This window comes from Cydia amplana, chromosome 9 (assembly GCF_948474715.1).
Source record: "Cydia amplana chromosome 9, ilCydAmpl1.1, whole genome shotgun sequence".
NCBI lineage: Eukaryota > Metazoa > Arthropoda > Insecta > Lepidoptera > Tortricidae > Cydia > Cydia amplana.
In genome coordinates this window covers 729,958-802,046 of record NC_086077.1, presented here as the reverse complement: position 1 = coordinate 802,046, position 72,089 = coordinate 729,958, and the positions used below count along the sequence as shown (strand labels likewise).

Genomic DNA, 72,089 nt, shown 5'->3' with positions numbered 1-72,089 from the left:
GTTTTTCTTGGTATAACTTTAGATTCTAAACTCCAGTGGGGTCCCCATATTGCTACTCTTTCGAATAGACTGAGTTCTGCAGCTTTTGCAGTGAGCAAAATCCGTCAGTTAACTGATGTGAAAACAGCTCGATTAGTATATTTTAGTTACTTCCATAGCATTATGGCATATGGTATTTTACTATGGGGTGGTGCTTCAGAGATAAATACCATTTTTGTTCTGCAGAAGAGGGCTATTCGAGCAATATACAAAATGAACCATAGAGACTCACTTAGAGATAAATTTAAGGAAATTGACATAATGACAGTGCACTGTCAATACATTTATAAGAATATTCTGTATGTACATAAAAATATTGTAAATTTTTTTTTCATGTTTGACGATCCTTTTGTGAAATTCTTAAATTTGTGTTAAATTTGATTTGTATAATAATCCAATATTATTATGGAATAATAACATCAATAAATTGCTCTGATAATTAGCTTAAGATAATTTATAAAGTATGTTACGATTCATAAGTGCTTGTTACTAGGCCTACATGAATAAAGATATTTTTGACTTTTGACTTTTTGACTTTAATGTATTTCAATTACAAAATATACCTTTTTCTACTCCAGCACTTAAATGTGTCAATTAAATGACTGACAGTGATATCTAAAGCAATGTCATTTGAATGCTTTGTCTATAGGCTCATAAGATGACTGCTAGCAGTCATCTTATGAGTATAATACAACTGCTTTATTTTTTTTAAAGATAGAAGTTCCGATCATCTTGATTGAAAGAGGTATGTTTTCATTTACAATAATAACTTTTTTTTTTTTTTTTTTTTTTTTTTTTTTTTTTTTTTTTTTCGCTCCAGCTGTCATAGAAAAAGTAATGTATGCAACAGCTCATAATTGGTTCTTAAAATTCTCGGGTCTTTTTTTACAAAACTCGACTACGTCTCGTTTTGTAACTTCGACCCTTGAATTTTAAGAACCCTTATTATATCACTGTTGCATAAACTACTATTATTTATTTTTTTGTTTAGCATTTAGTTTTAACGTTAACGAATATCCTTTCATACAAACTTATAGGGTCATTGCGCTAGTTTTCGTCCAGCTCTAGTTTACGTCCACTTGACGAAATTTGAATATATACCTACATTCCTGCACAAATTTGGACTGATTTCAATCCTTATGTCTAAGGCGTCTAAGCAATATATCTGTCTACATATAACAATGATATTTCGCAAAAAGGAAGCGCTGGTGGCCTAGCGGTAAGAGCGTGCGACTTGCAATCCGGAGGTCGCGAGTTCGAACCCCGGCTCGAACCAGTGAGTTTTTCGGAACTATGTACGAAATATCATTTGATATTTACCAGTCGCTTTTCGGTGAAGGAAAACATCGTGAGGAAACCGGACTAATTCCAATTACGGCCCTAGTTTACCCTCTGGGTTGGAAGGTCAAATGGCAGTCGCTATCGTAAAAACTAGTGCCAACGCCAATTACTGGGATTAGTTTCCAAGCGGACCCCAGGCTCCCATGAGCCGTGGCAAAATGCCGGGACAACGCGAGGAAGATGAAGATTTCGCAAAAAGTAGTAAATTAAAAATGAAATATATATTTGATAATCCGTCAAGTAGTGTCCGACCGAAACATGTTTTTTTGCCGAAACCGAAACCGAAACCGAATGTTCGGCTTTGGCTCTAGTTTCGGCCGAAACCGAAACCGAAACTTTTGTAGACTTGTTAAAATCGTTGAAAAAATGTTATAAAACCGCTTTTACACACATATTATGGGGCTGTTAACACCCAAAGTCCTTGAAATTGATGTTACTTAAGCAGTTTTTTATGAAAATTACTAGAGTTAGGCCAAGATAATTCTGCAACGATTTTGATAAGTTGATAACACACGCAGTGCAAGTGTTATTTTAAACGTCAAAACTTATGACGTATAAATAAAATTTGCACTAGTTGCACTGCGTATGCTATTAAAATCATTGCAGAATTTTCTTGGTCTAACTCTATTCATTCACCAGTCAAACTAACATGTAGACACAGGGTCAACCAAAAACGCGAGCGCAGCGAGCGCGAAATTTTTTGTTAACAATATCGCAAGGCCGGGTACCGATCTTCACCTGGGCCGAAAAGTCCGAAGTGCCCCATTGAGGCGAACTTTCATGCGAAGTCAAAGCCGTGCTTAAGGCTTCAGGATAAGTAGTTGGGCACAGACTCCAACCAATGTCCATTGTATTCAAAAGCGAGACCGCAGGCCGAGCATGGCGCAGCGAGGCCAAAGGCTAAGCTGAAGTAGAGGACATGTGGGACACAAACCAATGGTAAATTGAGGTAAAAAGTGAGGCTAGTTTTATTATTATTATCTTGCCCAGGGCCCAGTAACATGCGACAGTGCTATCTCATTCACTTATCGGTATTGACAGCCTCTTAAGACTGCGTCAACCGTCCAGTGGCGCCCTCATTAGTGGAATTAATAATAATAAAAAAAAAATCGTTTATTTCAGACTAAGTATGTCCATAAAAATGTTAGTTGTGTGCAAACTTAAAAACTTAAAAAATTGTGTTGTGAATTGTGTTTTATAATAAACCAATTAATGTCTGTACCTAATATACATGAATCAGTATATGTAGGTATTAATATTGTTGTCCTACTTATTCCCCAACTTTTGGTCTTTGTCCGAAGTACCATTTCGTAAGTTTCGGCCCGGCCGAAAGGTTCGGCCGTTTTTTGGCCGAAACCGAAACTACAGCCGAAACATGATTTTTTGGCCGAAACTGGCCGAAACCGAAACCGAACCTTCGGTCGGACACTACCGTCAAGTCGTCGAAAACTAGTGCATGGACGGAAACTACTGCAATGACCCTATCCCCTAGATTTAAACGAAAAGTTCCACACAGAAGTTTACCTAATATAGATCCAGTATCCAGCCAATGAAAATTGTATCTCGGCTGGATCGGAGGTTCGCGGTCGGCTCACAGCTTGTGCGAGAGATTAGACATTTTAGGATTATAGAATTTAATAAAATGTATTTATAGAAATGTATTTTGAAGCTTGAAGTATTTGAAATACAAAATACTAAATACATGTGAGTGCAGTATTTGAAATACCAAATACAAAATACTTTTGAGGGAGTATTTGAAATACAAATACAAAATACTAATTTGTATTTCAAATACGTATTTCAAATACATGTAATTGAAATACTGCCCAACCCTGCGTACAGACGTAGTTTAGTTTACTTTTAAGAGACATTTTTTCGGGCTGAATGTGCTATATTATATTATATCTTGATATGCTAGTTAATTTTTTGACAGCTATTCATTTAAACTTAAGCACGTTATATCAATCAAGCGTTTCGTCTATCACCCCTTTTGTTGTACTTGCATTTTATGATGTGTACCATTTGTCACTAGACCATTGTGACAACAATTATATGTACATTTTGACACTAAGGCATTACAACGTTCATACTTTTTACCACATAGACAGCCAGTCGGTATGGACATTTTGACCCCTGCACTTTCCAGCCATTGAACATTTTTTCATGTTGACTGCCCAGTCCCGGAATCTTTCTGTGGTTCCAGAGGCGTTACCGCGAACGATGTTTCCTGTCCTTTTCGCACTTATGATGTTTTTTGCAGTGCGAAAGGGACAGGAAATATCGTTAACCGTTCCCGGTAAGGCCTCTATGTGCTTACATAGCATGGCATTGCATTCGATAGCGGTTGCGGTAATATTTCCAAAGCGAGTAGTATAGAGATCATACCAATTAGATGCACCTGTTATGCATTATTTGACGACCATATACTCTTTTTGAAATCATAATGTACGTAAGAAATAATATATCCGAATTCAAACGAGTTCATGTTGAGGGTATAAACGTCCGTTCCACGGGACGGCTAAGAACGGTTCCTCGCCGTATGGCCCTGGCTCAGAAAAACCCACGTGTCATAGGACCTACCTATTATGAACGACTTCCGGCCGTTATAAGAAGTGAACTGTGTGATCAAGCATTTAAACGCCGATTAAGAGATTTTTTGTTGGATAAACCGTTGTACTCTGTTAGCGAATTTATGAATGATGTATAGATTTTGACGATCCGCCACAGGAGATACTATCTTGACATTATTTTAAAATCTTATCATTCTGTAATTATTTTATTTTTAATTTAATATTTTATTGATTATATTCTGGTGACATCCTTGTTTTGACGATCATAATATGAATTCTTGTAGATTGACATGCCTGCAATTTATAATGTAATCTGTATTATGAAATAAATAAATCTATCTATCTATCTATCTATAAAATGCATGGCAAACATAAGGAAGAGAGCGAGCTATTTTTTTTAAGGCCAAACATCTAAACAAAGCCTTGATTATTTAATGATCATGCTCAGAAATTTTTGAGCACATTGGCCGCTCCGATGTATCTGATGTCTGATGGCGACTGTATACGATCCTATAATATTCCCGTCGGTCACCATAAATGAAATAAAATACTAAAGTAAACCATTGTATTCTTACAAACAATTCACATGGTACATTCACAATCTAGGTTTCCACATGACAGCTAGCAGGGACCGCAGCAGCCCCCACATGGTCCACAGCAAGGCCCACCGCAGCAAGGCCCACACGATGGCCCGCAGCAAGGTGAGCCACAGCAGGGCTTACAGCACGGTCCGCCGCAGCACGGCCCTCCGCAGCAACCACCGCAGGGGCCACAGCAAGGCCCGCAACCGCCACAGCAAGGTCCACAACCCCCACAGCAAGGTCCACAACCCCCACAGCAAGGTCCACAACCCCCACAGCAAGGTCCACAACCCCCACAACAGGGCCCGCAGCCGCCGCACGGCCCGCAGCAACCTCCACACGGTCCACAAGGCATTATGCTTATTGATTAATTCAAATTACTTAGGTACTTAAAAAAGTAATTGTTTTAAAAATAACTGGTATAATTTTGAATAATGTTTTTTGATTTTTAATATTTTAACTTTTTTGTTACATGTGTTTTGTATAAAATTCTATCAAATAATGATTTTAACTAGATGAAAGTTGAATTATGTCAACTTCGATGTTCTGATTTCAATAGTATTTCAATTTCTTTTACAGAAAAATATCCGGCCATGACTTTATGACTAAGTTGCGCTTTACGCAAAGAGTACCGAAATTAAGTACATAATGAATAGGCATAATAATTAATAACTGGCCATTTCTCTTTCGTACCTGACAACTTATGCTGGCTACACACGTAACTATATATCGTAGCGATTTCAGACTGTGCAGATAAATCGAAGGTTCCTAGTGCCTCCACACGCCTCCGATATCGGCGTCGATCTTCAGTTCTCCGCAAAAGCTCACGCAAGAAACATAAATATGGTCGTATTTCAGTTTTCTTAAATTTTCTAATGTTCCGCGCAACTTTCTTATTTTTGAAGTGAAAACTTCTTTAGCGGCGCTGGGCACTTTTAGATGCGAGGTCTGCAAGGTAACTTTACAATTTCTATTCAAATTTTAAACAATTAACGCTACAAATTTGAATTTCGAATTTTAAACAATCTCACTGACCAGCAATTTCGGAACTAAAGTTTTTCAATAGAAAGGAGGATGGGTCAATTATACATAGTGCTGCCAGCTGCAGACATTTTGGACTAGTCATTGAGTTTTCACTTCTATCGGCACTCCCGGAGTGCAACCCGTTGTTTTTTTCTCTCATAAGAACCTTCTCCTGGCAATAACAAACATAAGACAAAAAGAATTAGCGAAATTGGTCCAGCCGTTCACGCGTGATGCCGTGACCAAGGGAAATAAGGATTTTTCGATACATTTTTCATTATAATTTATTTGAAGAATGAACGTGCGCACACAAGCAAGCTACGTGAAGTACTGCCAAAATGAGCGATAGTCATCCACACGCAACGATAAAACTGTGCAAACGCATCGACAACGATGAACGATAATCGCTACCATTTATAGTTACGTGTGTAGCCAGCATTACGTAGCCAGAAAAACAGAAGAATATATATTTATCAGTCATTTTTATAGAAAAATTACAAAAGTTCCCAAAAAAATCTTTCAATTCTCTAAAATTTCCGTTAAAGATTTCTGAAACTTTATTGAAAGCTCTAGAAAAGTTGAAAATGCCTTGCTGCGGTAGTTGCGGGACGCCGGCGTGTAACCAATGGGCGGGGTCCGCGTTCCCGGCGCCATTTAGCGGGCCCTGCTGCGGACGGGTTTGCACAAGTCCCTGTGGAAAGCCTTTTGGGATTTATAGCTGGAGATTCAGGCCTGGGTGCTGCCCTTAAGTGAAGAAGCCCTGATGTTGTGTGTGCTGTTTGTGGGCATGGATTCTGGTCTCGGGCTACCCTTACACTGTTGACAAGGCACTTTTCTACCCCAAGGTCTTACGCAGCCCCTGTAGGTAGCTGAAGGTTCAGGCCTGGTCTTGAGGCCTATGTCCTGATACGTGTATGTGTGGAGGATCTGTGGGATTTTCATTTGGAGTGTACTAGATATTCAGGCCTGAGTGCTGTCCTTAAGATAAGTGAAGCCCTGCTGTGTGTGCGGTTTGTGAGCGCTGTGGTGTGGGGTGCTGCAGCTACTGCGAGACTTCGGAGCATACAGTACGGTTTGGAGAAATACAATATACAAACTAAACTTTTGGTGGTCTTTATTGTTTGTCAATGTGAGAGTCCAATAAAGTTATTGGATGTTATTATGTTTGTTTTATTTATTACTGTAATTTTTGGAAGGTTTAGTTAAGATAAGAGAAGACGAGCGGAGAATAAAGGAATCATCCAACAGCAGTTATTAAGTATTATAACTTTTGTTTTACATTGGTTGTAATCCAGTGCAGTGGAGAAGAGATGCTTTTACAAGCTATTGGTGGATTCCTCTCATCTCCGCTCCTCTGCCTCAGAGGATAGGCAGCCGTATGGCAATAAATAGTAAGAACCTATAGTTCGTTTTTAAAGCACGCGCAGACAGAGTGCGGTCTGGAGTTCCGAGTCCTGCGTTCAGAGTTCTTTCGAATGTACAAAGTCTTTACGATAAAGATAAAGGTAAATTTCGTTTTTTAAAGATATTTGTAGGTATGATAAAACGAGTTATTTGATAGAAATAATGATATCCAACAGGAATTGACATAGGATATATTATTGTACTTTAATTCATACACAAATCGTTACCTAGATCCCGAACATAATTATATGTAGATTCCGCGAATTAGTAATAACTATTGAATCCTGGTATTATCATTTTATGATCTGTAATTTATCCTAGTCCTATTTGGTGGTGTTGGTGTGCTTCGGCCTTAATTCCGCGAATTTGCATGGTTGGTTGCCCAATTGCTGATTCCTGGAACTCTGAGTGAAGTGCAATCACTGGAATCTGATAACACCGGAAGGGAGAAGGCTAAGATATGTGTATTGCCAAAAGGAAGTGATGGCGTAGCTCGTGGGCGTCAAGCCGTGATAAGATCGTATTGAGCTATATTAGAAAATATATAAAAATTGTTCTACAGCAGTCATGAAATGAGTTTTACGGAAATACGCGAACAAACACAGTCCAACATCTTTTAGAGCTTTCAATATTATATTTCTGGGTGCCTAGCCAAGATGTCAATCTGATGCGCTATGACAACGAAACGCTTTCTGTCTATGTCACTAATATTATTTTATCTATTCTCTTTGGTAATAGAGATACAAATAGGGTTTTGTTATCGTAGCGCAAACAGAAGAGAGGCCTATGCTCAGCAGTGGGCGATAAATGCTGATATGATGATGATGAGCGCAACCCACTATGGTCCAAAAGGGACTCTTAATCTTCGTTTAGGTTTGACTACTTTTGAATGACGCGAATGACTAAAAATAATGCGGCGTTGAATGGAGAAATTTATTAATTTCTTACACGTAAGTAGCATTTAGCAAAGAGAATAGCATTTACCCAGCATTTACCAAGTTCAGTGACTGCGTAAAACCCGAACCCATTGTATTTCTAACGGACATTCGAACAGGAAAACGAATACTGCGAACCGATGCCACTAACCTAACCCTCGCGATATGTTTGTACAGTCAGCAGCGTGCTGGAAAGTTTCGTGTAAATCGTTTATCGGTGTACCTAGAAATTTACAACCCTTAAGGCCACTTGCACTATTCCACTTACCCGGGGTTCCAATACGGATTGGAATGGGCCGATTTTACAAGCTTTTATTGAACTTGCAATCTACCTATGTATGTATATGTATGCATAGTTAACTAATGTTTGTACGGGTCAAATCTTGCAAGTTAAATTTGACCCACTTCTCGACTTTCAATGAAGCTGAAAATTTGCATACATATGTAAGTCGGCTGACAATGCAATATTATGGTACCATCGAGCTGATCTGATGATAGAGACAGGAGGTGGCCATAGGAATACACTAAGTTACAGTGTTCCGTGAACAAAGTTTTGGACGAAACACTAAAAATCGACAAAAAACAAATAATTGCCAATATAAGGTAGCAAAGTGGCCAGTCTAATATTTTTAGGGAACCTCAAAGGGGAAAATACGGAACCCTTATAGGATCACTCGTGCGTCTGTCTGTCCGACCATTCCCCCCTTCATCTCCGAAACTACTGGGTCTGAAATTTTGAAAAAAATACACAATGTATTTCTTTACCTGTAGATGGCAGGAAAGCCTATAAGAAATGTGCAGTCAAGTGTGAGTCGGACTTAATGGACGGAACCCTTGGAACGCGAGTCCGACTCGTACTTGGCCGGTTTTTCAGTAAACGGCTAGGTACATATTATGTACTATATTCCTTTTATTGCATTGCATGCATGCTAATTTTCTACGTATATCGTTTTCGCTAAACTAGGCTATATTAATCATCGAAATCGACCATTCCCATTGCGTGCAACGCATTTGACTATGACACGAACACTCCTAATTCGGCGAAAACAGAACCCGTAACGCGCCAGCGTATGTAGAACCTTCCCATAGCAGTCTGTATGTGGGGACACAGGTCTAAGTTGACTGGTCGTTGTTGTGTAAGGCTAGGTTGACAAGATAACTTTGAATTTAACGGACAATTTTGCAATACTGAATTTGGCGATGTCTCGAAAAATGGGGGTTTAAATTAGGAAGCTTGCCCCGTTTGGTCATCCTATCCATAACATATAAAATGACTAATCTTAAGCTACTTTCTTCTTTGTAATACATATAATTAGTTACATATTTTGTCATCATCATCTTCCTCGCGTTGTCCCGGCATTTTGCCACGGCTCATGGGAGCCTGGGGTCCGCTTGGCAACTAATCCCAGTAATAGTTGAACCACCCTGAATTAAGTCCGAGGCCAGAATTTCGAATGTATAGTTTTTTAAAGGACTGTCTCATTTCAAACATAGACAAAGAGAATGATACTATCTTTGTCTAACACTAGTATAGTTTTTTTAGTTTTTATTTACTGACAAATTGGTTTGACCAACTATAGCTGTCCCTTGTCCGGAAATCTAATGGTAACCCTACATGGGGGACTGTTTCACAGAAGCCGGCCCCGGGCTGGGGCCATTCTCCGAAAATAACCCCCTTCAATGTCACTGTGTTTATTTTGAGAGCTCATTTTGAGAACCGATCATATTCTTGGTAGTGTAGGGTTTGTAGGTAGTTAGGTATACAGGGTGTCTCATTTAAATCGGTCAGTATGGGAAAGTCTGAAACTATAAGACATAGGTACGAAGATCTGTTCTTAGGAGCCATGTCATCGAATTTAATAACAAGTTAAACTGCATTCATACATTAAAAAAAAAACCTGTACTCAAAATAATAAAAAGGCGGTGGTCATTTCGAACACTACTAAAATAAATTAAAGAAAATGAAAACAATTCATTTTATTCATTTTAGACATCATGTTTCATAATAAAATTTACTGTTTAAGACCTACACAATCGATATCTAAATAGAAATAGTTTTAGTTTTATTTTTCAATACGTATGGGTTCGATTCCCGAGCTGAGTACAGGTTTTTTTTATTTAAATGTATGAATGCAGTTTTTCTTCTTATTAAAATCGATGACATGGTTCCTAAGAACAGATCTTCGTATGTCTTATAGTTTTAGACTTTCCCATACTGACCGATTTAAATGAGACACCCTGTATATATTAGTTTGAATTAATTAGACTAAGTTTGTTTGATTAATTGAGGTCGATTTTTTATGTTACTTTGCTAAATTGATAAATATGTAGGATTAAAACCAAAAGAGAGAAATATAACTATGGTATCTTCTGTTTATTACGAATTACGATCAGCGATAAAAAATAGGATTTTATGAATTAATATAGGACGTCACACTAAAATTTGGAACCATAAATAAAAATTATGCACACTAAAATTATTGTCACATGATTTTAAAAGTTCCAAAAACTCCTAAGACCTAAGACCTTTTGGTATAGCGTCCTAAGGTTTCGGATTTCCCCTCAATGTCTCAATAAAAAAAAACCGTATAATAACTTCCTACAAAAAGTAGTATAACTAGATAAAATTCTATTGAAATGATTGCCTACTATAAATAGTGAAGATTATTGTTTTAGTTTCCTAATGAATTACAGTATAATAGGTAGCGAAAGCGTGTGCTAAAAGGGACTGTTATGTTATGATAATTATCTTACAAATAACGTAACATTACGTCATATATGATTACATCATTAAATAGTAGTACCTAGCTAGTTTATTTCGCATGCACCAATCATTTCGATTTTCCAAGTCGTATTAAAATGATATCAAAACCTTTACAACTGGTTAAAGCTGAACTGAGCTCCAGGTCCGATATTTTCGATAATCATACCTACATAGGTACCTACTTAATTTTTTGTGGTCATTCGGTTTTAGGGAATATTTCAAATTGGCGAAGCCATATAGGATATTTCGAGGTCTATAGCTTACAGAACCATTAATAAATTTAGATGTACGATGTAGTGCATACTTGATTCCATCGTATTTTCACGGAAACGTTTACGTCACGTTATTTATCATGCTTATTCAGTCAACTTCAGTACTTTTTGTACCGAGATTGACTGAATAAGTAAGACACGTTCGTACGTTTCCGTGAAAATACGATGGAAAATAATTATTTATTTACATAAGGAGATCCAACAGCTAACTAAATGACAATGGAATCTTAAATAGATATATAGAGCCAATTACAGGAACTCACAAATAGATATGTAATAAAAACATATACTTAAGTAACACGCATCACATACACACACACACACACACACACACACACACACACACACACACACACACACACACACACACACACATTGCACACATGAAAGAGATAAGACTCAATCCAAAACTAAACAGAACTAACAACATTCACTTACATAAGACAAACCTACTACCGGTGACAGGACACCAATAGTGTAAAAACTAAGAACAAAATATGTATTGGATACTACATATACAAAACACTCGCTTACGAGATACATACAAAAAGCCTAATTGAAACACAATTCTGTCAATTTGCGCCTCACGGAGGGAATGTCGCAATTAAATATATCAATATCAAGCTCTTTCGTTAGCTTATTCAAATTACGGCTCGCACGGTTAAGAAAACTACAGTGAAACCTGGATAAGTAAGACTTCAAGGGACGAGCAGATTTGTCTCACTTAAAGAGGTATTTCACTTACCCAGGCTCTCAGTTAGCCAGGTACAAATAAATGTCTGTCTCATTTACAGAGGGTCCCATTAATAGAGGTGAGAATAGAGGATATATTTCAGTTATAGAGGTGGTTAATAAGGTATTTTGTAATTATCTTCAAAAATAAATAAGGTAAAATAATCCTTGTCCCTAAATATTTTTTAAGTCTGTTTAAATATTTCTTTGAATTTATTCTGAATGATTCTCCAAAGGATAGATTTTTTCAATTAAATTTGATACGGACTTCATTGCGTCTTAGAAATATATTAAATGAAAATCTGTTTATGCGTGTTACTTATCAAAATGTCAGCTTTCGTTTCGATAGTTTGAACTACATAAAGTAACTAAATGAAACTTGAAGTCGTTTAGACACAATTAAGCAAATGCGGAATATGTGCATAGACTAAGAGTTAGTAAGAATACGGAAATTGATCAATAAAGTCCAAGTTAGAGAGGTAATAGATTGACGTTATCTCAGATACAGAGGTAAATTCCTATACAATTCTAAAAAAAACAATTAGGAAAATGTAATCTTATAAATATAGTCTCAGTAAAAGAGGTAAAATACACTCTCTGTCTCACTTATAGAGGTAAATGTGACTATAAAATCACAACAGCTAATCCCAGTTATAGAGGTTCGTTTTATCTCACTAACAGAGGTAATTCAGTGCTAAAGTGGCGGGACCGTACCATGAGTCCCAGCTATAGAGGTTTCTCACTTATCCAGGTCCCACTTAACCAGGTTTCACTGTATTACGTCTGTTCTGTAGTTGGACGATGTTCGCAAGTGTCTTTTTGACCGAGAAGGGGTTACGAATGAGATCTGCTGGAGCAATTCCGGGCAATCTATTTCACCAGGGGCCTTATTCGACATGCCACTTTTGACGTCGCATGTTGAAGTTCATTTGAATCTGAACAATCATGGGTTGTCGAATAGGTAAAGATCATTATCTGTCAGTGAATCTCATGTAAACAAATCATTTCATCGCTAGACTTGGTTGTCTATTGGTATGGCCGCCATGTTTGGATTTATGACATTTAAAAGGGGATTCTATGGCATAGAGTAAACTGCATTTCTATTTTTTATAGTTTTTTGATTCCTCTACTCGACGCAAGATGGAGTTAACAGTCAAATTTCGATCTTGGCGTTATAAAAATAAACCGCAAGAACATGACATGCAGTGGCGTTGGTGTAGATCTATCATGAAAACGAATATATGACAATTGTCCAGAATTTAAAAAAACTTGACAATAAACATACAGCAATACATATACCACTAAATGTCAAAAAGAAAACAGATTTAGTATAATTACTAGGTAACAAATTATATATAAAGTTTAAATTTTAAACCAATCGTCGTGGGTCCTAACCCCGGCTCTTAGCAATGAACTTCTTGTAACTTGTGTGAAAAATATCATTTGATATTACACCAATTACTTTATGGTGAAGTAAAATATCATGAGCATGAGTCATGAGGAAGACGGAGTAGCCAGTAGCCACAATAAGCTATATTTTTGTCCTCTGGGTTAGATGGCAGTGAAATAGGGAGAGATAGTGAAGAATGCGGCAAAATAAGCATTTATTGTGTTGTTAGTAGTTAGTAGACTAGTTTTTTTTTCTAAAAATGAAAATTGACGCAACAGCAAGCTCATAGCCCCCTATGAGCCAGTCTATTAGGTGCAGGCTTAAGGGCTAATCCCGGGGGAAGCGGAGCGTCGGCGACTAGCTGGTGCATCTGCTTATTAACCTCTTCTCACTTTTACCTCAGGTCCTTTGATTAATAAATTAAGGTAAAATTCGTAAGAACTAGTGCCTGTGTCATATTCTAAATTGGACGCTATGCCTAATTAGTTGTAATAAATAAAATAAAATAATTATTTATTTAATTAAATTTATAACAACGCAACGTGGGGTTATTCATGATGAATTTTAATGGTTTATATAAGACAGCGGTCGTATATTGCCTTAGAAATTTGGATTTTGTCAGTTTGAATGAACAGCAAACTGGAGATATTGAGATTAATTTTAAACTTATTATTTTAGGTGTTCGTAAGAAATAAGGTATTGACAGACATTGACGGAAAATCGCGAAAACCCGGCCAGGTGCGTCGGACCACGCAAAACGGAGGAGGATTCCATACTTACTTCTTCTACCATGTATCCATATGCCAAAATAGCAACAAAAAGCCGAACAAAAATACCGTTTCTTCGCAGCACTAGATTTCAGTCCTTTTTTTAGAAAAGTAATATGTACATAATATATATATGTAAGTAATTTTGTTATGTGAAACTTATATGTTGTGTTACGAGACTTACGAGTAGGTAACTTTAAACTTTAACAGCCTAACAGATCCCAATAAGGCCTAGTTTACCCTCTGGGTTGGAAGGTCAGATGGCAGTTGCTTTCGGAAAAACTAGTGCCTACGTCAATCCTTGGGATTAATTGTCAAGAGAACAATAGGTTCTCATGATCCGTGGCAAAATCGAGATAACGCGAGGAAGAATAACTTTGTCACAAGAATATTTGGCCAAATATAAATCCTTATTTTAATACTCTCGTGTATTTGACCTACCTACACGTATTGAGTCGTATTTTGCCACCTAGTAGCCTCGAATTGGTTGTTATATGTGGCTTTCCATAAATTAAGGGTCCTTATGCTTCAATAAGGACGTTTTCATGGGGTCCCGTTGTTTCCCATAAAGTTTTAAGTCATAATGTATTGTTTGTTATATTATCATTACTCATAAAACTGAAACCGTTAACATTTCAAGATTTTAGTTAGGTTATCCTATAGATAGGTTAGGTTAGGTTAGATTTGTTTTATGGCAATCCTGAAAAGTGACGCGTTTCTGAACTAAATTAATTATGACTAACGAAAATTCGAGCAAACAATACATTATGGCTTAAAACTATTTGGGAAACAATAGAGACCCCGTTTTCATCTGAAGTTGCAATAGAAATTGAAAAAGCCACATTTTTTCAAGCTTTTACTTAGTTTTATCTGTCCCGTTGGTTGTCTGTCTGTTCCAATGTGGTTCCAATCAAATCATGCAAATTAAATCCCAACAAAAACATAAATGTGAAATGAGAGCCAAGTTCAATATTGAGAATACGTGTCGTTGTTGAATCGCCGACAAAAGAATTGAGATCTATATGGGTGCCAAGTTCTGTGCTGTGTAGAAAATCCTGAAATTATAAAGGATTTGTCTTGGCTAGTTTTTAACAACAAACCAAGTTTTTGAAAAACTAACAGAAAAATATATATTACCTATATGCCTATACGTAAAAACTACCTACCTCTACCTTGATGCCAAATTTCAAGTTTCTAGGTCACCTGGAAGTGGGTTAGGTTTTTGATCTATATGTCAGTCAGTCACAAAAATGCCGGTTTTTAAACGTTAATTTATCAATAACTGTTTGAGCTATGTTTATGAAATAGTGTATTTTGAACAAGCTAAGGGACTTGAATACATGTGCCAAATTTCATGTGTGTAGGTTAAGTAGGTTTCAAGTTGTGAAGGGGTCAAAAGTAGCTCGAAATGGTTGGTGTAATATTACACACGGTTGCTGCGTCGCCAGTTCCTTTTTCTTTGAACTTGGCTGGACACGCTCCCGCGTGTCTAGATTTGACCCACTTCTCGGGTGTTCAATGAAGCTGAAATTTTACATAAGTACATAATATGTAATATGGGTGACAATACAATATTTTTATGGTTACCATCGAGTTGATCTGATGGTGATGATACAGACAGTGGTCTTTTAAGTCTTTTTAACTTTGTGATAAAACAACGCAACTTAAATTATATTTGAAAATATTTAAAGAAAAATACAGTCAGAAATTAGAAATATTGTTATCTAACCTCTCTATCACTCTTGCATATTCGAGCGATAAAGAGGCAAATAGCTGAGTTTCGATTTTCGCACTTCCCGATAGGCCCCTTTGTAAACAAACCGCCTTGATGTGTCTATGTCAAATTATTGTCTGTGAAAACTTGTTAAAAAAAGTTTAAAGCAAAGGCGTAGGCAAAGAGTAGTATAATATGTATATAGCTGGTCAACCAAATCTTGTCAGTAAAAAAAGGCACGAAATTCAAATCTTCCATGGGACGATATCCCTTCGCGCCTACTTTTTTCAAAATTGCCGACTTTTTCTACTGTCAAGATCTGGTTGACCAAGTATACCTATATAGCGCTGGCGGTACACCGAGAATTTCAGTAAAATGCTGCAAATGATGTTAAAGGTATGAAAATCGGTACGATTGAGCTTTAGAACATTTGAAACAATTTGACCCGAAGCACCAACAAATAAAAAAAAAACGAGAGGAGTTGTGACGTCATCTTTTTTTGTAAGGAATAAAAAAATATTGTTTAAAAACCTATCGTGTTTGGTATTAAACGAAAGGGCTTTCTGAGCCGATTCCAAACATATATCACATCATTACAGTTCAGTATTTTTTTTTTAATTATAATATAAATAATTTTCAAAACATACCAATTAAGTTTGGGATTCTCCAGATACAATACGGTAAAATTTTTTTTGTAAAATATACCTTTAATCTTATACCTAATCTCCTCATATCTAACCCTAATAAAGCAATTTTGAAAATATATACATTTAGGTTTTTTTTTATTTTTCAATTTTACATAGTGTGATCTATGAATCTCTCAATTAAATATTTAAAAAGAAAGCATAAAATTAATATATAACGGTTTTTTTCAGAAAGTCGCTTATATCTCGGAATCTATAAGTCGTACTAAAAATTGTCTATGTAATAATTAAGAAAGAATTAACCGAAAAAACTCACCTTTAACGTCCCCCCTTTCCCGAGTTCTCCACCCCCCACTCATCAGAACTTTTGCTTACTTAAAGCTTAGATATTACCAAAGGAACATGTAATAGTATTTTATGCAACTGTTGTTTAAGAGAGGTCAAAAAAGGCGAGTGGCGTGAGTAACAATAACAACAAACAACAACCGAAAATTGTTAATAAAGACGCCACTAGTATTTTTTGACTCGGTTAAACAACGTTGCATACAATACTTTTTCTACGACCAAGCACTTACTTTGAAATGCAATGAAATAATAATAAAAATGGATGATGATGATTGTTTCATGTCCTAATGTGATAGGTTGTTCAGTGCGTGGGTTTCTTAAGGGGAACGAAAATTTTATTATTTTTGCGCTACAACGCACGGTTTAGGAGATACAGCCCTATAAATATTTTTCTTCCTCTTTTTCTTTTTTTTTTTCTTTTTTTGTGTTTTTTAAATCTTACTTAGGGGTTTCTTAAAGGGGAACGAAAATTTGATTATTTTTGCGCTACGACGCACGGTTTAGGAGATACAGCATTATAAAGTTTTTTTTGTTTTTTTTTAATCTCTTTTTTGTGTTTTTTTTTTAAATATTAATTAGGGTTTCTTACAGAGGAATGAAAATTTTAATATTTTTGCGCTACGACGCACGGTTTAGGAGATACAACCCTATAAAAAAAAAATCTTTATTTTTTTTTGTTTTTTCGTGTTTTCTAAATATTACTTAGGAGTTTCAAAGGGGAACGAAAATTTGATTATTTTTGTGCTACGACGCACGGTTTAGGAGATACAGCCCTATAAAGATGAAAATAATCGTACCATTAACCAAAACATGTCTATGGTTTACTCATCTGTCAGAAATGACAATTAAAATTAGGTTGGAAACAATGTATTCCATACAATATTTTTTAAATGGTGATTACACGAAGTATCGTAAAAGTGCCAAAAAGATACTGCGTGTATGCACAAATATTTTTTTGGGGAATAGACTAAAGACTTGTGTTGATAACTATAAGTTAGGGGTTTAAAGGTGTGTGCACGACCCTTTAAATGACAAATAAAAGTACGGGAGTAGAAAAAGCAAGTTTCAATACTCTTATTTTACCCGAATGACATTATTACTCGTATTGAGTAATTCGGCAGGGCTATTATTACACTTTGTAAAATTGAAAAATTAAAAAAAAAACCTAAATGTAAATAATTTCAAAATTGCTTTATTAGGGTTAGATATGAGGATATTAGGGATAATTTGAGGTATATTTTACAAAAAAAAAATTATGGTATTGTATCTGGAGAAGCCCAAACTTGGTATGTTTTGAAAACTATTTTTATTATAATTTAAACAAAATGACTGAAATGTAACTATGTGATATATTTTTAGCATTGGCTCAGAAAGCCCTTTCGTTTAATACCATACACGATAGGTTTCTAAACATTTTTTTTTTTATTTCATACAAAAAAACATGACGTCATAACTCCTCTCGTTTTTTTTTATTTGTGGGCGCTTCGGGTCAAATTGTTTCAAATGTCCTAAAGATCAATCGTACCGATTTTCAGACCTTTAACACCATTTGCAGCATTTTACTGATTTTCGCGGTGTACCGTCAGCGCTAGAAGTGGGCAGCAAAGAGTAGTATAATATATAGGACAGTCGGCAGTCAACGTTTGTTCCTAATAAACATAACATTGATGAATCAAGGCGGTTTGTTTAAAGAGGGCCTGCCGCGAAACCAATTTCGTTATCTGCCACCATTAAATTTCGCTCGTATATGCAAGAGTGATAGAGAGGCAGATAACGAAATTTCCCCCACCCCCCTTTGGATGGTTCTTGTTTGAGTTATAATGTCACTGTATTGAGGACTCAACCTTTCCATTTTTAAAGTGTTTTTATATCGACATGACACTGGCTACTGTAGTAAATGCCAAAAAAGAAAAAAAAACGCTGTCATAGTAACGAAAATAATAAACACGTCAATCGAAATAAACAACGTAATATCCAAGAAAAATTTGCAAAATAGTATATGATAAATATGTAAAACATCATTAATTATCGAATTAAGATTACATACAACTTTGTGTAAAAAAAATTGAGGCAATTATACAGCCCGATTATACGGGTTACATTTTGAAAAAGATGATTATCTTGGAAAGAAGAGTAAATATACATAGGTGAACATAATTCAGGGTTTGCTTGTCTGGTCCACGCATGCTGTACCTATCACGACCACGGCACGGCCGTCTCCTGCTAACTTTTCGCTATAATAGTAAAATCATAGGTCTAATACCTATGATTTTAATATTATAGCGAACAATATTTCATGTTCATGATCTCGAATTTAAGACTTTAGCTTAGATTTATGGCGTGCGGCCTAGCGCGCGTTGCCTCTATGAGGAGCTGTCAAAGCGCTTTATATCTGTATGCTTTTGATGATGCGGATCAGCATTCTTATCCAGCGGGGCAAGCCGCCAGCCTGCAGAAGGGCACCCTACCGCACTTGGTAGGTCACTACACTCACTACCAGGATTTAGGGCTAATAATTTATTTATAAGTTTTTAATACCTTTAAACGAGCAATTCTTGTATATTTATTTATTTATTTATATGTATAATATATTTCGGGGATCTCGGGAACGGCTCTAAACGGATTTAGATGAAATTTGCTATATGGAGGTTTACGGGGGCGCAAAATCGATCTAGCTAGGTTTTATCTCTGGGAAAACGCGCATTTTTGGGTTATTATATGTTTCCAGAGCAAAACTCGGTCTCCCAGACATTAAGTTTTTAATTTAAGTGTTTTTATCATGTTTCATATTTAAACTTACAGATGTGAATCACCAGCAGAGTTTTTGGAGAGGTGTGGTTTTCTTATTTCCTGTTACCAACCTGAAACACCATACCTACCTAAATATCAGAAAATAATAAAGTGAAGAAAATTAAATAAAGTTGAATGCTTAAAAACTTTAATGTTTTATTAAAATTAAACGAAAAAAAATGTGTAAACTGAAATAGATCAATTTTTTTTATTTGTAGTTGAATAACATATATGTATTTAATCTCCTTTAATTAAAAATCATCTCTGAGTAGATACATATTAAACAATAGGTACTTTTAGGTCTTGGTAGTAATGTTAGGTCTTATGTTATGACCTACTGTATTTGACTATATTACTTACCAAGACCGGAGCCTGACCTGTCAGTCACCAACTATTTTGATGCTCTTTGTAGGTAGCATCAAAATAGTTGGTGACTGACAAAGTTACCAAGTTACTAAGGTAGTAGGTACCTATATAGTAGGTAGCAGTAGCGCAATATTTAGTCAAAATATTTTGACTAATTTAGATTATTTTTATGCCAAAAAAGTAATACAAGCTATTCATGTTCCACTTAGTAATAAAATACGGACTTTTCTGAATATGTGGTTTACGAAATGTGTTAAGGTACAACTTGTGGTTTATTAACGTGGTTTAGAAATAGGCAGCTTGAGTTGAGAGAGGTGATGAGTAAATTGTTTCATTTTTTTACAATTTTGAGCGTTTATAGGAGAATGTGTGGAGCAAGCATTATTTGACGTGTAGGTGTGGGTTCAACAAAAAGATCGCTTGTCAATAAGGCATTCTTGCTGTTAAAATTCAATTATTAATAGCCTTTATCCACCATCAGCAATGTAGTCCCTTTTTGATTGATGGAAATTGTCACGTAAGTTCCACTACTCGCCGCCGCATCGCCTACAGCGCATTCGTTAGTCTATCGCTCACAAGATGTCATTAATTCATGTAAACTTACGTACTGAAAAAAAAAAGTTTTACTCTTTGCTATAAATTACCCTTTCGCACGTCAAAAACTCCAAGATGGAGCCGAAGGTCATAGAGAAAAAAGTCTACATTTGGAATCATTACTTGTCAAAATTTGACATTAGCAATCCACAGTTAGGTGACAACCAAACCAAACCATTATAAACCTTAAAGTAATAATAAAACAAAGTTGTTTTTTGTTAAATTATTGTTTGTACCAAATGAACTTCAGCACTTGATGAACTTCAAATGAACTTCAACAGTTGAATTTCAAATGACGCGAAATTTGACAGTTGCACATGTCGAATAGGGGCCCAGTTATGATTTTAAGGAGGAAAATAATATCAGCAATTTCACGTCGTTTCAATAATGGTACCAGATGCTGTTTCCTACAAGTAACTAAGTAGTCAACTCGATTAGAGGGGCACTTAAGCTTAAAGCTCAAATACCTAAGAAACTTTTTCTGCACACGTTCTATCCTATCTATGTATGTATATAGCAGGGGTTCCAAATTTGGAATGCATATTCAAGTTTACTTCGAACTAATGAGCAAAACAAGATTTTAAGTGTTTTGGCCTGAGTAAAGTAAATGGAACTACGCATTATAAAGCCTAACGTTTTCAGGGCTGGACTACATCTGTAAGTCTTATACATACAGGGTGCCCGGTAATTAGTGGATAACCTTCTAACCACCGACAGAGCACCTTAGGCTGGTCCAGAAAATGCACTTATTAGGTCTAGTAAAAGTTTCGTGGTTTTCGAGATAATCGAACTTTTCCGTCTTTTTAGGGTTCCGTAGCCAAATGGCAAAAAACGGAACCCTTATAGATTCGTCATGTCTGTCTGTCTGTCTGTCTGTCCGTCTGTCCGTCTGTCTGTCCGTCCGTATGTCACAGCCACTTTTCTCCGAAACTATAAGAACTATACTGTTGAAACTTGGTAAGTAGATGTATTCTGTGAACCGCATTAAGATTTTCACACAAAAATAGATAAAAAACAATAAATTTTTGGGGTTCCCCATACTTCGAACTGAAACTCAAAATTTTTTTTTTCATCAAGCCCAAGCTTCAAAAATGATATTGAGGTTTCTAATATCATTTTTTTCTAAACTGAATAGTTTGCGCGAGAGACACTTCCAAAGTGGTAAAATGTGTGTCCCCCCCCTGTAACTTCTAAAATAAGAGAATGATAAAACTAAAAAAAATATATGATGTACATTACCATGTAAACTTCCACCGAAAATTGGTTTGAACGAGATCTAGTAAGTAGTTTTTTTTTATACGTCATAAATCGCCTAAATACGGAACCCTTCATGGGCGAGTCCGACTCGCACTTGGCCGCTTTTTAATGGCTAGCTCCAATTAAAAAAGACAGAAAAGTTCGATTATCTCGAAAACCACGAAACTTTTACTAGACCTATAAGTGCATTTTCTGGACCAGCCTAAGGTGCTCTGTCGGTGGTTAGAAGGTTATCCACTAATTACCGGGCGGGCACCCTATACAGGGTATACACCTACATACATATATTATATTGTGAGCATATTACAATAATTTTCTAGTCGTTGAGCACAGTAATAGTTACAGTGAAGTAGTTTTGTCAACTCCATGTAATTGTGTTTAATGATTCAAAGGAAGCAGAGATACGCACCGTCGTTCACACTAATAATAACTGGGTGCACAATTTACAAATATTTTGCTTGCTGTTTCAGCACGGTGAGTAAACAGCAACTTTGCTCCCTTGTTGGACAAATATCTATTCCGTGTGCAAAAGGATTTCGTGCAGAGAAATGTTTGTTCTGTTGAAACAACAAACATTCTTGCTTGTTATTAAAATGTACCAGAGGGTAGTAAACGTAAAAGACCGACATCTTCATACAAACGCCGTGAGAAATTGAGAATCGTCATTGTTGCACTACTTCAATTTCACTTAAGTGTTGTATGTGTGTTTAATGATGTTATCTATTATATATATACCCACATCACACGGTCGATTTGTGTAAGATTGTCCAGCTTTAAAAAAATAGTTTTTTTTTGAAGTGAAAACTTCTTTAGTGGCGCTGTGCACTTGACTCAATACATACATGTAATGTCATTGAGTTTTTCTTTATTGATTTAAATGCCATCTAGTGAGTTTCGCTCTAACTGGTATTAATATAACTCGAGTATTAACAGTGATGTGATTAGGGGTTTCAAGTAATTAACGCTAACGCTAGATGGCGTTAACCTCAATTATACATAGTGCATTTTGTACTAGTCATTGAGTTTTCACTTCTGCCGGCACTCCCTGAGTGCAACCCGTTGTTTTTTTATTTAGTTACCTACATGTAAACATTGTTACTTAATTGCTAATATCTGGGAGACCGAGCTTTGCTCGGAAAACATATAAAATCTCTAAAATTTGCGTTTTCCCAGAGATAAGACCTAGCTAGATCGATTTTTCGCCCCCGAAAACCCCCATATACCAAACATCGAAATCGTTAGAGCCGTTTCCGAGATCCCCGAAATATATATATACATATATATAAAAATAAATAAATAAATATGCAGGAATTGCTCGTTTAAAGGTATAAGATTTATAACTTTGAAACGTATAATTAACTTTCAACAAAAGCATTTCAGCGTAATTAATAGCGCATAAACATATAATTCATTGTAAAATTACTTTAATGTTAGTATGACTCACTGCTCGAACTCACCATATATATGAGATTCTTTGTACAGTTGCTGCAATCTATCTAAGTATTGATGTTGTCGATCTTCTCTATTCGTTAGCCTCTGGTAAAACGCAATAAACGGCATGTTGACATCGAATCCAGGAAGCGAGGATAATAGGAAAACTGGAAAACTACTCTATGCCGTAAAAATATTGTGAAATAATGACTATCTTTCGCGGAACGTGATGCAACGAATGCCACTAGCTAGGTAGTGGAAATTCACATGAAACTCATGAGGCTTTACGGCTTACTACGTATCACTATCATCACTACATAGTATAAAACAAAGTCGCTTCTCTGTCTGTCTGTCTGTATGCTGTAGTGTAGATCTTTAAAACCACGCAACGGATTTTGATGCGGTTTTTTTTAATAGATAGAGTGATTCAGGAGGAAGGTTTATGTATAATTTGTTAACCCGTGCGAAGCCGGGGCGGATCGCTAGTTTATAATAGATGTATCTGTTATGATATTTGTAATCGTACTTTGTCCTAACATCCTGAGGATGGTGGCTGGACGCCCTGACTGTCCAATGTTAAAATATTGGGTCAGTATTGTGACGGATGGGCAAGGTAGTAATTTAGGGACTCCTTTTTTTATTATTATATATTTACACATGTACTAACATCTAGATTCTTAAGTTTTGATGTAAGTATACAGACTAAGACAATATGGATTTTAAAATCGTAAATAAACAATTTTTAGGCAGTAGAAAAAAGTACCTACAAAATAAAAAAAAATATGGGTCGATCCTTTGCGCCTAATTTTTTCTGCCACCTTGTCAAACAAAGCCGACTTGCCAGGGTATAATAATTAGAGTCTGTGCGCAAAGAGAATAGTCGTGGAATGTATTGGGCCCCATACATTCCACGACTCTTCTCTTTCCGCACAGACTCTAACATTATTATAGCAGTAGATTTTTTTTTCACACAGAGTGTCATCCGCTACTATTGCTAACTGTAAATAGGTAAGTACATCTTGCTAACGGCGAGTACTTGCACAGGCATAATCTCGTAGCCAGGATTATTCACCAGCAGCTTGCTCTTCTATACGGCCTTGTGGACCGCGAAGTACCGTACTACAAGTATTCACCTGCGCCAGTTCTCGAGAATGGTCGTGCCACGCTCTATTGGGATCGATCTATCATCACTGACAGGACTATTGTAGCCAATAAGCCTGACATTGTGATAATAGATCGAGCGCAACGCCGGGCCGTGCTCGTTGACATCACCATCCCCCATGATTTGGCTCACGAGATAACCGCCATGTGGGATGTTGATTCGACGATCATTGTCCCGATAGTTGTTTCAGCGAACGGTCTAATAGCGAAGAGTCTCGACCAACATCTTGAGAGACTCTCGCTAGGTGGTTGGATCAAGGGCCAGATGCAGAAGGCGGTGATCTTGGACACGGCGCGGATAGTCCGCCGGTTCCTCTCTCTGCGGCCCTGACCACCGGCAGCTTGGGCCTTGCCCCGCTGCTGGCGGCACCCTAGGTTAGGTTTTTTATAATATGTTTATATATAAGTATTTTGTATTGTTTTTGTAAGTGTTTTTGTATTTTATTTTTATATCCATATTATAAAATAACCTAACTTAAGGTGATAAATAAATAAAGTGAATAATAATAGTAATAATTATTGTATTGTCTAATAAATAAAACTGTATAACGCAAGGAATGCCCATAAAATACAAAGATAGATAGAGCATTGTGTATTGTTTGCTGTCAGTCATTGTCCGAGTTCGAGTAGACAATTTGCTCAGAATATGCTTGCGGTCTAGTGGCTTTCCTGTCATATTTGTTTATCCGGTAATTTTGATTCCATCCGTAGGCGTCCATAGGCTACGGTGACTGCTTACCATCAGGCAAGCAGTATCCTCAAAAATGTCATAGTTGGACAGTAGGGTCCCGTTTTTGGGCGTTTTTTTTGTTGTCCCGTACACTTTTTTTTTCAAATTTGGGATTTTTTATGTTATTTCTACTCAGAATCACGAGCTCCTTCTATCCTAATAGTAGAAAAAAAGTGTCCTAAAGTTTTTATTTCTATTACGTCACCATTTTTCATAGACTTTGTATGGCGATCGCGGAATGGAAAGATCGAAAAATGTATGGAAATTTTGGGACACTTTTTTTCTCCTATAAGGATAGAAAGAGCTCGTGATTCTGAGTAGAAATAACATAAAAAATCCCAAATTTGAAAAAAGTGAAGGGGACAAAAAAAAACGCCCTTTTACCCTTTGGCTACGGAACCCTAAAATGATGTATGTATGTGTTTTCGGTCTATTGCAGGGCTCCCCTGTCCACGTTTGTATGTCGGAGACGTAGTGACGGTAATTTGGAAGTGGCGTGGGAAGGGACGGCGGCGGCGGAAGCGGCCCTGAGAAACAGGGTTGGACAACCTTTAATAAATAACACATTTAATAAATAAAGTAGTTTTACATATGACGGCCAGTAACTTTAACCTATCACTATCATAAATAAATACTTAACGTAAATACATTAATACAGGATGTCCCAATACGGCTACCATCAGTTTGGCACTGACATAAACGCCATCTAGAACGTAATTTACTTTCTATACATCTCGCTCGTACTCGCATATAAGTGCAAACGAGATGTATAGAAAGTAAATTACGTTCTCAGTGGCGTTTATGTCAGTGCCAAACTGATGGTAGCCGTACAGAACTACCACGTCACAGTGACGACGGATGTGAACTTATCTCTCACAGGAGTCTCAGGGCTGTAGGGAGTGTAGGAGATACCTAATGTAAACAGGAATAATAGGATGTAGAGATAGAATAAATAAGGCAACATTAAATAAATATGTGTTAGTTTATATATATTTTATTTATTTATGTAATTTATAAGTATAGTTTGCTTTTTTTAACTCACTCAAGATATTTTCTCTCTCTGCACCAATTGAAGGTATCTCTGTTTGGCCCTATGGTTGTCTGGTAGAGAATGCCATTTGGCATTAAGTCCGCCATTTGTACATTGTAGTATATATTTTGTGCAATAAAGTTTAAATAAATAAATAAATAGATATATATATATATTTATTATATATATATATATATATATATATATATATATAATAATGTGTGGTCAGTTGCGCGCCCCTGGCCGTTTAGCGGCGAGTGCGTGAGCGCGTACTATGCGCGTACGCAGCATTTGTGACAAAAAACGCAGCACAGCTCAAACGCAGCGAGAGCAGTCTTCGAGAAAACGCTAGAGCGCCTATCTAGTGTTGTGTACTGTACCTATTGTGACTTAGGCTTCAAAGTCTTAATAAATTAATAAAATTCTTGAATATTCAAAACTATTGTATGCTTGTTAGGGTTCCGTACAAAACTTTATTCACGGAACACTTATGGGATCACTTTGGTCTAGTTATTTTTAAATAAATAAATGAAAGGCAATTTATTTTTAGTTTATTATTTTATAAATTCATTTAAATTAGTTTTGCGGCAAATTGGTCATATGGCAAAACACGCAATCAGTATTTTTCGGTTTGGCATAATACGCACCTAATAATACGAGTACATATATGAAGAGTCCGTTTAAGCTAGCATATTTTCATTGAAATTTGTGGCTTTCCACGTTTCCACCAGAAAAAAGGTCCTTATGCTTCATATGTATATTTAAGGACCTTTATTTTTTTTATAGGGAACTTTCAATTAGAAAAAGGTTCTTATAGGCAAGGAGTACATTACCGCACTTTGTCATTGCAAATGTCATGCACCGTTAGCTCCGACTCTATTAATACTGACAGCGTTTTTTACAAAGTGGCTTGTTCAAAGTGCGCTGTTCAGTTCTATGGAAGCACACAGGAAGCGGCTAAACGGTGTTCCTTCCCCCTTTACCTTACGCAACCACCGTGATTCCTCTAAACACACATTTTTATAACAATTAAGTTGGGCTGGGGTAGTAGTTAGTGTTGGTAGAATAGTCTTTTGAGTCCTCAGTTTAAGACTCGACTCAGTTTCTCAGACTCTTTATTATAACGAACTCGAGTTCTTTTCAACTTTAAATTACTCAATAAAGTACCTACACGACTCGATCGAGAATTAAAACACTCGAAGGTTATTTAAACGCTAAGTCTTATTTAAGAGTCTTATTCAAATTTAGACTCAAAAGATTCCAGTTCTTCTTCTTACTACCACAATAGCCTCCTAACCCAGCCATACCAACGAAACATCCAAAAGTTGCCACTGAAATTTGAACCTAAATTGTAGGAAATAGAGTTGATTTGGCGTTGTTTTAAAATTGAACGAAACAAAGCAAAAGCGACTCTGTTCCAATTGAACATGGTTTAAATTACATCGAACTGAATAGGTACTATAGGTAGGACTTTGGGCCTTAGGAGGATAGAGTGGAGTCACTGTTCTTTAATCAAGAGATACCCACATGTTTCCACATCTACCTACCGGTCAGTGACTACCGGTTAATTACCTTGTGTTATTATTCAATAACTATTAATTCTATCTGTACCTACTTAATGTAAAGTACCGCGCGGGGAATCCTTCAAAATTGCATCGCGCAGGTTCTAATTATAGGTAAATTGATTGTTGCGGTTTATAGTCACCGGCAGACGTTGATTACAGGGAGTTTAAGTCAAAATTAACTTAGCGTGAATGAAAGGATGAAAATTATGTAAAATATAGTTTCTAATTTTTAATATTATATAAATGAGTTAAATGACTATAACTCATTTATATAATATTACAAACTTCAACATTGAATATTATTATAAAAAAATGGAGTTTTGTTTTAGACTTTAGGTCGCGAAACAAGAAGACTTATTAATGAAAATTATTTATTATACTCTATTTATTTTTCATCACAAGTTAGGTTATTTATAATATGGATATAAAAGTAAAATATAAAATTATTTATTATTATTAGTTATTTGAAACTATTTTACTATTAGTTATTGATGAAAATTATGTAAAACATAGTTTTTAATATTATACAAATGACTATAACTCATTTAAATAACATTACAAACTATGTTTTACATAATTTTCATCCCTTTGGGAACGTATCGTTTCTTACCAGGGAAATTTAGAAAAATATTAAATGATGTGGCACCCAAGGGGCGCGAGTACGACGCGCTTTCTTGGAAATCTTCTTGTTAAATTGAATACCTACATTGAATATACCTACTTACTTGCTTGAGTAAAAAACTCTTTACGCCTACTAATAATAAACAGGCAATGGTCGAACAAGACTCATCACACTTGCTAGGCGATGCGGTCCGCCAATCCCATAGACTAGGAATCCTCTAGACGGAGTTTAGAGTAATTATTTCATGAAACCGATGCTGCCAAAAATACTGGGGTGCGGGGGACGAGGTGAGCGAGTCCCGTGCCGTGATTGGTCCGTTCAAAGACACGAACGTCACACAAAGACACTTTCACTCGAAGTTGGAGTAAAACTACCGTATATTTGTGGCTAGAGGATGTCTTGTCTGTGGCCAATCCTAAACTTCGGGCTATAATGTACTACATACGAAGCTAGGCAGAAATTTTATTTTTTTCCCTTTTTTTCCTCAAGTGTGATGAAACACATTGTGTGTGTGCCACGGGCAGTACAGGAATTACGAATTCATGTTAATTAAGCCCTCGACTTTTTAGAAAAATATTAATTGATCCCAAGGGGCGTGTCCACGGCGTGTCCGACTAGCGTTTCATGGAAATCTTCGAACGCAATGTTTCTTATCACTAAAACGGACTGCTAGTAATTGAGAAGGCAACAAAAAGCGTTTGTTTTTATCCGTCTGAGTTACAAAAATAACACTCATTTTAATTAGTTAGTTTCCCAGTATTTTTGTCGTCAGAAAACAATCAGGATCACGTGAAACTCAAGGGCGTAAGCGAGACACTTTCGTAACAGCCAGGACTGACCGTCGGTCAACCTTAATGTCTTTACATAAGGCTTACGTATTGTCAGAACAATGTGACGATGGTACAGTCGAGTTCACAAACATCTTACAAGCTAGCGGTAGTACATTGTGTATTAAGGGCGTTAATTAACACGAACTCGTAATTCCTGTACTGCTCGTGACACACACAATGTTTTTCATCACACTTTTGAGGAAAGGGAAATAAGTAAAATTTCTGCCTAGTTTCGTACGTAGGTACTTACATTACATCCCGAAGTTTAGGATTTGCGGACCGCATCGCCTAGCAAGTGTGATGAAAGTCTTGTTCGACCATTGCCTGTTTAGTATTAGTAGGCGTAAAGAGTTTTTCAGTCAAACGAGTAAGTATATTCAATGTAGGTCATCATCATCATCATCCTGGCGTCAATCCCAGCTGTGCCGGGGCGCGGGGCGCGAGGACCCGGGGTCCGCCTTCCGACTCCTTCGTGTCCACTTTGCCCGATCTTCGGCGTCCCTGGTGGTGAGTCCGTTGGCACGCATATCCTCCTTAACGACATCAAGCCATCGCTTCCTGGGCCGGCCTTTTCTTCCCGTACCGGGAGGAGGCGGCATGGCCAGGCATTTGTTACCCACGTAACTTGCCGGTCTGCGCGAGACGTGGCCATACCAACGAAGGAAGTATATTCAATGTAGGTATACTAACCTAAACCAAGAAGAAAGCGCGTCGTACTCGCGCCCCTTGGGTGCCACATCATTTAATATTTTTCTAAATTTCCCTGGTAAGAAACGATACGTTCCCGAAAGGATGATAATTATGTAAAACATATTAGTTTGTAATATTATATAAATGACTATAACTCATTAATGTTTTATACTATACTATACAAACTATGTTTTACATAAGTTTCATCCTTTCAGTATTCTTCCCTCGTAAGAAACGACACGTTTCCGAAGTGTGTCGCGTTCCCCTGCTGCACGCCCGCCTTGTCGACCATCGAGAAGAAAGCGTTGTTCACCGGCGAGATCCGAGACAACACGTAAGGCACATGAGTGGGGTTGGTCACTACTAGCCGCGCCATGCCCGGCCTGTGGTCTCTGCACGGGGCCAGTTGGTTTACGACGAAACCTAGTAAAAAACAACATTAATCTGTCAGCTCCCACGGCTCATATAAGTATGAGCCAGAACGCTTATGGTGACGTCATATCGTGGGATTCGCCAGGTTAATGACAAAAATTTCATTTTTGAGATAGATAAGCTTTTTAATACAGTAAATTTATACATTTAGCGTTTGCGTCAAATCCGTTAGTTCTGATTTTTTGCAGACTTATTTATAATGTTGGCCCAAGGAATAATCCAAGTTTGTGACCTCGAGCGCCGAACGCAACTTTGTCAAAAATCGAAAAAACCGCGAAAATTTCGGTATTTTTTTAGTTTGGGCGATTCTAACCCTAAAGGACTAGTTTTTGAGAGTACCTTCCTTATACGTTTTTTAAAGAAGACTAAATTTTCTACAATACGAGATTAGAACTGTCTCTGTAGATTGAATAGTTTCCGAGATAAAGGCTTTCAAAATTTAGATTTTTTTGAAATTGAGTTCGTATGCTGAGTGCAGTGAGTATGCAATTTTGACTCAGGCGATGCCGCTTGGTACGATTGCTCCTAAGGTCAAACAAAGCTGATTTGGCCCAGTAGCTACGAGATCGTACCGTGCCTACCCCCCAAAAAGGGAGGGGAAAGGGTCGGATCCCCAGGTCCAATCTAAGCTATATTTCTTCCTACTCTTAGCAACTAGCTAGCTAGAGCAATATAATATGTCGTGCTAAAGTTGTGTTCAGCGTGCGTTCGTCGTACCTTCTGTCTTGAATCATTTGAAACGTATATCAAAATTAATGCGGATATACATTTACTGACCTGTCGGTAAGTCTGAAAAGAAAAGATAGTTATTCTTATTATAACTCTTTAAACTCTCGCGTTTTGTACACATAATAAATAATTAATGTCTTTAACGAGTCTATCGCGATTAAATTTCATTACCTATTTTACCTTTTTTCCGACGTTTCAGCGTAGATAGAGCGATTCTTCAGGAAGGTTTAGGTGTACGATTTGTTAAATTTGTTAAGGTTTTGTGTAACCCGTGCGAAGCCGGGTCGCTAGGTATAGTTTATATAAATGTTCGTGGTAGACAAATAAATTAAAATAATGAAATTTAATCGCGTTAGGCTCGTTAATGACATTAATTATAATTAAGATAGATATTGACATGGAAAAAACTACTATGTACACTGACGCCCATGGACACCTGCAATATCACAAGTATTGCAAGTGCGTTGCCGGTTTTAAAAATGGGGGTTCGCTATATTCTATGTTCTTATACGAAATATGGAGGAACCAGGCCGCGTAGCCACGTGCCAATCGCTAACGCTCCGTAGCGATCGAAACGCAACTGTCACTGTCGCACTAATATGGAAGAGTTTCGTTGTTGAAGCGGTAGCGATTGTCAGCTTGGCTAGACCTTCTGGTCTTCAACAGAAGGACATGATGTCACGATTGGCATTGGGGGACTGACTGAAGAAGATTAACAGCGCATACCTTTAATGATCCACTCCCCAGCATGGTTGTGAGCCCCGCCAACGGCGATATACTTGATGGGGAATTTATAGTCATCATACACGTTGATGTGGAACATGTCTGTATAGTCCGTGTAACTGGAGCGCGTGATGAGCAGCCAGCCCGACGTGTAGTTCCAGTGAATCACGTATTCTGCCCACGTTTCTTTGCCCAACACAGATCTGCAATTCGTTTATCATATGGGGCATTATCTAAGAAAAAGGACCTTATTTTCGATGACGCTTACGCCGCACAGCGTCGCGCGGCATATTAGTAATGGCGTAAGCGCCATTGACAATAAGGTCCCTTTTCATAGATATTGTCACATATAATATAAGTAACTGTCAATAGTGCCAATAATAGTGGCAATAGTGTAGTAGTGTGGTGCGAATGGCGACCTACAAACAACAAAACATATGATACGGTGTTCCCTGTGTCCAACTACGTGAACTACAGAAGACCTCATAAGAGCTTCCCCCGGGGCTTAGAGGTGGCAAGATATTGGCAAAATATTATCTAGTTATGATCCCTTCACACGATAAGAAGAGAAGAAGACTGTCAATAGTAATTTATACAATCGTGATATGATAGAGAGCTTTTCAGCCAAGTCGAGTACCGTTTAGGCCACTATGCTGAGTGGCCTAAATAGGACACGAATTAGAACTCGGCGTTGTGTCGCGGCCACAGGCGACAACTATACGGCTTCGGTTGCGCCGTAGGTACCTCTATACAAAGGTCTCTTAGATACATTTTGCAATAGACAAATATGTACCTAATAATGTATAAGAGGTGGCATCACATATATTTTTTTTAACTAATATTACATAGACAATGATTGGCGGGAAAACATTTACATTTTTTCATTTTTTTTTATAAAAACAGGTAAATTTCCATTTTAAAAACGTCGGGCGTGGGCATGGGTGGGCTAAGGACTCACGAATATATCTTAGGCCTTACTACTAAGTATATCTTAGGCCTTACATTCTTACTTATAATAATATTTCGAACTCCACTGCCAATGCGCATTGTTTTTGTAAATTCTGCTCCAGCCGCCGCTATACCTGCTGTCATCGATGTGTATCTGTGAAGTTTCATTTTTTTTAAATATTATAATTTATAGAGACTTAAATAAGGCAAAAATACCAGCCCAGATGACCCGGGACAGACAGTCCTGGCGATATTTGGTGAGGTTTTTGGCTAACGCCCCCCTTCTTCCACAATAACCTCACGTGACACGTGTATTTAAAAAAAAATCCGACCTAATTCTTAGTTTCGTTCACTGTAGAAAAATACACCTGAGGTCTCCGTATACCCCCCGCCCCCAACGTAATTTGCCGTGATTTTGTTCGGAACCCGCCCCCTATCGAATCTTGCGTGATTTGTGCACAAGCCACAGGGTAGACAAGAATATGCCTGACCGTGTAACTAGGGTCCTTCAGGTCCGGAGTATGCGAGAGATGGACAAGCAGGTCGTTCTCATGCCGGACCGCGAAACGCGCCCAGCCATCCTGTACCACGAAATAGTCGTCTTTGAAGTCTTGCCATATTCCCGTTGAATTGCCTCCTGCAATCACAACAAATAGACTTATGTAGACCGGGATATGAACCGTGATTACCTTTAGTATTGTTTTCGAGCTCCCGATATTTCGACGCAGTTACATGCATCTTGTTCACGGATGTTGCATGCATGCATGCATGTTATTTATTTCATAGAAGTTCGACGTTTAATATAACACTAGCACTGCGTGTGGGGTCTCAAAATCGCTGCATACTTTTCTTGGTCTAACTCTATTATGTTTTTATCTATGGGTATTTTTTGCCTGAAATAAACGTTGTGATTGATTGATTGATTGAAAAAAATCAACTCACGCGCAGTCCCGGCGATGCAGTTCATCTGTACGCAATCAGAGATGTGACTTATTTGAAATACTTGTATTTAAAATGCAAATACAAAATGCAAAATACCTATTTTGTATTTTGTATTTAAATACCTTTTGAAGAAAACTATTTTGTATTTTATTTGAAATAGTTTTTGGGACCTATTTTTTATTTTCAAAATACAAAATACTTTATAGTAGGTAATGTATGTTACAACCTCTTCTGATCTTACAATCCTGGCAACTCTCTCATTCTTTTAACACGGAACTGTTGAATCTGTTTAGTAACGTCGCACATGATCACAAGCGTAGCGAGTGGTTAAAAAAGTGGAATCTTGAGTGTTACGAGGGTTTCAAGATACGAGAGGAGAACAAACTTTTCTGCCCTGATGAAACACAAACGAGACGTTTTTATCACACTAACGAGAGGCATTATTATAATACCAGCTGTAAAACATTACAAATCTAAATTAATGCTTTTAAAAATTGTCCGTTATAAACCATCATCCATCCATCCTTCCGGTTAATATGAGCAAACAACTAGAAATTTGCACTTTAGATAGAGGTCTGATTGACACACTGTTTTCAAAGAATAAAGAGAGTATTTTCAATTCGGATATTCTGAGTAATAATACTTTTTAATTCAGACTAGGTATTCACTATTCAGAGTACCTTTTATCGCAAAGTATTTGTATTTTTAAAAAGTATTTTGAAAATACCTATTTCGTATTTTGTATTTTAAATACAAATTCAAAAACTATTTTGTATTTTGTATTTGAAATAGTATATCAAGGAAGTATTTGTATTTTGTATTTAAATACTTTTTATAAAGTATTTTTCACATCTCTGCAGCTTGCACATGGTGATGTTGACCAGCACGTCTCCCGTGCTGTCCATGGCGCACACGGTGCCATAGCTTTAACATCAACTCACGCGCAGTCCCGGCGATGCAGTTCAGCTGCAGTTCATCTGTATCAGCTTGCACATGGTGATGTTGACCAGCACGTCTCCCGTGCTGTCCATCGCGCACACGGTCCCATAGCCTTAACATCAACTCACGCGCAGTCCCGGCGATGCAGTTCATCTGTATCAGCTTGCACATGGTGATGCTGACCAGCACTCTCCCGTGCTGTCCATCGCGCACACGGTGCCATAGCTTTAACATCAACTCACGCGCAGTCCCGGCGATGCAGTTCATCTGTATCAGCTTGCACATGGTGATGTTGACCAGCACGTCTCCCGTGCTGTCCATCGCGCACACGGTCCCATAACCTTAACATCAACTCACGCGCAGTCCCGGCGATGCAGTTCATCTGTATCAGCTTGCACATGGTGATGCTGACCAGCACTCTCCCGTGCTGTCCATCGCGCACACGGTGCCATAGCTTTAACATCAACTCACGCGCAGTCCCGGCGATGCAGTTCATCTGTATCAGCTTGCACATGGTGATGTTGACCAGCACCTCTCCCGTGCTGTCCATCGCGCACACGGTCCCGTAGCTTTAACACGCACATTTATTAATGGGCTGGCAACACCCAATGTCCTTTAAATTGGTGTTACTTATGCAGTTTTTTAAGAAAAACTAGAAATATTATATACCTATAATTATCGGCTGGAACAGAACGAAGGACTTTTATGCAAACGGGGAATTGTTTAGGCTACGTAAAACTTTATTTTTACGTAGGTATGTACCTACTTTATTTTTCATTTATTAATCACTTTAGATAAACACGTCCATATTTCTAACCGTTTTTGAGATACAGTTTTGATACGGTTTGTTATAATCATTAGTGAATTAATCTGTGTTTCAACCCTAGCAAGTAGATCCTATGAATGACAAGACAAAATAACTTTGGAGGGTTGTCACTGATATAAAAATATTTAATTTTAATGATTTTATTTTACAATTAAATTCAGCTTTACGATTAATAACTCGATTGTAGGTCACTTAGATAACACGATTGTTTTCATTCGACAAAAAGCAAACGATAGCGCGATGTAGGTTAGAATTCGCTCCGCATGTGACAGCGCCATCTCCCGGGCGTTTGAGTAAGCAAAATCGGTCACTCACCTTCGAAAGAGCTCCGGGCATCGAGCACATTTCTGCGTCCACGTTTTGTCAGGCACATTTGTCCAATACGGCTCGTAGCCCAAATTAGCCCCTAATGAGATGCCCGACACGCCTTTTTCCGTTGACACGTTTTTTAGGGGATGCTTACTGTGAAATTTTTTGATTAATAGTTTTCCATAATGTCGTCTATTTCTTTACCTTTATTATGTGGTAATTTTCATTACCCAATTATATTATACTAGCGACCCGCCCCGGCTTCGCACGGGTAGTTCAACGAATTTACACAAAACCTTTACAAATTATACACCAAAACCTTGCTCAAGAATCACTCTATTTATAGGTGAAAACCGCATGAACATCACGATTCGTCCCTGAATCGCTGTCAAACTTCGGTTTTGTTGGAAGTGTCTCAAGTGTCCTTTCTGTACGGTAGTACGTAGTACTATTATTTAGGGCTCATTTAGACGGCGCGCGAACTCGTATACGATTTTAGTTACATTGCGAACCATTGAGGTTACGTCAATGCAGCCAACCGATCAAATGACGCAATGTAATGAGACTCGCATGCGAGCTCTCGCATCGTCTAAATGAGCCCTAAGGGCATTCATTACATTGCGGGTTTTGATCGGTCAGTTGAATTGGTGGTCACCAACAGTCCGCAATGTAACTAAACTCGCATGCGAGTTCGCGCGCCGTCTAAATGAGCCCTTATTCTGTGACTATAGGTACCTCATCATCCTTGAGACGAAGGCTTGCACGTATACCGGGTCCTCCTCCACCCGGGTCTTTGTCGGTGTCTTTGTCGATCGTGTACGCGGATTCGTGGATGCTGATGCATGCGCTATTACACCTGTAACGTTGTTATTGGAAACTAAACCCTACAGTGGAGTCCAGACGAGACAATTTTTCGTCAATCTGATGAAATTGTCCGATCGAATCAGGCCGTGCCACAGAATAAATAATAGTACTAAGTACAGAAGACTCTCTAACAAAACGCGTCTGTTACGATCAGCACAGATATGGCCGCTAGGTGGCGACAGCGCCACGCGCGGCTTATGGCTTTCCCCAAAATTGGGGCCGAACGGATGTACTTTTAGCTACCTGTAGCAAAGCGACGAAATCGCGGAGTGAGATACGCCTGGCCGTGCGGACGCAAACGCCAATTTGATTCCCCGATCAAATCAGCAGGTAGGGTTGTGCGGACACAAAAATGGCAATTTTCGAAGTTAGTAGGTATTCCATAGGGAATGCAAATTGGTGATTAAATTGTGTACGTGTGGACGCTAGATGAGATTGGCGCCAATTATTTTCCTGATCAAATCGGTCGATTTGCCCAGCTCGTCTGGATACGACTTAAGGCACTGAATAAATAATAATAGGTACAGTCAGCAGCAGAAGTTGCTAAGCGGGCGAGATGTTCAAAATTACCATGACGCGCTCTTATATTCTTAACAATAAAGTCGCGTCAAGATAATTTTGAACACCTCGCCCGCTTAGCAACTATTGCTGCTGACTGTACTCACAAAAAAAAGGTAGGTAAAGTAGGGACTAGGTACAGAAGAATCAGTCTAACAGAACGCGTCTATTACGACCATAGAGAAATATAAGTAAGGAAAGAGTGGTTACTCCATACATCAGTTTTCTTACCAAAACGCGAGTTAATATTTTGTAGTCAACATTTTTGAACACCTCGCACGCTTAGAAACTATTGCTGTACTGTACCTATGCCTGCTATAGGCAATTAAAAACAAAAATAGACAATCAAAAACAATACGTACAAACCACAATCACTGCCACGACTATATTCGTTAGTATCGAAAATATTTTGAAATGAAAAGACATATTTTCCTTAGTGATAGTCTATGTATATCTTATTATGATTAGGCACAGATCTACAGATTATTATGACGAAGTATAAATCAAACATAACTAGAATCATACTGCGTATAAAGTTAAATTGATTTTCATTTATTACTACAATTGACATAGATATCTAGGGACTGGCTTTACGGGCAATAATAATGAGGCATGACAGGGGCCAGTACAGCGGTGTGAAATCGCTACAACGCGATTGGTTGATGAGTTCGCATCACGTGCGCGATTGGTTGACGAGTTCGCATTACGCGCGCTATTGGTCGCAACTAGTCGCGGACTGCACGATTGGATGGAATTCGTGGGTAGCACCGCTGAACTAGTACGATGTTTAGTGCCCCATTAGCCCGTCCTTAGATATTATACGTCAATGGTTACTAAGCGATTAATTTCTGCAATGCACGGTTGAATGTAATGCATTATTGAATTGCAGTGAATTTTCCACTTTAACACATTAACTGCCAGCGACTCGCTAGGGGTGTTCACTGTTTGTAGGCGCTTTTAGCTACATACGGGTTTTCCCGTGTTATCGGCTACGCTCGTAGCGCGAAGCTCGCGCTGGCACTGAATGTCTTAATTTATTTCCAAGGTAAATAAAAACCTATTCTGGCGCCATCTATTAACTACTCAGACAGGCCAATCCCATTACGGTTCTAAGGAAGTTTAAGTAATACGCAGAAAATCCGTAAGCAAATACTTTATTTTTACAAAATACACAACATACTTGACCATGTATGGTATACTTTATTAAGTAAATTAACAATCAAATACTGTTAAGGCAAAGCCGCCGGTCAACAAAATGTTTCTTAAATGTCTAACTAAAAAAATAACCCTTATTATTTAGTCTTGATCTAACGAGTTTTTCTTAAGTAAGGTATATTTGGCTAATTCTATATGCCGTTTAATTTTAAAAATGGACTGGTACGATGGAATTATTACAGGTAACATTCGGAATTACCGGAATGTACCTTACCTAAATATACTGCGTTTTTTTAGCATTAGAAACAGGGTAAATAATCTTGATCTTTTCATTGAAAAGTGAGCGTTTTCCAAAAAAAATGTACATTTCATTCATGTCTTCAAAATACTGACTTCTTGGGCTCATTTTACTCAGAATCATTTGTCTCTTACATGAAAAAATGTGTCCCAAGATTTCCTTTCCAGATCGTCACATTTTTGTATGAATCATTTTTTTATTTGTATGAACGTGACGCACTGGAAAAATATTTTTTCATACATTTTGAGACACATCTTTTCATGTATGAGGTATGAGGCGTGAATGTACAAATGATTCTAAGTAAAATGAGCCCAAGAAGTCAATATTTTGAAGACATGAATGAAATGTACATTTTTTTTGGTAAACGCTCAAATACTTTTGAAAAATAAGTCGAACCAAATATTATTATGTTATTATGTAACAATTATATAGCATATAATATAATTATTTTCATTCTTTTTGTTTCAGATGTAATAGTTATGTATGGTTTTTGAAGCGTTTTTCAATAAAAAGACACGTTTTGATTATATACCTACCTGTTTTCTAATGCATACATATAATATACAGGTGTAACATTAATGTTAAACCCTGTATATGTGACTTATCAGTATTAACATTGAGGGACCTTTGAATAATATCACAATAATTAAATATATAGCTTAGCTGTTTAGGTTTGACCTAGTTCTTGCTCTTAATATAATTAATATAAGTATCCTCTTAATATAAATCCCTGTTCTAAAACTAAAGAGTTTTTAAACGTCATCAAAACTCATTGAGTTAGATCACTGACAATCCAACCTCTAGACTGAGCTTAGGCCAATTCTTTCATGAAACCGATGCTGCCAAAAATACGGGGGTGCGGGGGGACGAGGTGAGCGAATCCTGTGCCGTGATTGGTCCGTTCAAAGACACCGACCAATCACGGCACGGGATTGACTCGCAGATGGAGTAACGCTACCGTATGTGTGGCAGAGGGGGTAGCGCGACTATGCTATGTCTAGAGGTTGGATTGTCTGTGAGTTAGATCAACATACAACTAATCATTAATTTCTAAGCATATAGCGATTAGAACGCGATACAGTACTGCTACCTCCGTCACTCTTAGTGGCGAGATTATAGCAACCCAAAGAAGTAATTTTAAGACATCTAGCTTCAGGAACCTAGTTTTAGAACAGAATATTATTTTTGGAATCTGGTGTAATTATTTTTGGAATCTGGTGTAATTATTTTTGGAATCTGGTGTAATTATTTTTGGAATCTGGTGTAATTATTTTTGGAATCTGGTGATTATTTATGGAATCTAACAAGCTTATTACTGGAATCGATCGTTTTTGGTGTTTAGAACGCTTATTATCAAAATCTGAAGCTGTTATCGTTGGAATCTGTCAATATGTCACGTGTTGTTCGCAGTCAGGCCTGCACCAGATGGTACCGCCGCTTGGAGTCGTCCTCCAGCCCGTAGTCCCTGGTGTAGGTGACGGCGCCGCCCGCCGCGAGCTGCTCGGCGAGGTTGAAGCCCTGCAGGTCGAGCAGCTCCACTGTGAGCTCGTCGTAGCCGCGGGCACTGTGAGAAAACATAATATTTGCTGCTTCACTATGGAATGTTTTATTCTCTAAATGCATACATAGAAATTATAACTAATACGTATAATTAAGTGAAACCTACATTTATTTTATTATGTAAGTGCCTTTCTCCTTATTTGCTGCGCCCAACAGGGTATAATGCGATCAATAGGCTACATGACAAATTTTTTTTTATGGTATCAATCGATCGGGTTTGTTTTTAGGATCAAATGTCTATATGGGACCCATTGCATTAAAGTAACACAAAAGTCAGAAATTGTAGTCAAAGGCCGACAGTCGCACTTCACTCGCGAAACGCCCTATACAAAACGGCCAGAGGCCGTGACGTCATCGCCCATCTTGTAGTATGGACAAAACAAGAAAATTGCGTTTTTGTCGGTGAAATATTGCGTTTATGTATATAGTTGCTATACAATATTTTTTTGGATGAAATGTAAGGAATCGAATGGTACCCTTACTTTTATCGTTTTAGGAAGTTAAAAAAAAATTTTTTTTTTAAACTTTCAGGTCCTGTAATTTTGTAATTTTTCAATATTTTATTTTAATATCCACATTATTGTGATAAATTGCTCGTTTGCTATCTATTTTACTAGATTTTGTTATAAAATTCAACATGTGTCATCATCCCTATTATTATATTTATATTTCACCTTACCTGTGTAACCATTATGTGCAATAAATTATTGAGTATTGGAATTGTATCATCCCAATTCCAATACTCACCCGAGACATGTACGTCGACGTTATCAATTTTACGATTTACCACAGACTACCCAACTGCTGGACGGAGCATTTTCTATGCTAAAAACATACTATTTCATATAAAATGGCCACGCTTAACCCGAAACGAATCGCGGACGCAGTTTGACTGTCGATTGAAGGAATCTCGGTCCGATTGGCAACGCGGTAGTATAACATGGCCTTACATAATATGTGCCTCCATGGTCTGGTCCTGGGCTAGACTGGATAGCCTCTGTTTGGCCGTGACCCAGGTCCGCCGGTCGTCGCTAAGTTTGTCGACGCCCGCTAGACGGCACAGCACGGCCTGTCTGTCTCTCGCTCTATCTGTGAAAGAGTCCTTGTTACTCACATGATAATTGCCTCCATGGTCTGGTCCTGGGCTAGACTGGATAGCCTCTGTTTGGCCGTGACCCAGGTCCGCCGGTCGTCGCTAAGTTTGTCGACGCCCGCTAGCCGGCACAGCACGGCCTGTCTGTCTCTCGCTCTATCTGTGAAAGGGTCCTTGTTACTCACATGATATGTGCCTCCATGGTCTGGTCCTGGGCTAGACTGGATAGCCTCTGTTTGGCCGTGACCCAGGTCCGCCGGTCCTCGCTCAGTTTGTCGACGCCCGCTAGACGGCACAGCACGGCCTGGGCCGGTAGCACGGTGAAGCGGGGCTCCAGTTCCATTACCTCGTTCTCTTTCACGGATAAGACGTTGCCGTAGTCTATGTACATCACCTGGTAAGTGTATAGCTTTTAGTTAAAAATATATAAGATTTTGGCAAAAAAAAACATTTTTAGTACATGCTTTTATCGCTGACTGTATTTTTCTTTCCACAGGCAACGTGTCCGCCCCGACTTGCATATGTATGCAAATTTTCAGTTTCATTGTAAGTCGGGAAGTGGGTCAAATTTAAGTTGCAAGATTTGACTTGTACAAACATAGTTACATAACTACATACGTAGTTAGGTACTTACATTGCAAGTTAAATAAAAGCTTGTAAAATAGAGCATTTTATGGCAATAATGTGTAAATACACAGTAATACACACCTCATTGAAATTAGTCGATTTTACGTTTTTTTTGACGTCAGATCTGCACTATAGTTGGTCAAGCAAATCTTGTCACTAGAAACAGGCGGAAAATTTGAAAAATCGCGGGTTAGCAACACTACGTTTGAATTGTTCGGAAATCGCGTGCAATTTATATCTTATCTGTGGAACTGTTTGTTTACATTTCATCGTTGTTCGATGTACATTGCTGCTTTTTGTTCGTTTCTTAGGGATACCATTACTTTAGTCTGCTTTACATTGCTACTGACCATCCAGCTTGACAGACTATTATAGATGGAAGCGACACACGGAGTCGTCTTCCAGCTCGTAAACCTTGGTGACTATTTACTTAAGTGTAATTATTTCTGGAATCTGTTGAAATTATTTTTGGAACCTGGAGGTTATTTTTGGAATCAAACAAATTTATTATTGGATCGACAAAAATATTTCTCATGAAATAGTTTTCATGGCTTTTTATTACGTTATCAACGTTTTAGAGCACCTACTTAACTCAATACCATACAATTTTGTAAATTTTAATTGAGAATTTATTTCTTCTTTATATATATATATATATATATAAACGTGAAAGACCTGACTGACTGACTTAAATCAACGCACAGCCCAAACCGCTGGGACTAGAAAGTCCAAATTTGGCAAGTAGGTTCCTTATAATGTCTAGGGGTCCACTAAGAAAGGATTTTTCAAAATTCATCCCCTATAGTTTGTATGGGGAAAATATACTTTTAAGTCGCGGGCAACAGCTAGTTTACTATATAACCAGGGGTCGGACAAAAAGTGCCGATGACGTAAAAATGACGTAATGTTGCACACAGGATGATGTTTGAGTTTGTATTTAAACTTCCGTGTGACATGTAGTAACAAAGTAGTATTAATGAAGTAACAAAATAATCGTAAATAAATCCATGGAATTAATAATACAGGTGGTAGGGTGATGTAGTGAATAAAATAAATTTCTTCGTTGGTATATCTTGATTACAGCAAGACCAGTATACGTGTTTGTCACGTACCTCCAAAAACGGAAAATTTCCACAATATTCGAGTACAGATGACATTTTAGAGCGTTTTCTTATACATTAGTAAATATACATTTTAGCTAAATATAATCGTGAAGATACAATAGCTAAACAATAACGAAGTCAATTTATTGTTCATCTGATTGACAATGTCTGACACATTGTCAAAAACGTACTTACTCATTTCAAGTGGCGATATCGTTTAATAAAGAGGTTGATAAATGATAAGTGATAATTGTTTATGAAAATCAAAAATACTGTTTGAAATCATCCTATAAGTGGTTTGACGTCATTCGCACTTTTTGTCCGACCCCTGTATATAACTAACTATTTTTAAGACAGTGTCATGTTTACCTCGACGTTTTGGTCGGGCGGCGTGGCGCAGATGACGCGTGCGCGGTACCACTGCCGGTCGCGGTACTGCGCCGCCACCAGCTCGCCCGGCGCTGGCGCCGTCTGCCGGAGACACAAACAAACTTAAAAACTAGTGCATCCGTGTATACAGGGTGGCGCATTCAGATCGGTCAGTATGGGAAAATCTGAAACTATAAGACATACGACGGTCTCTTCTTAGGAACCATGTCATCGATTTTAGTAACAAGAAAAACTGCATTCATACATTAAAAAAAATGTGTACTCAGCTCGGGAATCGAACCCGGACGTTTTTAAAAAAATTTTTTTATAATTTATTTCTATTTAGATATCGATTGTGTAGGTCTTAAGCAGTAAATGTTACTATGAAACATGATGTCTGAAATGAACAAAATGCATTGTTTTCATATCCTTTAATTTATTTTAGTATGTTTTCGAAATGGCCACCATTTTTTTCAATACATTTTACATAAAAATAATTTAAATGTCTGAATGCAGTTTTTCTTGTTACTAAAATCGATGACATGGTTCCTAAGAAGAGATCGTCGTATGTCTTATAGTTTCAGACTTTCCCATACTGACCGATCTAAATGCGCCACCCTGTATAATGTGTGTGTACTATAACATGGTACCTGCAACGGTTTGTGAGCGGCGCGGGTGGCGGGGCTGTTCATGTCCCGTATAAAGATATTTTATTGAGTTAATAAAGGTGCTTAAACTACTTACATAACTTACATTGTTTTATGGTACAAAACCAACAGGCAAGTAAGTGTCATCTGACCCCCGTACTAGTGTGAACTGTATCACGGTGGGTCAGGATTCACCGTCCTTACATTTTGTTTACAACTCGTAGGTACCAATCGCTTTATTTTATGCTTAACAATTATAATTATATTTGTATAGATCAGATACGTAATATTTAACATGACGACAAGGTAAACAAAAGATGAATATTGAGCAATTTCTTAACATCTGGACTGCGGCCCTTGCCGGGCCGTATTAGAAGTAAACAAGTAGTATATGTAAAAACTTAAGATTATTTTATTTATTTATTTTAAATTTAGTTAGCCTTTATATTTATGTTGCAATGATAATGTGTAAAGCACGCGTCCATCTAATATGTGTGTGTGTGTGTGTGTGTGTGTGTGTGTGTGTGTGTGTGTGTGTGTGTGTGTGTGTGTGTGTGTGTGTGTGAGTGCTACACTACGTTTTTTAGCAATTTTTCTGTGTTATCGTAATTAAGTTTTTGTAAATGAACTTGTAATGACTTTTTAAATGTATGCAAATTTAGTGTTCGCAGTTTGATGACTTTACTTATTTTATTGTATAACGCGTATGAGCGCGGCCAGGGTCATGGCCGGCACGGGACCGTGTATATAATGTGTGTGTACTATAACATTGTACCTGCAACGGTTTGTGCGCGGCGCGGGTGGCGGGGCTGTTCATGTCCCGTATGAGCGCGGCCAGGGTCATGGCCGGCACGAGACCGTGTATATAATGTATGTGTACTATAACATTGTACCTGCAACGGTTTGTGCGCGGCGCGGGTGGCGGGGCTGTTCATGTCCCGTATGAGCGCGGCCAGGGTCATGGCCGGCACGAGACCGTGTATATAATGTGTGTGTACTATAACATTGTACCTGCAACGGTTTGTGCGCGGCGCGGGTGGCGGGGCTGTTCATGTCCCGTATGAGCGCGGCCAGGGTCATGGCCGGCACGAGACCGTGTATATAATGTATGTGTACTATAACATTGTACCTGCAACGGTTTGTGCGCGGCGCGGGTGGCGGGGCTGTTCATGTCCCGTATGAGCGCGGCCAGGGTCATGGCCGGCACGAGACCGTGTATATAATGTATGTGTACTATAACATTGTACCTGCAACGGTTTGTGCGCGGCGCGGGTGGCGGGGCTGTTCATGTCCCGTATGAGCGCGGCCAGGGTCATGGCCGGCACGGGACCGTGTATATAATGTGTGTGTACTATAACATTGTACCTGCAACGGTTTGTGCGCGGCGCGGGTGGCGGGGCTGTTCATGTCCCGTATGAGCGCGGCCAGGGTCATGGCCGGCACGAGACCGTGTATATAATGTATGTGTACTATAACATTGTACCTGCAACGGTTTGTGCGCGGCGCGGGTGGCGGGGCTGTTCATGTCCCGTATGAGCGCGGCCAGGGTCATGGCCGGCACGAGACCGTGTATATAATGTATGTGTACTATAACATTGTACCTGCAACGGTTTGTGCGCGGCGCGGGTGGCGGGGCTGTTCATGTCCCGTATGAGCGCGGCCAGGGTCATGGCCGGCACGAGACCGTGTATATAATGTATGTGTACTATAACATTGTACCTGCAACGGTTTGTGCGCGGCGCGGGTGGCGGGGCTGTTCATGTCCCGTATGAGCGCGGCCAGGGTCATGGCCGGCACGAGACCGTGTATATAATGTATGTGTACTATAACATTGTACCTGCAACGGTTTGTGCGCGGCGCGGGTGGCGGGGCTGTTCATGTCCCGTATGAGCGCGGCCAGGGTCATGGCCGGCACGAGACCGTGTATATAATGTATGTGTACTATAACATTGTACCTGCAACGGTTTGTGCGCGGCGCGGGTGGCGGGGCTGTTCATGTCCCGTATGAGCGCGGCCAGGGTCATGGGCGGAAGCACGACCCCGAACGTGGGCAGCTCCTCTGCAAACACACAAATATTAAGCAAAACTATGTAAACAGATTACATTGCGTATATAGTGAATATTTAAAAACCGGCCAAGTGCGAGGCGGACTCGCGCAAGAAAGATTCCGTACCATTACGCAATAAACGTCAAAAAAATCACGTTTATTGTATGGGAGCCCCACATAAATATTTTATTCTGTTTTTAATGTTTGTTGTTATAGCGGCAACAGAAATACATCATCTGTGAAACTTTACCCAAGTACGGAATTGGTTCCATGAACGCCCAATAGACACCTCTTTTTAGGGTTCCGTACCCAAAGCGTAAAAACGGGACCCTATTACTAAGACTCCTCTCCGTCCGTCTCTCTGTCCGTCTGTCTGTCTGTCACCAGGCTGTATCTCAAAAACCGTGATAGCTAGACATTTGAAATTTTCACAGATGATGTATTTCTGTTGCCGCTATAACGACAAATACTAAAAAGTACGGAACCCTCGGTGGGCGAGTCCGACTCGCACTTTTCTGGTATTTTTTTTGTTTGTGGGTCAAACATAAATGATAATAACTGACCTTTAGGCGGCTCTCGCTGGAACATGACGTAGAGACGGTCGAAGTGGCAGACGTACGTGACGACCACTTTGTGCCACGTGCCGGGCGCGGGCAACACTGGGGGCCGACATTTAGGAGTCGGCACACGGTCTAGTGTCCAGCCATCTGTGGCAATCATAAACATTACGATTTCAGACTGATAACAGTGGGGCGACACCAAGGTTAATTATCAATGATAGTTATCTTGATAATTATCGTGATTTTTATGCCTGATAATTATAGATTTGATAATAACCAAAAATGTAAAACCTAAAATATAAAAAAACGACCCAATCATTATTTTTTACTATCAATCAAAGATTTCAAAGAAAATAAGTACCATCCATACCTGGGATAATTATCCGATATTTATTTAGGGTTAGGAGGGTAGGGGGACTATATAGGGTTGTCAAAATTCAAGTCATTATCTTATCTGTGGACGTGAACGCAAAGGGACGTCAAGTTGTGTCAACCCTAATAATAGGCTACATGACTAATTTTTTTTATGGTATCAATCGATCGGGTTTGTTTTTAGGATCAAATGTCTATATGGGACCCATTGCATTAAAGTAACACAAAAGTCAGAAATTGTAGTCAAAGGCCGACAGTCGCACTTCACTCGCGAAACGCCCTATACCACAGACTTGTCATTCTCGCGCTCGCGCTTGACAGACAGCTGAAGTGTGCGAAATGGAAGCCATCACGTATATGAGCATCGCATTAGTGCGAAAGAGTCAGACTACAAATGAGAAAACGTGACCATTTTTGAGTTTGACGACGGCCGCGGACGGCCAAGAGCGTATCACCGTAATTTTCAATTTGAAAAATATACACAAATTCGAAAGAAAACTATTTGATAAAGTCATACAATGAAGATAGTGTGTTGTAGTGTACCAGATTTCAGTGTCACGGGGCCAAACAAACCTAGCAAATACTCATTTCAGAGGAATAATGATATTCCGAGCGAAATTTCCTTAACGATATTTTGTCAAATTAACAGCATAAAAAGTGTAAGAAGCCGGTTTATACAGTTGATTATAAGTTTTTCTTCCTTTGTGTGCTAATATTTTATCATATTACTCAATAATTTAAAATATTTTGTGTAAAAACATAAACTGTTACTTTACGCTAGGGCTTGACAAAATGTTCAGATGACAGTATCGATAACTTGTCGGTATATTAATAGCTATGTAATCATTTCTTCACAAGACATAATTAAGATATTAACCTTTATAACCAACTTCAAATAATAACGATTGTTATACCCTTTTTGAAGGTGCAGATGTTTAGCAGTAAATTTAAACTTCACTTTCCAACACAGTAAGAGTTAGACTAAGATAAGGCTGTAACGATTTTGATAGCACACGCAGTGCAGGTGTTATTTTATACATCATAATGTCGTAGAATATTAACGTTTAAAATAACACATTTGAAAAAGTAGTCAATAAAGCAATCAAACACCGACGGATTATTAATATGTTGTAACATGACATCACTATTTTTGATCTCACATAGACAATTTACGCACACACTTGCATTTCATTTTTGGTCGCACATTTGAAGATTGACAGTTGTTCTTGTCTATTCTAATTCTATGCCCTATACAAAACGGCCAGAGGCCGTGACGTCATCGCCCATCTTGTAGTATGGACAAAACAAGAAAATTGCGTTTTTGTCGGTGAAATATTGCGTTTATGTATATGGTTGCTATACAATATTTTTTGGATGAAATGTAAGGAATCGAATGGTACCCTTACTTTTATCGTTTTTGGAAGTTTAAAAAAAACTTAAATTTTGAAACTTTCAGGTCCTGTATTTTTGTAATTTTTCAATATTTTATTTTAATATCCACATTATTGTGATAAATTGCTCGTTTGCTATCTATTTTACTAGATTTTGTTATAAAATTCAACATGTGTCATCATCCCTATTCATGCGGATGACGTCAAACCACTCATAGGATGATTTCAAATAGTATTTTCACAAACAATTACCACATTTATCATTTATCGACCTCTTTAACGATAATGTCACTTGAAATGAGCCGAGTACAGTCAGCAGCAATAGTTGCTAAGCGGGCGAGGTGTTCAAAATGATCTTGACGCAATTTTATTGTTAAGAGAATAAGAGCGCGTTTAAGTCATTTTTAACACCGCGTCCGCTTAGCATTTCTGCTGCTGACTGTACATAACGCCTTTGACTGACATTGTCATTCAGATGAACAATAAATTAACTTTGTAATTGTTTAGGGGCTATTCATAAATTACGTCATTTCAAATTGGGTCTAGACGTCGGATGATGACAGCAACGTAAGAGGAAACGGGGTCATTCGAAGTATGATTTTTGGATGATTTTACGAGGTCAAAAATCGTCAAAAATAGGTGACGTAATTTATGGACAGCCCCTTGGCTGTTGTATCTGTGGTCGTGCACGCAAATGGACGTCAAGTTGTGTCAACCCTAATAATTGGTCGGAGCAATGCTGAGCCGAACGGAACCGAGTATGCCCGAAGTCAGGAGTGTCTCCCCACTGGTAACACCCCCTATTCCGAATACTATATGTCAGATACATTTCTTGACATAGGGTAATTCCGGGGTAGTTGGCCATTTTTATTCCCCAAGTCCCTTTTCTTCTCAAGGCCCCGTTCAGGCCACCTAATACCAGCAAACAGCGCACTCAACGCAATTATGGAGAAGAGGCACGTGATATTTTTTCCCACTCCTGCGATAGTTATCTTTCTTAATGTACTCCATTTTCCTTTTATGAACCCTCTAAGAAATGTTTCCACAAGTCAAAACAATCAACAAGGATTTTACGTACTTTTACAAGTTTTTCCCCCAAATTTTTGGCCATACCTTTGCTCCCAAGCATGACGTGAAGCGTACTAAACAAGAACTAGCGACATCTAGCCATCAGAACCATGAAATATTTGGATGGGCAATCTCACCCTTATGGCCATCTACCCCGGAATTACCCTAGAATATTTTGGACAGAATATTCGTGACATACCAGGGTGTTTCATGACGTGACGCTTCTTACAGCGGCTGCCTTTGAAGCACGTCTTCTCCGACCCCCCTGTATAGTGCTTGCAGATGTCCAACTCGTCACGATTGTTGTAACCCTGAAAACGGAAGCAACGATTTTTTTAACCTACTTATGCGAAAAATATACTACTTCTTCCACTTTAATACACGGTTAAGGATTTTTCACTACTGATTATGAGCCTTGTAGCTTGAAATAAATTTATTATTTCATTTTATTATCAAGTACAGATATAACGCATAATTGTTTTCCATCGTACTTTCTCAGAAACGTTCGAAACGAAAAAAAAACAATAGTTTTTTTTTATAAATTAATTAGTTCACCCCGGAATTTCTTAACAAAAGTTAAGTTTAAAAAATCATTACTCGAAAACTACGAAAAATTGGCTGCCATACATGGGGCCATATTCTGATAGCCCACGATTTGAGGATTAAAAAAAATTTTTTGGACGTCGAGGTTTAGACCACCCTGTATAGGCGTCGACTTGAGAACCTTCTCCGTTTAATGTTCGGTTAAAAGTTAAAAAAAACCGGCCAAGTGCGAGTCGGACTCGCGCACGGAGGGTTCCGCAACATCAACAAAACAAGCAAAAAACGGTCACCCATCCAAGTACTGACCCCGCCCGACGTTGCTTAACTTCGGTCAATAATCACGTTTGTTGTATGGGAGCCCCACTTAAATCTTTATTTTATTCTGTTTTTAGTATTTGTTGTAATAGCGGCAACAGAAATACATCATCTGTGAAAATTTCAACTGTCTAGCTATCACGGTTCGTGAGATACAGCCTGGTGACAGACGGACGGACGGACGGACGGACGGACGGACGGACAGCGGAGTCTTAGTAATAGGGTCCCGTTTTTACCCTTTGGGTACGGAACCCTAAAAATGCCAGTCGAGAGTGAACAACCATCAACTTACTGTAACTGCTTCCACGGGGTTCTCATGTTCGGGCCCGCTATAGTAGTGCTCGCTGGACGAGCGCAGCTCCGGCGGGCCGCGGGCCGGCGCTGAACTCTGCTCCGTACGAGCCGGCTTGTCCACTGATAACCAAACCAACACATATTAACATGAAAGGGGATGTTTTCTCCATGTAGTCCCCATTTTCCTCTCTGGATATTGATATTATGTAAAGTATTTTTACATAATTAGATGTATATTTAACCATAGCTATGCCCCTACGTTTGGCTTTTTTCGATTTTTTGATTATGGTAAAAAAATAGGAGCGGAAACAGATTTCATACATTTTTTTAAACTCTTATACTAATTAAAAATTTGAATAAGCATAGCTGTGGTTGATAATGTTGATTGATATACAAAAAATTGTGTCAAAATATTTTCAATAATGATAATATCCTGTCAAAAAAAAAGCGGCCAAGTGCGAGTCGGACTCGCCCATGAAGGGTTCCGTATTTAGGCGATTTATGACGTATTAAAAAAAAACTACTTGCTAGATCTCGTTCAAACCAATTTTCGGTGGAAGTTTACATGGTAATGTACATCATATATTTTTTTAGTTTTATCATTCTCTTATTTTAGAAGTTACAGGGGGGGGGGGGACACACATTTTACCACTTTGGAAGTGTCTCTCGCGCAAACTATTCAGTTTAGAAAAAAATGATATTAGAAACCTCAATATCATTTTTGAAGACCTATCCATAGATACCCCACACGTATGGGTTTGATGAAAAAAAAATTTTTGAGTTTCAGTTCGAAGTATGGGGAACCCCAAAAATTTATTGTTTTTTTTCTATTTTTGTGTGAAAATCTTAATGCGGTTCACAGAATACATCTACTTACCAAGTTTCAACAGTATAGTTCTTATAGTTTCGGAGAAAAGTGGCTGTGACATACGGACGTACAGACAGACGGACAGACGGACAGACAGAGAGACATGACGAATCTATAAGGGTTCCGTTTTTTGCCATTTGGCTACGGAACCCTAACTAGGTACTGAAAGGATTTTTATGCGGTTTTCACCTATCAATAGATTGATTCTTGAGGAAGGTATGTATAATTTGTTAATGGTGACCAGTGCGAAGCCGGGGCGGGTCGCTAGTTTGATATCTAATATTGATTTATTTATATGTACTAAGGATCACCGAGCAAGACTCACGGGTGGTGGCTAGTCCCTCCTGCAGAAGCAAATCGTTGAGCGTGTTCTCGTCGTCCAAAAACAAGTATACACCCAGGGATTCCGATGAACTGAAATAAAGACATTTGTTTGGCAATTTATGCATTATTTCAAATTTTTTTCGCGATTTCGGTATTGGTCCCATACTTAAATTTGTTCAGTATGACCATAGAGAAAAAAATACATAGAGTGCTCACTCCATACATCAGTTTTAGTACCAAAAAGACTATTAGCATCTAGCATCGAGTAGCGGAACTATCAGTACTGCTACTTGACAATAGATCTCGCCACCGACCGGAAAGTCTTATGCTGTTGAGATAGGACTTTCCGGTCGTTGCTACATCTATTGTCAAGTAGCAGTACTGATAGTTCCGCTACTCGATGCTAGATGTAGACACTGAAATTAATAGTCTGAACTGATGTATGGAGTGAGCACTCTATGTATTTTTTTCTCTATGGTATGACCTATAAGGTGAAGTAGGTAGCTTCAGATGCCCGAAGGGCAAAGCGCCCAGAAATAGGAGCCCCGCGAAGCGGGACTCCGTCTGGTTAAGTTGTGAAGGAAACGAGCGTTTTTCATAGTTTTGAGCAGCGCCACGCGTGGTAAATTTAAGAACTAATTCGACTAAAATGCCGCGGCAATTTACAAACGGCGCCGTTAATGCCATAAGGTATTATACATAATGCCGACATTTTACAAAATGCCGGAGGCAATTTGCAAACGGCGAAACGTTTGTAAAATGACGGTACCGTTTGTAAACGGCGGATTCTTACAAAATTCCAACGACATATGCATCTCTTAGATATAGATTATAGATATAGACACTAGTGTTGAGTCGCTCACTCGTGAGGCACCTCATTTGTACCACTCATTTTGTTAATTTGTCGCAGTACTTCGTACCGCAAAAATGTCTTACTTCACTCCTCTATTCATTTTACTTGATTCTAAAATTATCTTTCTCCTAAAAGTTCTATTCTTAACCTCCAGAATTGCACTCCAATTAAATATATGTTACTATTTATTTATTTATAAAGGAAGTGATGAATACATAAATATGTATATACATTAAATATTTTTGTCGCCGTTGGAATGAATGGAATAGTCGACGCTGAAAATATGCTAGTACCTCACCTCATTTGAAGTAAGACATTGTAACACCTCATTTTAGAAAATGAGGTACTCATACAAACTCATTTTAAATTGATGTCCTACCCATCACTAGATTATACTTACTTGTCGTCTATTTTCATTGTGAAAGGCTTCCCCAAGTACTGCTTCAGGTATTCCTCTAACTCGTCTGTCTTGGCGCTCACGAATTCCACCTGTGAAATAGTACAATTACGATACAAGTGCGAAAAATAAGAAATTCAAAACGAGTGGCGATAAATTAAAACACGACTAATAGTGTTTTAAATCGACACGAGTTGCGAATTAGTTGCATAATGTGCTAATTATTGCACTAGTGCGGTAAAGTAGCATGAGTTGCGTTCTTGCGCGTCACCGCATGCATCCGGCAACGCTAGCTCCTGATTACACTCCTCGGTACGGAGTGAAAAGAAGTCGCGCGTTTTTCGACTTAAAATACGTGAGTGACCCGGTCTTAATATATTTAAGTAAATGTTATAGAAAGTAACATCCGCTAGATGGCAGCAGTGTGCGTAGGGCGGCGATATCAGAACTCAGGCGCCAACGGTTGTATGCAGCTCGATGTTACTGGCCGCTGTTCATCGGTGTCCACTGGCTACTGTCTGCTATAGCCCTATTGTAAGTAGATATAACTCACGTCCGCTAGATGGCAGCAGTGTGCGTACGGCGGCGATATACAGAACTCAGGCGCCAACGGCTGTATGCAGCTCGATGTTACTGGCCGCTGTTCATCGGTGTCCACTAGGCACTCCCTGCTATAGTCCTATTGTAAGTAGATATAACTCACGTCCGCTAGATGGCAGCAGTGTGCGTACGGCGGCGATATACAGAACTCGGGCGCCAACGGTTGTATGCAGCTCGATGTTACTGGCCGCTGTTCATCGGTGTCCACTGGCTACTGTCTGCTATAGCCCTGTTGTAAGTAGATATAACTCACGTCCGCTAGATGGCAGCAGTGTGCGTACGGCGGCGATATACAGAACTCGGGCGCCAACGGCTGTATGCAGCTCGATGTTACTGGCCGCTGTTCATCGGTGTCCACTGGCTACTGTCTGCTATAGCCCTGTTGTAAGTAGATATAACTCACGTCCGCTAGATGGCAGCAGTGTGCGTACGGCGGCGATATCAGAACTCAGGCGCCAACGGTTGTATGCAGCTCGATGTTACTGGCCGCTGTTCATCGGTGTCCACTAGGCACTCCCTGCTATAGCCCTATTGTAAGTAGATATAACTCACGTCCGCTAGATGGCAGCAGTGTGCGTACGGCGGCGATACACAGAACTCAGGCGCCAACGGTTGTATGCAGCTCGATGTTACTGGCCGCTGTTCACCGGTGTCTACTAGGAATACTTCCTCTTTGTTTGTACCCTGTATTTAAATAAAATAATAGTTATTTTTCATACACAACATGGTACTCCCATCTGTTTTTTAGAGTTCCGTACAAACGGGACAATATTACTAAGGCCCCTCTGTCCGTCTGTCTGTCACTAGGCCGTATCCCGTGCCCGCGATAGATAGACAGTTCAAATTTTCACAGATGATGTATATTTCTGTTGCCCCTATAACAACAAACAAGGTGTTTTGAAAATAATCATAGTCAATAGGGTGAATCTGAGCTCCACTGGTCGAATTACCCAACCGATTTTCGTGAAATTTTGTAAGCTAGTCCGATAATAGGACATATTACGCGAAGGGGGCGCCACTACCATAATCCATCACAATCTGAGGGTCTACCGCGAAACAAGAAAATCGAAATTTCGTTATTTAACCTCTCTATCACTCTTACTTATTAGAGCGATAAAGAGGCAGATAACGAAATTACGATTTTCGCGTTTCCCGGTAGGCCCTTTGGAAACATACCGCCTTGATGTATCAATGTCATATTTTATTATCTGTGAAAAAACAGGTTAACCCACAGTATGTATAAGTTACTCTATGGTTTACGATGGGTGCTAGTGCTGCACTCTGGCGGCAGAACATAGCAGCAATACCCCCTATTATGTTCTCTTCTGTAAGTAGATTTTTTTTTAATGTCTCAAGATGGCCTTACCTCGACCCTGATGAACATGGCCTGACCTCGACCCTGATGAACATGGCCTGACCTCGACCCTGATGAGCATGGCCTTACCTCGGCCCTGATGAGCATGGCCCGGAAGAACTCCTGGGTGTCCTCCACGTCATGGTACACGCAGCAGGTGAAGCTGGGCAGCTCGTCCAGGTTCACAGACACGAGGTTCTTCTCTTCAGAGTAGTATGCTGTCATCTCTTGGAGTAGACTGAACATGGCCTTACCTCGACCCTGATGAACATGGCCTTACCTCGACCCTGATGAACATGGCCTGACCTCGACCCTGATGAGCATGGCCTTACCTCGACCCTGATGAGCATGGCCTGACCTCGACCCTGATGAGCATGGCCTTACCTCGACCCTGATGAGCATGGCCCGGAAGAACTCCTGGGTGTCCTCCACGTCGTGGTACACGCAGCAGGTGAAGCTGGGCAGGTCGTCCAGGTTCACAGGCACGAGGTTCTTCTCTTCAGAGTAGTATGCCGTCATGTCTTGGAGTAGACTGGAAATGGCCTTACCTCGACCCTGATGAACATGGCCTGACCTCGACCCTGATGAGCATGGCCCGGAAGAACTCCTGGGTGTCCTCCACGTCATGGTACACGCATCAGGTGAAGCTGGGCAGCTCGTCCAGGTTCACAGACACAAGGTCCTTCTCTTCAGAGTAGTATGCCGTCATCTCTTGGAGTAGACTGAACATGGCCTTACCTCGACCCTGATGAACATGGCCTTACCTCGACCCTGATGAACATGGCCTTACCTCGACCCTGATGAACATGGCCTTACCTCGACCCTGATGAGCATGGCCTTACCTCGACCCTGATGAGCATGGCCTGACCTCGACCCTGATGAGCATGGCCTTACCTCGACCCTGATGAGCATGGCCCGGAAGAACTCCTGGGTGTCCTCAGCGTCGTGGTACACGCAGCAGGTGAAGCTGGGCAGCTCGTCCAGGTTCACACACACGAGGTTCTTCTCTTCAGAGTAGTATGCTGTCATCTCTTGGAGTAGACTGGAAATGGCCTTACCTCGACCCTGATGAACATGGCCTGACCTCGGCCCTGATGAACATGGCCTTACCTCGACCCTGATGAGCATGGCCTTACCTCGACCCTGGTGAACATGGCCTTACCTCGACCCTGATGAGCATGGCCCGGAAGAACTCCTGGGTGTCCTCGGCGTCATGGTACACGCAGCAGGTGAAGCCGGGGAGCTCGTCCAGGTTCACAGACACAAGGTTCTTCTCTTCAGAGTAGTATGCCGTCATCTCTTGGAGTAGACTGAACATGGCCTTACCTCGACCCTGATGAACATGGCCTTACCTCGACCCTGATGAGCATGGCCTTACCTCGACCCTGATGAGCATGGCCCGGAAGAACTCCTGGGTGTCCTCCACGTCATGGTACACGCAGCAGGTGAAGCCGGGGAGCTCGTCCAGGTTCACACACACGAGGTTCTTCTCTTCAGAGTAGTATGCCGTCATCTCTTGGAGTAGACTGGAAATGGCCTTACCTCGACCCTGATGAACATGGCCTTACCTCGACCCTGATGAACATGGCCTGACCTCGACCCTGATGAACATGGCCTGACCTCGACCCTGATGAGCATGGCCTTACCTCGACCCTGATGAGCATGGCCTTACCTCGACCCTGATGAGCATGGCCCGGAAGAACTCCTGGGTGTCCTCCACGTCGTGGTACACGCAGCAGGTGAAGCTGGGCAGCTCGTCCAGGTTCACAGGCACGAGGTTCTTCTCTTCAGAGTAGTATGCTGTCATCTCTTGGAGTAGACTGGAAATTTATGTGTTTATTGACCTATCGTTAGCAAAGAGAATTTGAATTGTGGAATTGTAAATTTTTGGCTATTTTCCTAAATAACTTCTAACCTTGTAACAACTAAATTTCTATTTCTTTATTTTTTCAATATCAAACGGTATGTGACCCATATTCGCTTGATACCCTTAACGCCATCTAGCGAGCACAGTCGATAACAACATGGTCCGGGTTGCTAGATTAAAAATAAGTTCGGTGCCTTCCTATATTTTTGGTTTTTTTTTAATCAAAAGGGGTTTGTAAATTAAAATTGTCTTCAAATATTGTTCTTTCTTTCTATTTAATATTAGTCCAAATAAAGTAAAGAAGGAGGGTAATGTTTTCTTTTCAAAATCAACTAGGATCGCACGAATCCAGTTCGGGCTGTGGCAACTCTGTCATTTGGTCTGTCATTATTCTGCCAAAATGAAGGAGGAGCATTTTCGTGGGTGTTGTTCCGCAACCAAAAAGCCTGTTCAGGCGATTTCTAACCCAATCGGGAGACATCTCCCTTTTGAGTGAGTATTTTAGTGATTTTTGCGACGGTTTTGTGTGTAAGATTCAGTTTAATAGTGTGGTGATTTTATTTTCAGCCCAGGCGAAAAACTGGAGCCATGCCGCCCCAAATTTAGTGGCCCTTGATGCCCGTGTTCTATAGACCTCGCTTGTGTCGACATATGTTGCAAAGCACCTTTTGCGGGCCATTTTTCCACAGCGAGTAAGTTATCATTTGTTTTTTTTTAAGAGTTAACCTTCCGCCGCGCTGGTCAAATGTTAACCTTGACCTGACGCGTGTCGTTCCAAATTCGAAATTATGTATGTCTGGACTTCATTTTGTTGCAAGGTTATTTAGGTTCCAGCGTTGCTAAAGCGTTGTGTACTCTTGTCTTACTATTTGAAAACTTTTCCAGGGTCTACATTTTACCTGCAAATCCGCCTGGCGCGGGTTTTACTTGTGTGCCCGGTTGACAACGTTGACTGGTGTTCGGCGGGTGCTGCCTTGGCCTGTACCTGAGAGGTTGACGACGTGGCGGTGTTGTTGGTACCCTAAACTCTGCGGACCAGGTCAGCTCCTTCCAACTTTTAATTTACTCCTACGGCGCCCAACATTATTCTAGTTCAATTGCAAATATTTGAGTAAAAGTGTTCAACCATAAGATTTTAGCCGCTAAACCCACATTCGCTCCCTCGACCTTATTGGAGTCTCAAGTTAGATAAAATTAAGAGCTAGACTAAGATAACTGCAGTGTTCGCAAGGCCCTTAAGGCCCTAGTAATAACTTTCCTTGTCTTTTTTTTTATATAAGAGAATAAACGTTGTAATTACAGTGGTTGTATTTTTCTTTTCTCGCCTTAAAATCTTTAGTATAGCAACCCTAAAATAATTTTGGTAACAACCTATTTATTTTAAAATAATAAAAAATATATTTGAAAGTCTCAAAATGAGCTGTTTCATTTGATAATATAACACGATATAGTTTGAAAAACTTTATTTTTTGCTCAGTTACCCTTCAAAAGAGGCCCCATGTTTAAAATTCATTTATTTACGTTACATGTCCGTCTTTGGGTTACTCATAAATTACGTCATTTCAAATTTGGGGGGGGGGGGGTCTGGACACCGGATGATGGTAGCATGACGTAGGAGGAAACGGGGTCATTCGAAGCATGTATTTTGGATGATTTTAGGGGAAGGGGGGGACAAAAAGCGTCAAAATAGATGAAGTAATTTATGAACAGCCCCTAATTTGCATATGTGTACAACTAAATTTCAACTTAATTGGTCCAGTAGTTTCCGAGAAAATAGGCCGTGAGACGGACAGCCAGACGCACGAGGGATCCTATGCGGGTTCCGTTTTTTCCTTTTGAGGTACGGAACCCTATAAACCTGTAATATGGCTTACTTGTACGCCTCAGCTTGCTCCACAACTATCCAGAAAGTGGACCCGTCCACGGATAGTATGGACGCCTCGTATACCGTGTCCGTGTCGAGAATTGTCTGCTGGGGCAGGGTCACCATGGGTTTGGGATCTAAAAAAAAAAATATTTTAGCAGATACGTCTGAATTTATATTAAAGGAAAACCCCCAAAAACTAATTAATATATACATAGAAAACCCTCCATGACTCAGGAACAAATATCTGTGCTCATCAGCTCATCACACAAATAAATGCCCTTACCGGGATTCGAATCCAGGTCCATCGGCTTCAGAGGCATGGTCACTACCCATTAAGACATGTTATAGTTCGTTTTTTTAGCATTAGAAAGAAGGTAAGCGATCTTATCATGTATTTTTATTAAAAATCACTATTGAAAAATAAGTAACAGCAAATATGTTAGAATTATAAATCATATAGATCTTTTACATTATTTTGCTTTCATAGTAATATAAAGTAATGTTTTAAAGCGTTTTTCTATTTTTTTTTTAATAAAAAGACACGTCAAGATTGTTTACCTTCTTTCTAATGCTAAAAAAACCGGCCAAGTGCGAGTCGGACTCGCGCACGGAGGGTTCCGCACCATCAACAAAAAACAAGCAAAATAAAACAGTCACCCATCCAAGTACTGACCCCGCCCGACGTTGCTTAACTTCGGTCAAAAATCACGTTTGTTGTATGGGAGCCCCACTTAAATCTTTATTTTATTGTTTTTAGTATTTGTTGTTATAGCGGCAACAGAAATATATCATCTGTGAAAATTTTAACTGTCTAGCTATCACGGTTCGTGAGATACAGCCTGGCGACAGACGGACGGACGGACGGACGGACAGCGGAGTCTTAGTAATAGGGTCCCGTTTTTACCCTCTGGGTACGGAACCCTAAAAATTAACTATAGACATGTCATTTTTAAAGGATCCAAGTAATTTTCCTTTCCCTTCCCTTCCTCCCTACTCTAGTGGCGACCATGGGGGGAAGAGCGTCCTCAAAGTAGCGTAGGGACGATGACATCAAAAGGACTGCGGGGAAGAAGTGGCTCCAGGTTGGATTGAACCGTGACGAAAGGTAGAAAAGGGAGAAAGAGAGAGAGTAATTTCCCTTACCTGCAATGTTTAGATCCTGAATGTCTGCGGCGACACACTGCACCTCTTTCTCGACCGTGTTGTTGCCCACGCTCTCGTTGGAGCACGACGTGCTGGAGCAGGCTATGAGCAGCTGCTCTCGCCTCGGTCACCTTCACATTGGCAGCTTTTCTGTACAACGAACACATTTCCCTTACCTGCGATGTTTAGATCCTGAATGTCAGCGGCGACACACTGCACCTCTTTCTCGACCGTGTTGTTGCCCACGCTCTCGTTGGAGCACGACGTGCTGGAGCAGGCTATGAGCAGCTGCTCTAGCCTCGGTCACCTTCGCATTGGCAGCTTTTCTGTACAACAAACACATTTCCCTTACCTGCGATGTTTAGATCCTGAATGTCTGCGGCGACACACTGCACCTCTTTCTCGACCGTGTTGTTGCCCACGCTCTCGTTGAAGCACGACGTGCTGGAGCAGGCTATGAGCAGCTGCTCTCGCCTCGGTCACCTTCGCATTGGCAGCTTTTCTGTACAACAAACACATTTCCCTTACCTGCGATGTTTAAATCCTGAATGTCTGCGGCGACACACTGCACCTCTTTCTCGACCGTGTTGTTGCCCACGCTCTAGTTGGAGCACGACGTGCTGGAGCAGGCTATGAGCAGCTGCTCTCGCCTCGGTCACCTTCACATTGGCAGCTTTTCTGTACAATGAACACATTTCCTTTACCTGCGATGTTTAGATCCTGAATGTCTGCGGCGACACACTGCACCTCTTTCTCGACCGTGTTGTTGCCCACGCTCTCGTTGGAGCACGTGCTGGAGCAGGCTATGAGCAGCTGCTCTCGCCTCGGTCACCTTCACATTGGCAGCTTTTCTGTACAACAAACACATTTCCCTTACCTGCGATGTTTAGATCCTGAATGTCAGCGGCGACACACTGCACCTCTTTCTCGACCGTGTTGTTGCCCACGCTCTCGTTGGAGCACGACGTGCTGGAGCAGGCTATGAGCAGCTGCTCTCGCCTCGGTCGCCTTCGGATTGGCAGCTTTTCTGTACAACGAACACATTTCCCTTACCTGCGATGTTTAGATCCTGGATGTCAGCGACGCCACACTGCACCTCTTTCTCGACCGTGTTGTTGCCCACGCTCTCGTTGGAGCACGACGTGCTGGAGCAGGCTATGAGCAGCTGCTCTAGCCTCGGTCACCTTCACATTGGCAGCTTTTCTGTACAACGAACACATTTCCCTTACCTGCGATGTTTAGATCCTGGATGTCAGCGGCGACACACTGCACCTCTTTCTCGACCGTGTTGTTGCCCACGCTCTCGTTGGAGCACGACGTGCTGGAGCAGGCTATGAGCAGCTGCTCTCGCCTCGGTCACCTTCACATTGGCAGCTTTTCTGTACAACAAACACATTTCCCTTACCTGCGATGTTTAGATCCTGAATGTCTGCGGCGACACACTGCACCTCTTTCTCGACCGTGTTGTTGCCCACGCTCTCGTTGGAGCACGACGTGCTGGAGAAGGCTATGAGCAGCTGCTCTCGCTTCGGTCGACGCCGGATTGGCAGCTTTTCTGAACAATTAAACATACAGAATAAATAATAATATAGGTACAGAAGATTCACTCTCTTTAGTTCGTTTTTATTAGCATTAGAAAAAACCGGCCAAGTGCGAGTCGGACTCGCGCACGGAGGGTTCCGCACCATCAACAAAAAATAGAGCAAAACAAGCAAAAAAACGGTCACCACTGCGATCACTGTTATAGCGGCAACAGAAATACATCATCTGTGAAAATTTCAACTGTCTAGCTATCACGGTTCGTGAGATACAGCCTGGTGACAGACGGACGGACGGACGGACAGCGGAGTCTTAGTAATAGGGTCCCGTTTTTACCCTTTGGGTACGGAACCCTAAAAAACGAAGAAAAGAAGGTTCAAAATTGCTTGCTACTTTTTGGTTTAATCAAAAGTACGCTCTTTACCTTTTTCAGCTGGACACATGTTAGCGCAGGCGGTGGACGTGGTGGGAGCAGGTTCGCTCAGCACATCCATCAGGTTAGTCGGAGTCATCACGGGGTAGTTCTTGTAAGAGTTGTCGTGCACTGGCGCTATCTCAACACTGCCATGCTTTTCTGTAAGTTTAGTTTAGTTTGCCGAATATTCGGTGCCTCATGCCAAGTGTGACAGTACGTATTAAAGATCCTTTCTTTTTCCTATGAACAACATGTGCCAAGGGGATGGGGTCATGTCTAAAAATCTAAATTTTGTGTGATGTTTTGTGTAATGTATGGACGACCCCTATGTACGATTGTCAACTTGGTTCCATGTCAAGCCTATTTTGATTAAAATTAAAATCTTACAAGATAAATTTCCAGGAAAAGAAAAGACAGGTAATATTTGTCTACGACTTACCAAGGTTATCAATGGACAGGTTAAACTCGGTGATGAGATAGATGTACTCGTCCAACTTGTTCATGCATGACAGGAACCGTTCCTTCAGCTCCGACGGCTCACAGTTCAGATGGTTCACAAATGTACGAGTCTGGGAAATATACGAATAAGAATAAGAAACCATTTATTGCCACAACAGATAGGTTACATAATAAATATAACAACACTAGCAACCCGCCTTCCCCGGCTTCGCACGGGTTAACAAATTATACATAAACCTCTCTTGAATCACTCTTATCTATTTAAAAAAAACCGCTTCAAGATCCGTTGCGTACTTTTAAAGATCTAAGCACACATAGGGACAGAGAGGTAGTGGTAAGCAACTGTTTTATACTATGAAGTGATAAAAAAATTGGCATGCGCAGCAAAAGGAGCGGGCTCAGCATACGCTGCGTCGGCCATTTCGTTACAAATCGCCTACGCAGCGCTGATTTTCAGTCTGTCCCCTTCACTGAACCACATTGATATGTATGATACACATAATTATTATAGGAAATCATGTTTATTAGACACACACAGAGATAAGCGTATTGAACAGGTTCTAACAAAAAACTGACTGGTTTGACATCAGAACAAATTGTTTATAAGCCATAAATTGTTGGTAGTAGGATCCTACTCCATATTCTACGTTTAGATACTTTACCTGGCTTAAAATCTTTAGAAACCACAAGTATGACATCTGGAATTTCTCTTCATATTAAAAAACATGCTGCGCCGACCCCAAATTATGGGAAAAGGGCGAGCGAATGATGATTAGTCCGCCTATATGCATGATAAAGTAGCCCAAGGTATTTTTTGTGTACAAAACACATGGCTACATACAAAAGTAAAAGTACCTACCTATAGTCGTATAATAAAACTTAATGCGAAGTTACCTACCTGCGCCTTTAACTTTCTTATGTTATTGATGGCTTGGTCGCATTTACCAGCCAAGACGCTGATCCTGCCTTCCATCTCATGACGGCGGTGAAGCGTAAGAGTCGCCAAATCCACAAAACTCCTGAAATTATTCGTGAACATTTTTCACACGTGATATAAACTAAGTTTTAAAACTACCCTTTATGTTTTAGTATGAGGATGAAATAATTACATCACGATGGCCGCGCAATCGCCTTAGTAATATGAGATTTGTATCCTTTAATACAATAATTTATATTCTTTCATTGAATGAAAAAACTTATACACGACCGGCACCTATGCAAACAAACAAGAGAGAAGAATTTTTTTTTTTTTTTTGGATTTTATGGCCTGGTTACGAGACCTTTAAGCCAGAGAGAGAAGAAAAACACAAAACCAGTGTTGCCAACTCGGAATTTGAAAAAGTGCCAGACTTATGTCTAGATTATGCCAGAATTATGCTAAATAATTTGGAAAAGTGCAAAAAAAATGCTACACAATATATAGGTAACTAAAAATGAGTGTTTTCCACATAAATCAAACAATGCTGTTTCTGAATTTTTTATAGAGTCAGACCAAGCTAACTTTGCACTAACTTGGTTAGCTATACTTGGTCAAGCCATAGACTAGGAATCCTCTAGACGGAGTTTAGAGCAATTATTTCATGAAACCGATGCTGCCAAAAATACTGGGGTGCGGGGGACGAGGTCAGCGAGTCCCGTGCCGTGATTGGTCCGTTCAAAGACACGGACGTCACACAAAGACAATTTGACTTGAAGATGGAGTAAAACTACCGTATATTTGTGGCAGAGGGGGTAGCGTTACTATGCTCAGTCTAGAGGATGTCTTGTCTGTGCTTGTATCCAATCTTTAAAATCAGGCAATCTTTCCCACTCGGAGCGGTACATTTGCTTATAATTTGTTGGCGCCATTGCATTGTCTTTGTTTTTCCACTTATTGTATAATGTATTTATTATCGACAGAAATAATAACAAACCGGCCGTGAAAAAAGTAACAGATTTTGTTTGTAAACTAAGTTTATGACAATTATGACTATACCAAATACCATAGATAACACAAAACAGATTCGAGCACCAACTCGTCATAATTCCTATAGGCCTCTACAGACGTACTGACCTTAGAAGAAATGTCATGTGATTTTAAATAACTGCGGTGCGGTAGTCTGTTATAAGATTCGTCGTATGTATAAAATTTCCTTTGACGGTTGTGCCCAAGGCCCCAACGTTATCTGTTCTCTTTGACGGCGCAGCAACTAGTATCACTTCTCTCTCCTCGCTCTTTTAAAAATGCCCTTTGTCAAAAAAGCACAACCATACTGTTGACAAGATGGACTTCAAATCAAGGTGTTACCGTTTTAGGTGGTGTCAAGTTGTGTATGTGTGCGTAAAAACGTATATGTGTGCTCTTTTAGGGATGTGAAAAGTCGATTTTAATCATGTTATATATCGATAAACGCTACACAGCGGAACGAAATAGCGATTAATTGAAGCTTCAATATCTTCGTCAAAAATAAACATAATTGAAATGCTAATGGATAATGAATATATTATAATATCATAATATAATTCAATTATTGCGGAACGCATATTTTAGTAGGTATTTGGGTACTGTAATTAAAAATCTGAATTTTCCCTGTGTTCCCTGCTGTGGCGTGACGATAAGATCGTGATCTGATAACCTCCGTAAAGAATAGAAGCATTTTTTGTTTATTTTAGTTGTCGTTAAACCTTTCAAGTAAAATTAAAATTGCAAGAAATGTCGATAGTTTATCGATATGACTTTATCGACATGGCTACAGCAAGGTGGATTCACATTGTTAATCGTACACTAAACAAAAGTGGTAACAGTGACAGCTCGCTTAGAGTCCATCTTTAAATATATTATATCTATGGTTGTGCCATGAATTACACTGCCAAGTAGGTTCCAAACTTGGCTTAGGGACAATAGGGACACAATTCACTAATTATGCTAAAAATTATGCCAGATGCTAAATGGATAATTTGGATGCCAAAGAGTGTGAAAAAGTGCCAGATCTGGCATCCATTATGCCAAGTTGGCAACACTGCACAAAACACGACAACATCAACAACAAGGAGTTTAGTCCGTGAAAAAAAAAAGAAGATATAGGTGTTGCTAGGATATAAATACAAGTTTCCCTAAATGTTTAATATAAAATATAATGTGAGCAATGTGGCATGAGTCGCATGTCTTGTCAGTGGAGCATAGCGTAGGCAGATGGACTTATTTGATTTGGTTATTTTAACTCAATAAAGGGAAGTGTAGTTTTTTTGATCAACTGTTACTGTCAAAATTGGTTTGCGAGACTATATACCTATTGCAAGAATTAAATGAAATGAAATAAAATAACTGCACAATGTATTGAAATTCAACTTTTTTTATCATATTTGCAGTAATATCCCGTTGTCAGTTATTTCGTTAAAATGACTCAATTGCATTTTTTTATTTCCATATTTACCATTTAGGCCGGGACAGTTTCATCCTTTGGTAACACTGACTAGTTGACTACTCACGTTTCTTTACACGCACGCTGCGCAGTTTTAAAATATAAAATAAACCAAAATGAAACATATACGACCTTATTATATAAATAAACCATTTACAAGATGCATTTTGATATAAAGTAAAATAAATAATGTGTTAATAAATAAAAATATTGTTAATAAATAAATCTATACGACAGCGCCATCTATTGCGTGTACTCTACTACATTTCCCTACCACTCCGTGACGATAGATGGCGCTAGTAACATAACGTGTCTATACATTTCGACAACAGATGGCGGTCGCAGACAAAATCGTATTGCCATCGAATTTACCAAAGATAATTTTTACACACTTTGTATTTACTAAAACTTTTGCTCTTTGCTCCATGTAACTATACAATTTTAGTGCCTAGTTCAAAGATGCTTGAGTGGTGAAAAAATGACAGGTAGTAGTAAAACACATGAGCCGGTAGGTAAACGCAGTGTGGAAATGCCAGCAACGGCACCAATAAATGCCAATAAGGTAGATCGATGGATCGACGAGATCGCTTGTTGTGGAGATCCTTGGGGGACTAACGTCCAACAGTTCTCATTCATCTTCCTCGCGTTGTCCCGGCATTTTGCCACGGCTCATGGGAGCCTGGGGTCCGCTTGGCAACTAATCCCAGTAATTGGCGTAGGCACTAGTTTTTACGAAAGCGACTGCCATCTGACCTTCCAACCCAGAGGGTAAACTAGGTCCGTATTGGGATTAGTCCGGTTTCCTCACGATGTTTTCCTTCACCGAAAAGGGACTAGTAAATATCAAATGATATTTCGTACATAAGTTCCGAAAAACTCATTGGTACGAGCCGGGGTTCGAACCCGCGACCTCCGGATTGCAAGTCGCACGCTCTTACCGCTAGGCCACCAGCGCTTCACGTCCAACAGTTCTCTCAGATTATATTATGATTACTTACTTAGTTGGTTTCATGTTAGGTACTTTTTACAACTCACAAGTCTTAGATAATATTTGGGAACATGATGTCATGGTATTGGAGTTAGTTTTCTTAACGCCACTTGCACCATCCCACTGACCCGGGGCTGCCCGGGGTTAAGCGGATGGGTTTAACAGGTTAACCCCGGGTTAGTGAGATGGTGCAAGTGGCACTAAGTTATCATAATTTAATGAGGTAAAAGCAGCTGACAAGCCAAGTACGATGAAATTATGACTGAATAATTTCCCGACAAAATTCGGCCGTCAGGGAAACGGCCGCTTTAAGTAATATGAAGATGAGCAATGAATAATCATGAATTTCATTATAGGTACGGCCTCTGTGACCTCTGTGGCACCTTTCTGGACGGGCATTCGATCTTTCAAAATGTGAACTTGATTGGATATTAATCTGAAAATATCTGAATAAAATTTTCGTAATAAAATTGGATGGATGGATGGAATGTGCTAATAAAATGCCTACTAAATTATAAATGCGAAACTCTGTCTGCCTGTGTCTTCATGCTTAAGTATGGAGCTTATATATACATTCTTACTGACTTTGTGCAAAGTTAGCGTGATCAGCCTGGTGGCCTAGCGATAAGAGCGTGCGACTTTCAAACCCCGGCTCGTACCAATGAGTTTTTCTGAACTTATATACGAAATATAATCATTTGATATTTACCAATCGCTTTTCGGTGAAGGAAAACATCGTGAGGAAACCGGAGAATCGGACTAATCCCACCAAGGCCTATAGTTTCCCCTCTGGGTTGGAAGGTCAGATGGTAGTCGCTTTCGTAAAAACTAGTGCCTACGCCAATTCTCGGGATTAGTTGTCAAGCGCACCCCAGGCTCCTATGAGCCGTGCCGTGGCAATAAGCCGGGATAATGCAAGGAAGATGATGGCAGTTAAAAATACACAGAAAATGAAATAACTACTATAGCTGGTCAACCAAATCTTGTCAGTAAAAAAAGGCGCGAAATTCAAATTTTCTATGGGACGATATCCCTTCGCGCCTACATTTTTCAAATTTGCCGCCTTTTTCTACTGTCAAGATCTGGTTGACCAAGTTGATTGTTTTTGTTCCGAGTGACTCTGGTTTTTTTTTGCTCCGAGCAAAATAAACTAAGTTTATCGTACCTACCCTATTTGACCTTAAATAATATTAAGAACTAATGAAGCTACGAACCAATAGGTTAGACTAGATCATAAATTAAAAGACATATTAATATTTAAATTATTGTCGCGCATAACCAATCGTAAATTCAAGCGTAGACGCAGCACTGACAACTTAAACACACGTAATAGATCCATGATAGATCATTCATAGCTTGCACCCAATTATTGACTGTTTTCGTAGCGCTATTGGCAATCTATTAACATCAATATTAAATTAATGTAAATGTAGCCATTTTAAGGCGTAACTGGTGACCACTGTGACTATTAGTGGGCCTAGCCACAGAATAAATAATAGTACGAGTATACTAAGTACAGAAGACTCACTCTCTAACAAAACGCGTCTGTTACGATCAGCACAGATATGGCCGCTAGGTGGCGACAGCGCCACGCGCGGCTTATGGCTTTCCCCAAAATTGGGGCCGAACGGATGTACTTTTAGCTACCTGTAGCAAATCGACGAAATCGCGGAGTGAGACACGCCTGACCTAGCTAAGTACCTATCTAAGCTAAGATGACATTGTTGATAGGTAGAGAACGCCAATCAAAACTTAAATAATGTACCTGGGGCCCGTTTCTCAAAAGCTTGTAACTTGTAATACTTACAAGCGGATGTCACTAGTTAAGAAATAAGTAGTCAAGTGATTTTTCGTTGCATTTGTCTTCCGGTCGCTCGGTCCACTATTACCTTATTATCATCTTTATCTTCCTCGCGTTGTCCCGGCATTTTGCCACGGCTCAAGAGAGCCTGGGGTCCGCTTGGCAACTAATGCCAGGAATTGGCGTAGCCACTAGTTTTTACGATAGCGACTGCCATCTAACCTTCCAACCCAGAGGGTAAACTAGGCCTTTCCTCACGATGTTTTCCTTCACCGAAAAGCGACTGGTGAAATATCAAATGATATTTCGTACATAAGTTCCGCCTATTATCTATACTTACTTTATTCTTTCGCTCGGTCTATCAGTGTTATGGTGAGATTTTATATAGGTACGCTACTCCTAACTAACGTACCTACCGTGTAGTATAAGTATATGTACCTACTTTAACATTTGATTTGATTTGATTTATTTATTCATTAACAATATACATTGTGTTTGAATGTCATTCTATATAACTATCGTAATTAACCTTAAATATAAAAATAATGTTTACAATATAAAAATATTACACTTTCATAACACATAACTAATAATGTTGTACAAATTTAAATATTATTAATAATTATGACATGTCGAGATTAATGAGATCATTTAAGGTTAAGGTATCATACAAAAAAAAAGAAAATATACATAATTAATTATTTTTATCATTTATGAAATCAATTACAGAATAAAAACATTTTCCTAAATGAAACTCCTTTAGTCTTGCATTGAAAATGCGATGGTTGGTAATAGTTTTGTATTCCAATAGCAAACTATTGAACAAGAAGACGCTCTGATAACAAGCCGCGTGTTTCATAATATTTAGTCTTGGCACTATCTTGCTTTGTATGTCTTTCCTTCTAGTCGACATTCTGGCCTCCTGCTCTTTCTGACTTTCAAAGTTTTTTAAGTGCTTGATAAAATCTGTGAGAAGAACAAGTATGTACAAACAGGGCACTGTTAAAATCTTCAGCTGCATAAAATGTTCCCTACATGACTCATACTGGGGAATGCGAACTATTGTTCTAATAGCCCTTTTCTGCATTATGAACATAGCTTCCACATTGTATTTGTAGCTGTTTCCCCAGAGTTTTATGCTTTAACGCAACTTAGATTCCACCAAAGCGTGGAAAACATAATATATAAGTGCAGCCGACCAACACCCAGGAATATCAATAAACGATATTATTCATAATTTTAATTTTTAACAGGTAAACGTCTGCGAACGATTAAGATTTGCTGGCTATGGTATGGTATGGTTTGGTGGTCTTGGTGGCTCAGATATGCCAGGGCGCTGGAGTATCGATCCAGAGGCCGTGAGTTCAAGTCTCACCCAAGAGTCCCAAGACAGTAATTTTTCGACTTTTAAATTTATTCTAAGCTATTATTCTTTTAGCACCCTGAAAACTACGTCCTATACCTATATGAAACTAGTGTTTCAAGTATAGGTACTTAACATTCTAGCCCTATAAGTCAAGCGGGCTAACACCCAGGTATATCAATAAGCGCCATTAACGCCGATCGGCGTCGGCGCGGAATTAAGATAAACGGAGTGACAGGATAATGACGGCGCGCGAGGAGCGCGGGACTCATTCTTGATTAAATCGGTTTAAAACTGCAACATGACGGGATCTATAACATCGGTACATTCTAATACATATAGTCCTCCACATCGATTTCGATGACGGCGACATCAGCAGTCAGCAGTCAAGGGTTTTTCCTCTCATGAGCTCTTTTATCAGGCTGTGGTGGTACTTACATTCTAAACCGAGTAACCCAAAAGTAAAGAAACGCACACAAACGCACGCTTCTACAAACGTTGCAACAAAATGGCATGCGATTTTAAATAGTTGCCGGGTAAGTAGGAGCATCGAATTTCAATCGATCGATCTAAGGCTGCAATGTATCGCAAATAACATGCGATTATCGGCGACCTTTGTTTCGTGGCCAAAGCGTAAGTGGTTGGTACGCCACCATCATGCAAACCATGTTTATCAGGGTAAAGTTTTGGCTGAATGGTGTCAAAACGGCCACTTTCACGGAAATGGAAAAGGATCGCACATACTATTCGAAGAGGGGAAATGAATAACGTAACCATCGCTTTCGGTTGGGAACCGCCGGACAGAAGAAGCCATGGACACGGGGGCCTGTACCTACACTCTTGGCAGCGGTCCGTCGCAAATGAGCTACGAGCGGTCGGGTTGAGCTGGAGCGAGGCCAGAAGGGTCGCTGAAGATAGGAAGGCGTGGCGCGAACTTGTGAAGGCCCTTTGCACCTCTATCTCTCTGGTAATGTGGTAAATGTCCACTTTTAGTGTTTAGCAGTAACGCTTTGGTTTACTGCGACATAAACGCATATTGCTTGTGTCAGCGCAACCTAACGTGTATAAAACAATAGGCATTTAGAGAATAAACGTTCAGAATGTTCTTATACTATCACACATAAGGTGTTTGACTTCTACTCCCATCACCCGCTCGAAACCATATATAACAATACCTATCTTGTTATCTGATGGCGATCCAGACCAGTGAACCAACAAGGAACTAACACTCAAGAAAGAAGGAAAAATCAAGCAAGAAAAAAAAAGAAGAACCACTTTTTCAACACCAATCCACGCAGTCAGAACCAACCAGCTTATCAAGAATCAAGAAACAACCTGAGAAGAACCAACCAACATCAAAAAGCGGAAACCGCGTTAAGAAATAGTAGTTTATGCAACAGTGATATAATAATATTCTCGGGTCTTTTTTTACAAAACTCGACTACGTCTCGTTTTGTAACTTCGACCCTTGAATTTTAAGAACCAATTATGAGCTGTTGCATACATTACTTTTTCTATGACAGCTGCAGCAAAAAAAAGTCGAGTTTTGTAAAAAAAGACCCGAGAATTTTAAGAACCAATAGGACCAACCAACCAATAGAACCAACAACCAATGCATACATTACTTTTTCTATGACAGCTGCAGCAAAAACAAAAAAAAAAAAAAAAAAAAAAAAAAAAAAAAAAAAGAGATTATTAAAAAAAAAAGAGATTATTAAAAAAAAAGAGTTATTATTAAAAAAAAGAGTTATTATTTAAAAAAAATTGAGTTATTATTTAAAAAAAAAGAGTTATTATTGTAAATGAAAACCTACCTCTTTCAATCAAGATGATCGGAACTTGTATCTTTAAAAAAAATAAAGCAGTTGTATTATACTCATAAGATGACTGCAGTCATCTTATGAGCCTATAGACAAATCATTCAAATGACATTGCTTTAGATATCACTGTCAGTCATTTAATTGACACATTTAAATGCTGGAGTAGAAAAAGAAATTAAGAAGATCGAAGAGCGTTGTCCAGGGTTTCCCGGCTCGCAAATCAAGAGGTGTCCAGGGTTATCCCGGCCCATTTCAAGAGGAGTCCAGGGTCATCCCGGCCCACCATCATCATCATCAGAAGCAGAGCCAGCCAGCCATATGAAGCGTCAAGCGAGTGCCACGTGGAGGTGCCAGCTCGCCAGGCCGCGCCAACAGCTGCCAAGAATGCCGGTCGCGAACTCGCACCGGACCGGACGAAGACGAAGCCGAGGACGGCCAGCCACGCAGCACTAGGATGGAATCTCTAACCCACCATGCAATTCTTTTTTAATTTTTTTTTCTCTAAAAGCCAGCATTTTCCAAAACAGTAATATTTAAATCATTCATAATTATTAAAGGTTGACGCTAAACTCAATTTTGTTTCGAGCATAAATAATTTTCATTAGAAGTCATAATATAATACATAAATTAAAAGTGTCGAATAGTGTCCTCAATCATGTATGTTGCAATTTGCAGCGCCATAATAATATAATTTCTTTTCTTGGCACCGCCATAGCGCAACAACAACATTT

At 39.4% G+C, this 72,089-nt stretch overlaps 1 protein-coding gene across 1 annotated transcript; it reads right to left on the bottom strand.

The window, feature by feature from the left end:
- Window positions 1–39,710: 39,710 nt before the first annotated feature.
- Window positions 39,711–63,055, bottom strand: LOC134650792 (uncharacterized). The gene is made up of 28 exons (XM_063505726.1): window positions 62,884–63,055; window positions 61,966–62,095; window positions 61,536–61,685; window positions 60,978–61,127; window positions 60,802–60,918; window positions 60,626–60,742; window positions 60,450–60,566; window positions 60,277–60,390; window positions 59,925–60,041; window positions 59,749–59,865; window positions 59,573–59,701; window positions 58,437–58,563; window positions 56,368–56,515; window positions 56,074–56,244; window positions 55,858–56,028; window positions 55,590–55,760; window positions 55,080–55,250; window positions 53,894–54,025; window positions 53,295–53,420; window positions 52,745–52,833; window positions 51,493–51,581; window positions 50,298–50,419; window positions 49,347–49,458; window positions 46,320–46,463; window positions 45,665–45,768; window positions 43,063–43,164; window positions 41,149–41,357; window positions 39,711–39,874 (listed from the first exon to the last, which is right to left on the bottom strand). The coding sequence occupies exons 1-28, from the start codon at window positions 63,022–63,024 to the stop codon at window positions 39,721–39,723; spliced, it is 3,741 nt and encodes a 1,246-aa protein (XP_063361796.1). The 5' UTR covers window positions 63,025–63,055; the 3' UTR covers window positions 39,711–39,720.
- Between the last annotated feature and the right edge of the window lie 9,034 nt (window positions 63,056–72,089).

Bases quoted from the DNA above. Each gene is read 5' to 3' on its own strand.
- LOC134650792 (XM_063505726.1), bottom strand. From the start codon at position 63,024: ATGTTCACGAATAATTTCAGGAGTTTTGTGGATTTGGCGACTCTTACG. The intron at 61,686-61,965 runs GTAAGTCGTAGA...CTAAACTTACAG, and splicing joins CCTGTCCATTGATAACCTTG to AAAAGCATGGCAGTGTTGAG. The intron at 60,919-60,977 runs GTAAGGGAAATG...GACCGAGGCGAG, and splicing joins TCAGGATCTAAACATCGCAG to AGCAGCTGCTCATAGCCTGC.